The 72,089-nt window shown below is 33.6% G+C and overlaps 2 pseudogenes; one reads left to right on the forward strand and one right to left on the reverse strand.

Moving 5' to 3' along the window:
• Positions 1-11,865: 11,865 nt before the first annotated feature.
• Positions 11,866-11,984, reverse strand: LOC118606592 (annotated as a pseudogene).
• Positions 11,985-31,129: 19,145 nt separating this feature from the next.
• LOC118605303 lies at positions 31,130-31,248 on the forward strand (annotated as a pseudogene).
• The last annotated feature ends 40,841 nt before the right edge of the window (positions 31,249-72,089 follow it).

Here is a 72,089-nt window from a genome sequence, read left to right on the forward strand (position 1 = left end):
AATAAATATTTGAAGGGACTAATTCTGCTAGCATCTATCTTCCCAGTCTTACATAAGCTGAGTCACTTAGCTAATTTTTCTACAGGCTTAAATCCAACCAATTCTTGAATCAGTTTAGAGTATACACTGTTAATGTTTTTTACAACACTGATGAATCTGAAATTAGTCTTTCTTTCATAAGTCTATATCCAAGGAATGTGTGGTCAGTGAGTTTCCACAGATTCACAGTTCCTCCTCCCCCCCTCTTGTTTCTATTCCCAGCTGGTAGTCTTTATGCTCTCAGTCTCACAGCATCTCAATTCTCTGCCACAGTTCACTTTCTGGGGGCCTGACAATATGGCTGGCCTTTGGAAGCCCCTGTCTTTGGAGTCTAGTTCTCACCTTCATTCAGAAAGGGAATCGTGTAAATCAAATTACCCTGTCTTCCTGGAAAAATAAAGTTAGGAATTTTACAGTTTCATATAGGAAATACTTTCTAGACAGTAAGATGAATTAAATAGTGAAATAGATTATTATACAAAGAAAAGGAAACTATTTTTGATAATCATTAAGTATAAAATTTATATTTCATTTTGAACAATTTATCTTGTGAGAGATAAAACCAAGTCACTTTATTATTAGCCTTTTCATGGCTCTGTATATTGTGCCTCTAAGTTATTTAGACTTAGTACTTCCATAATAATGGTGAAAAATATTTATTCAGTTAACATTTGGACACTTATATACCAGGCTCACAAGAGATAATGTGTTTTTTCATTTAAAAAAAAATGAAAGTTTTTCTAATGTTGGTGAAAAGGCTTTTCCCCTCACTCACATTTCCCAATGAAAAGTCCTGTAAGATATTATTTTCTTTATAAGACATTTAGATGTCTCCATTACAGAAAACAGAAACCTTCTTTATCCATTATCCTTTTTCTTATATTCCAAGACTTATTACTTCTTACACTCAGATGCTCTGCTCCTAGCTATAAAACTACTAATCAAATGATTCTGAGCACTTATATCAACACTCTTAATTCATATCATTCCCATCTGCTTCTCCCTCTTGGATGGGTGGTAGGAGAAAATGTCCAGGAAAGGCAAAGAGACAGTTTACTTATACTCACTCTCTTCTTCCACAATAAGTCATCTTAATAATCATGGCCCTTTTCCCATTGAGACTCAGAAATTTCCTGAGTTTAGCTATATAGGTAGCTGTTCCCAATCAATCTGAACTCTAATATGTGAGGAAAACTACTAATTTATCAGTGAAATATTCTATATTGTGGTTCCCCCTGAACTTTTTGCCAGCTAGACCTTTTTACCTAGGAATGAAGCCAACAAGAAAGGCATCAGTTGATATATTTCTGTGCCTTATGATATCTATGTTATATTAAGGTAACAAACTAAACTTAAAAATATATATATATATATTGATTTATTTTAAGTTCTATGTACCATTTGACTACTCAACCTAATTGCTATATAAATCCTTCTCATGATGTTTTCATTATAACACAATGGTTAAAATCTGCAAAGTGTAGATCATACATCTTTTATTTTCCAGCAAGAATGGGCATAAATTCATTAAGGAGCTAAATGTGGCATTGAATCCATTGAAAGAAGGATTATTAAGATTATTAGGATTATTACACAAGGATTTTGAAATTGATTCTTTCGTGCAGATTAAAGTTCAGATGCAAGACTCAATCTACCAGATTTGAATGAACAAATAGCAAAATGATACCAGTGAACACCCATTAAGAAACAGAATCAAGCGATGTAAAATATATGTGACTGTTGTATTCACCTAATATACATTTACTAACCCACCATTATGTTGTAGAGATATCATGCTAGATACTAGCAGTGGTAATGTGATAAATGCATAATATACTGCATTAAAAATTAGATAAGACAATACAAATCTGAATTTATGTGCATATATACAGGCATGCACAGATACTGATAAAAAAAAAAAAAAAAACTAAACCAGACATGGAAGGTAATTACAGAGTTTTGTACTCCTTATGAAACTAAAGATCCTGGAATGATCTGGTATATGGTCACACATCTCACTTTGGCAGACAGGGCAATCTTCCATGCCGCCAGCTTTTTGTTTCTAAATTTCTGCATTGGAATTTCTCTAATTCAGCTTATTTCCAAAAACATTTTTGAAGATACGCTATTTGTTTGGCACTGCACTAATTGCTTTCAAATATTTATAACCTGGATATAAAAATAATAACATACATAAATTATTTCTAATTTATAGATGAATAAACATAACATTGTTTATTGAACTAAACTGAATAGTTCTCTGAATGCCTAAATATGTCAGATTCTGTGCTTGGAATCAGAGATACAAGAACCAGCAGAATCTCTTCCCTGCTAATAAAGAGCAAAGATTTCATAGGATAGATATATGAAAATAAAACAGCAATATGTGATATGGTCCATGGGCACCAACATAAGATATGAAGGCAGAAACTCAATTTAGCCTAGAGGGTCAGTGAAGTCTTCAGGAAAATAATAATTCCTGAGATCAGTCTTTAAAAATAATTTGAATTGAGAGTGGTTGAATTGGATACATATCTGGAATGACTCGAATGACTAGATGTTTGTACTATTAACTAGTACACAGGACACAGGAGGAGAAGAGGGTATTTAGTAGTGGTGAAGGGCTAGACAGATGATTTAAGGTAGTGATGGGTTAATACGTGGATTCATTGGATTTAAGGTGCTTATAAAACATGAACTGGATATATGTAAAAGATGGATAAATAAGACTTATTTTAAAGAATAAGTCTGAGTTGGAGATAGACTATGGAAAGGCAAATTAAGTGAAAGAATTTTTTCATAGCTATATATCTGAAAAGAGACAAAAGTAAATTTAAATCTAAAATATCTGGTTTGGAAGTTCAGGATCTTTCCAAAGAAGTTATATAATATTATCTTCTATTAATTACCTGCTAGCCCATTCTAAATAACAATTTGAAATAATCAAAAATCTTATTTTAAGTAGACAGGTATGACTGGATATGTGGGTTGTGAGAATGTGTAAATATATTTATTTCTGATTGTCTTCTTTCAAAGAGATTCCTTGCTCAATACTGTAAAAGATTATAATACATGAAGGCTTACCTGAGAATATTTAGACAGAAGTATTGTTCTATTTTAGATAGAAGAATGTATTGAGACGTAAAGAAGTCCATGTAAGAGAATTATTGAATTGCTAGGTTGAATCTGCAGATTCACTTAATACAAATTTCATTTGTCAAATTTTCTCCTTGAAAAAGTTTCAACAAGTTGTTCCTGAACACCTTCCAGTAATGGGGAAAACATTCTTTCCACTATGCCTTTGGGGAGTTCTTACTAATATATATTTGTTAACTTATTCATTTATTTTTTCATTTGTTTGACATACTTTTATAGAATACTATACATCAGGCTCTATGCTAGTTGTTAGGAATAAAGTAGTGGACAAGTCAGACATAGTTCCTGCCTTTATGAGTTTCAGCCTTTTGAAGGGCACATTAAATAGATAGATAGATAGATAGATAGATAGATAGATAGATAGATAGATAGATAGATAGATGATAGATGGATAGATATTTTTGTATTATTTATTGGTGTATAAATTATCCCCAAATCCAGTGATTTAAAACAATTTAAATATTTATTATTACATTTTCAGTTATGTATTAGTGTTATTTTTGTTGTGGAAAAATTAATTTTATGCAACTAAATATTTAAAATAAATACAATTAAGTTAAGGATAGCTTGACATGTTTATACTTGTTATAAATGGCTGTTAAAATAATTCTGTTTCCCAGAGAAAACAGAGCAGTACTTATAAGTGGAGGTTATACTTTATTAATGTATAGATTTGCTGTCAGAAAGTAAATAAATGGTTAGGAAAAATATCTACTGGAATAGAACACATTCTCAATGACACATAAGAGAATACTGATTTTGTAAAACAAAATCAGGCTAATGCAAAGAGAGAACAGGCTAAGACTAAGAAAGACTATAAAAATATATTGTTAATGGTCAACTTAAAAGTAAAAATATTTTTAATGATCAACTTAAAAGTAATGGCTATTTGATTCATTTGGGAATTTTTTTTATTGTGAGATGTATGATCTAAGGAGAAAATATAACTTGACTTTTGTGTTATACATGGAAATGCATTGCCTATACCCCAAGGAAGGATGTGTTACCCCAGCGACTAGGGCAGATGTTCTTCATCTGTCAACTTTTCAGAGTTTCCTCAGCTATAGAGTACTGCCCTGACCGAGGATACAGTCTATTTTCATTGGGGGAGGAGAATGAATTGTAGAGTGTTACATAGAGTCTAAACATTTTGGCCAACCATAAGCCACCTTTATCAGACCTTTATACAGTATGCTCCAAACCTTACCATGGGGTTGGCACAGGCTTTTTTGGGCTGACCAGGCAATTCAGTTTCCTACTTCCTCCGTATTTTTCCTCCACAGATGCTATTTTTTTTTCCCCACAGATACTATTATCTAGTAATTGTCCTGCACCAAAACTTCATCTCAGAATCTGCTTGCAGAGAACTATCCTATAATATTTGGTACCAGAAGTTCAATAAAAGAAAGCACGATGATATGGTTTTGGTGCTAAATCACTCACTACCTGTATGTCAATAAAGACACCATTACTAGTGGTGGGTAGAACACAGTGAGTTCTTGGCTCAGTGTGGTGGTCTAATTGATAAAACCCTCACTGATGGTAAATTGGGATGATATGCCAATGAAGAGAAATTCTCTAACTACCACAATATATGTTTAAAAAATATAGGAGATGGAAACACTATTACTAAGCATCACTGATACCTCCAAAAAAGATAGTGAAAAGTTATGGACAATCAATAATAGTTGGAAAACAAATATTGATAGCATTGGCCCTCTTTGGTAACTTACAATGAAGCTCTCATTTCCTGTAGCAGGAGGACAGAAACAATTGAGGACAAGGGCCAGGACTTAATTGAGTTAGATTAGCTCTGGAAAAAGATAAAGCCTAGTCAAGGCAATTTTCTTATACCAAAGTCTTGTCCCTGGATGAAAGTGGTTTGACACTTTGTATAGGTAGATCTGGGTATATGCCCCAAACAATTTGTCTGTTTAAAATCCTTTGAGTCCTCTCGGCCTGCAGAAGTTATCTACTCTTTGCTATTAAGAGTTAGCATCACCCCTTACTTAAAGAATTGCAGAGGCTTCTCTGCCACGGAATAGCATCACACACACCATCTTCCCTTCTGATCACGAAGTCTATAACATGACACAGCCAAGACATTCATTGACCAATAAGAGAGAAAAGGAACTTGACATTATAGGAGCAGGGAGACCTAGTCAACATGGGCAAGCAGGAACCAGAGGAGTAAGAGAGGAGTAGATTTTGTGAGTTCTTGATCAAAAGGTCTAATTCATAAAATGGAATAGATTTGTGTGAGCATGTACTAGGATACTCCAAAAATAAAAGATTTAACATCCTGGCAAAGACTCCAAGAAATGTTACTAATTGACTACTAGGATGTCTCCTATAAGCATGGAAAAAGCAATGAAATGGCTCATGCTTCAAAACTGAAATGCAAGAGTATCACAAACTCCACCAAAATGTAGCCTCTACTACAGCCTCTGTGCCAGATATGTTTTTTTAAAAGATTAATTAATATAGCTTCAGGTTCCTTGTATGCTATTGGCCTGTTGATTTGGTAAATGAACACTTTCATTCAGAAAGGACAATTAGATATATTTTCATTCACATAGAAGGGGCAATAATGTATATTTACAATTTTCTGCAAGAGCTAATTAATATTGCAGTTCTCTGTCATAACAAGTTAAAGATATCAGCTGTCTCTTTATAATTCCATATATATATGCGTATATATGTATATATGTGTATGTATGTATATATATGTGTGCGTGTATATACATATACATATATACACATATATATACATATATGCATATATATATCACATTGATTACATGCTCATTGAGCTGAGTGAACAAGAAACTGCTAGCATTTAGAGAGACAGATGTACTTCAGAGAATGGATATAAACCCTCTGAACATTCAGGGGCTTGTCATATACATAAAATTTTTAGGAATTCAGTGGTCGCGGTCCTAAAATGAAAAATGAATGATCAAATTTTCCACCTCCTACCATGATGGAGGAAACACAATATTAGTTAACCTGCCACCTTTGAGTCGATGAAAAGAAAGAATGGGCATCCCATCAAATTTATGTTTTAGGACTAACAGTGCTACCACATGGGCCATGTGATCCAGCAAAGCCCATGAAGTTAAGACCCAGAAGAACCTATGATATCAGTGATTGGAAAACTTTCAGAAAGAATTGCAATGCAGGTCCCTGGGATCCTGAAAAAATGTTTGTCATATGCACTGGTGATTAAGACATAATTTGAAAAATAGCATCTAATATACTTTTTTTGGCTCTGGTGGAAATGGAGCATATGACCATGGGACATCAATTGAACATTTATCTGAAATAGCTCATCTTGAGCTGAGTCTCTCAAACCTTCCAGGTCATAAAACTAGGCAGAGCAATTAAATAAAGTGATACACTCAGATCAAGCATTAACATGTGTTATGAATTGTGTTTTCCCAAAATTTATATATTAAAGTCATAAACCCTAGTTCCTCAAAATGTGAATATATATGGAAATAGGGTCTTTAAAGAGGTAATTAAGGTAAAATGAGGCTTTATATGTGGGTGCTAATCTAATATGACTGGTATACTTATAAGAAAAGGAGATTAGGACTCAGACACACACAGAGGGAAAACTATTTAAAAACATCCAGAAAAGGATGGCTATCTACAAAGCAAGCCAAATATAGAGGCCCTCAAAGGAAACCAACCCTGGTGGCATTCTTAATCTTGGACATCTAGCCTCTATAACTATGAAGAAATAAACTTTTATTGTTTAAGCTACTCAGTCTGGTATCTTGTTATGGCAGCCCTAGCAAACTCATACAACATAAAAAGAGGGCATAAGTAAGCTGCATGAGTAGGGTTTCCAGACTCACGTGTTGTCCACTACTGTTTGACAATGGCCCTTCTTTAACTCACACCCATGTCCATATGGAGGATCTTGTACAACATCTTATAGAGAAGGAAAAAAAGCTAGGGATTTTTTTTTTTTTTTTTAAGAAAGAAGACTTTCACCTCCCTCTTATTAGTTCATTGTCATTCATGTAATTTGTGTTTGGGGGAGTAGTCATGTAAAATGTCTGACTCATGTTTATCTACAGGGGAGCAACAGAATATGGATAAGAGTATGGTCTTTATAATCAGATGGACCCAAGACCAGGTTCATGTCTTGATCCTGTCACTTAACCAATCTGAGGCTCAATTTCTTCATTTGTAGATGTGAATCAATAAGAACAATTACATTCTCCAGAGGTTATAAGAATGAAATAAAATAGCATATATAAATAGCTCCCCACAGTACTTGACAGTTAATGATCATATTATCATTATATAGTACATATAAATAATCATATTTTACTATATATATAAATATCCACAAAGCCTAGTCAAGGCAGTTTTCTTATGCCAAAGTCTTGTCCCTGGATGAAAGTGGTTTGACACTTTGTATAGGTAGATCTGGGTATATGCCCCAAACAATATAAACATAGACACACACACACACACACACACACACACACACACACACACACACACACAAACATATCTCCCCATCATAAGTCCCAGAAAAGAACTTTACATTTTGTGACATAAATTTTATCTAGCAAAATGATGAAATTAGACCCAATGTTTCAATCTGTCAAGATCTTTGACTCTGCATTCTGTTATCTAACAAGCTCACAATTTCTCCTAACTTTATGTCAAAGCCATATTTGGTTAATGTTGTCAACTTGATCCTAAAGAGAATAAATCATTATTTTAGTAAGAAGATCTATGGTAATTTCTTTGTCATCTATTGCATTTTACAAATATAAATTGTTCAATTTTATTAGCAAAAAGTTACTCTTAATAGGAATCAGAGTTTTGATTCTATAAGTGCATTTTTAGATTTATGTTATTTTTTTTTTACTTTCTTCTCAAAATTTAGAGATCTCTCTATTCCTATAGATCAAGTTCCAATTTTAGATGGAAGAATGTTTCAGTGAACAGTGAACATTGTCTTTAGCCATGAGATAGACTATTGTTTGTTATTTTTCAATATAACTTTACCTTTTAGTCTACCTTTTAAATGCCAGGTAGCAAAAATATTCTGTGAAAAGACAGGGAAGTAAAATTAACATTTTCCCTTATGCTTAAACTACCCAGGGAAATTCCTAGTAGCACATAGTTCCATGACTAAATCATTATAGAAAAATAAATAGTGACATAGGTCAAAAGAATGTCAAACAGTTTGAAAGCTGCCTAAACAGCTCTTTACATCTCAAGGATTTCTGTGCACTTGGTCCCGGTCCTATCAATCTGTTGAGTTACTGAAGCTTCACTCTATGAGGCAAGAGTTATAATTTTCACAATTATGCCAAATAGTCCAGAAAAGCCTGTAGCATTTTACTACAGAACACTTTACAAAAGAACTGATGGTTCATATACAGATAAGAAGGAATAAATGGGACCTGCAATGATTAAATATTGAGATATTTTTGAACCTTGATCTATAACATAGAAAATTTTATTTGCAAGTCTGAAAGTTCCTAGAGGTTCAAGTAGATGGTCATATTAATAGTATCCGAAGTCTTAATGAACCTACATCTTACGTTGCTCTGCCTTTTATGAAATTTAAGTCAGTTATATTTGTTAGAAGCAGCAAAGGATTTTGCTAATTTTAGCACAGAAACCAAGGGGAGAATTTTCTGTTTCTGTGGGTTTTATAATACCATTATCAGGTTTTCCTCCAGAATTATGTAAGCTAAAAAGAGTTAAAATTTTGCTTTCTTTTATCAGGCCTTTAATCAAAATTGGGCCTACCATTAAAAAGTTGCACTAAAGATTTAAACAATTACTTATTAATCTGATTAAATACATTTTGCTTACATTCTGGTTTATCAGTTTACATATGTTACTTGATCTTTGCCTGTTTATTAATCATGATTTTCAGACATAAATTGGAGAAATTCGTATTATATCAGCTTAGGCAAAACAGAAATTTCTTGACTAGAAAATAGAATGATTGAGAGAATTCTGGGATAATATCAGTAACTAGCTGATGAGAAAGAACATCTGATTCTGACCAAAATGAAGTATCAGGAATTGGATTTAATTCCTTTCATGAAAGAAAAAAAAATCATGCTTGCTATTTATAGAGTATAACAGTTTTTGAGGCAAGGATATCACACAACGAAGGCCAACAATTTCTGAGAAATGGGAAATAAGTGAGGTAAGCCCTGTGGTTGCCCAAGAGAACTTCCTTGACAGGGTTTCTAGACTGCAGTACAGGCAACGGGAGCTGAGGCAGAGCCGGCAGACTCTCTACACTTAAGAGCTCAGAGTTCAGGAAGAATCAAGATACTGGGGTGTGTAGAACAGAGTACCAGAGAAGAGAAAGCTGCACAGAGAACTCTGGAGACCTGTGAAGCATCTCTCTTTCATATTTAGCAAAGTACTTATTGGTAGTACACTGGTGTAAGAAAATTATCCAAGGCTAGGAAATAATCCTCTGAGATGATTAGACTTAAACAGTGCCTGTCACTCACACAAGGCCAGAAATAGTGCCTATTCTCATCAGCTAAAGTGAAACCTCCTGAATCATGGGCAGAGTAGAGCATTGAGAGACTTGCCTCAGCAGTGAGGACTGTTTAGGCTTAGACTTAAGTGCTGCTCTAGTCCCACCAAAGGAATCTTAAAAGCAACACCCCAAAGGGTCAACCTGTTTCCAAGTAACTTAACAAACTCCCAAACCAAAGTTCGAGAATATATAAAAAGTTACAAAAATATCTATCCCCAGTTAGGCAGCAATTGCAATGTCTGGCATCTCATTGGAAATTTTTGGGGTTACAAAGAAGCAGGGAAATATGGCCCATTTTGAGGGCAAAAATTAATTAATCAATCTAAACTGAACTAGAACAGACACAGATATTAAAATTAGCTGACAAGACTATTAAAATATTCATTACAACTCGATTCCATTTGTTCAAAAGTTAAATCATTATATAAAAGATGCAACTCATTACAAGTCTGTGATAAAGTATACACTGGTTAAGATTGATGGAGGAGAAGAGATTAGTAAAATTAAAGACAGAGATATTAGTTATCCAAAATGAAATACAGAGAAAAAAAATTTAAAAAAATGAAAAGATTATCAGTGAGCTATAGGGCAATATCAGAAAATCAAACAAACATGTAAATGGATTCCTTGAAGGATGCAAAAGTCAAGAGAAAAAAAATCACTTTCAAAATTTTTAAATTTGATGAAAATTACAAATTCAGAAATACAAGATGTTCAACAAACAAACACTCATTGACATAGACAACAGTGATTACCAGAGGAAAAGAAGGGAGGGAGGAGGCAGAAAATGATAAAGGGAGTCAAAAAGAAACAAACTTGACTTTGGGTGGTGAATACAAAACACAATATATAGGTGCTGTATTACTGAATTGTGCACTTGAAACATATATAATTTTATTAACCCATCACCCCCAATAATTTTAAATAAATAAACAAACAGACAAATCCCATGTATGCACACAAAAATTAAAAAATAATTTTTATCTTTTGGCTATTGAGAACATTGCTGCTATAAAAATGCCTGTATGTGTACTTGTTTGTGTAACTATTTTCATGTATACACGTGTTCATAGCACCTCTGTTTTCAATTACCAAAAGGTGAAAATATCCCAAATGTCTGTCAATGGATAAATAGATAAACAAATGTGGTATGTAGGTGGGTGAATATTATTTAACCTTTAAAAAGAAGTAAAATATGTATGAACCTCTAAAATATTATGCTAAGTGGAAGAAGCAAGGCACAAGAGGACAAATATTATATGATTCCACTCATATAAAATATCTAAGATAGCCAAGTTTATAGAGACAGAAAGTAGAATAGAGATTGCCAGAGGCTAGGGAAAGTGGAGATTGTGGAGTTACTGCTGAATAAATAAGGGGTTTTACATTGGAGTAATAAGAAAGGTTTTGGAACTAGATAGAAATGAGGGTTGTACATTGTGAATGTACTAAACATCATTGACTTGTTCACTTTTAAATGACCAATTTCATATGAATTTCTCTTCAATACATTTTTTTAAATTAAGACAAAATTAACATTTAAAAATAAAGCAATATTAAAGCTGTAAGAATGTATTACTAAAAAATCTTTACTACAGAACATATTAAAGGAAATAATTTAAGCAGAAAAAAAAGTCACCTTTTGGAAATATGGATCTACAAGAAGGAATAAAAAGCACCAGATATGGTAAGTATCATATAAAATAATTTTCTTACTATAAATTATAGGAAGTACAGAAATACTGTTAGGTCTCAGGGACAACCTCGACCAGGCATTCAAGTGTTTCCTAATTTGAATGTTTTAACTCTGCTTTTTGCAGGTATGTTAATTTTACCTTTTATCACTAGGGTCATAATTTTCTTGAGCAAGAAAGCATCTATAGTATTCTATGTTATGAGAGACGCATAATAAAAATGAGCTAATAATATGTCATTCATTCAGTAGCATTAGAAAATTAGGTATTCTACAGAAGTGCATTTTCTAGATAACTGAAGCCTAAGCAGTCATCATTTTTAATTTTTAATTAATTAATTAATTTTTATTTTTTAGGTCAGTCAACTCTTGGTTGACCTCACAGATTGTAAGGACCTTGTCAGCTTACAATCCCTTATTTTTTTGTTTTTTATGCCTACAGCACCTGGTCTTCCTAGGTGGTCTCCCATCCAAGTACTAACCAGGCCCAACCCTACTTAGCTTCTGAGATCAGATGAGATTGGGCTTGTTCAGGGTAGCATGGTTGTAGACTCATTTTTAGTTTTTAATCATTACACATGGAAATCTGTAAGGAATTTGCTTTCACTTTTTTTCATATTAATTAAAGTTTCAATATCAAAATAATACATATAATAAAAGTAGCTCAGAATGACACACTGGTTAAAGAGCCAAAATATTATTAAATTTTAAAGAAATATTTGCCCTCATGCTAAGTGGTCTCATGCTGAGTTGTTTTAGGTTATTAGATCTATATTTATTGTATCGTTTGTTCTGATCTGTGATATAAGGCTCCCATGCAATAGAGACAAGAAAGGCCTCCCTTCATCATGTTCTTCTGGCTGATGGAAGCCATAGTCATGCCCACAGCTACACATCCTGAGTATACCAATCAACTGGTACCAAGTGCCTCCTTAGTAAAAAGCAGTTTATTCTTCTCATAAATAGTACACTTGTATGTTCCTGATTATGTTCTTACACTGCTTATGACAAAGGTAATGTGGTCGGGATCTACTTTTCAAAAGTGACCCATTGTAAACAATAATTAAAATACTTGAGGCATCTGCAGTTCAGGAGAGTAAACTATTTGGATAATAACAGAGGCAGGATCAGAAAAAAGAACTGAACAGGTGAGAATGATATTGATCGCTGATTCTGGTTCCTTATTGAGTTCACACATTAAATGAAATACTATGCAGGTGACAGGAAAAATTGGTATACTCATAACAGCGATTTTGGTGAGGGCAGACCTGAAATTCAGATATGCATTTTTAGACAATCCCTCTCTACCTCTATTTCCCTGTCTTCCAAAGAGTTCCTGTCTGTGCTCTGGGCTCTAAGTCTGTTTACCTGGAATTTTTAGATACCACATTCTTAATCTGCATGATGTCTAAGAGTTCCTTGGGAAAAAAATGATGTCAACCTATAGCATTTGTTATTGAGCCATGCCTGACACACTGGTTAGAGGAGAGTGGAAGAACTGGAGACTTAGAAGTCAAATATTAAGGAGCTACAAGATCCATCCTAAATGAGTATAGAGTGTTCTTGGCAATGGGCTGATGCAGTAAAAGTTCCTAAATGTCAGAGAAACAAACATTCCAGGTACACTGGAAAGTTATATCTGACAATCTCCTGATCTAACATCTTTTCTGAGACTCTACACATCCAAGAAAGGAGAGATCTGGGGAGAAAATGTCAAAATCTTTAAAACTACAGCTTAAACAATAGTGTTATAGAAAATCTTAGAAAAGATTTTGGCGAAGAAAAAGAAAGATTTTTTAGTACTACCCAGAAAGAGATAAGTAAGTGAGCAAGAAGACCCAAAGAATGGGAGACCACCTAGGAAGACCGGCTGGTGTAGGCATAAAAAATAAAAAATAATGGTTTGTAAGCTGACAAGGTCCTTACAATCTGTGAGGTCAACTAAGGGTTGCCTCACCTAAAAATAAGTAAATAAAAATAAAAAATAATAATATAATGATTAGACGTCCTTGACCTAAGGTCTCAGTAAAGACCAAGGCCTTCCCTAAAACATGATGGAGGACCAGCTCTTTTAATCCTGACTTGGGACCTCAATCTGAGGATATAGATACTGGCCCACTCATACAAATGAATTATAACTATCTCCAGATTGCTTTTAAGCAAAAGGCATCTACTAGCCCTATGTCACATGAACCCCTCAAGATACTTGTTCCAGAAACAAGAGTAACTCTGTGATAACAGTACTGAAGAGATGAGTGGTAAGGTAGAAGCAACTTTGGAAGCCGAATGGACACCAGAAAAGTAAAAGTATACAAACCATCATAAATATAGGTTGTTTATACTGTTTCTCATACTCTTGATTGATACTATTTGTGGAAATAAAGTTCCAAGCTCTAGAAAATTACCTGGTATTTCAACTAAAATACTCTATTTCCCTTGCCCTACAACTGCTTAGAATAGTGTAGAACTTTTAAAGAGATTATAAAGTTTTCATATAGGGTGAATAAAAAAAAGTATTGGCTGGGCTGTAGCTAAGACTTAGACATGCTGGCATATGGAGCCGGCAACACTTCCCACCCCCAGAGTCATGTGTATGTGTATATGTGTAAGTTCACACATAAATGAGCCATACACACTTAAATGTTATAGAAAGCTCATAGAGAAATTGAAACACTGAAAGACACTTAAATGTTACAGAAAGTTCAAAGAGCTCCTAAGTGCACAGAATGCTTGCATATATTATATAGGTGTCCAACCACATTCTCTGATTTACATTTAAGCCAACAAGTCCATGAAAAAATTTATTTCATTCATTCTTTCCATAATTCAATAAAGTTTCTGGTAAGGACTGAATCAACCTCCCTACTACCAAGTTCAGGTGTTGAAGTTCTAACTCCCAATATGACTATCATTGGAGATAGAGTGGTTAGGAGGCAATTAAAGTTAAATGAGGTCATAGGGTGGGGTCCTAATCTTATAGGACTGGTAGCCTAATAAGAAGAGAAAGAGAAAAATCTCTCTCATTCTCTCTCCCTTCGTTGATTTAATGTGCTTTCACTGAGGAAAGACCATGTGAGCACACAGAAAGAAGGAGTCTGTCTGAAAGCCAAAAAGAGAGCTCTCACCAAAACCTGAATATGCTGGCAATCTGACCTCAGTTTTTAGCCTCTAGAACTTTATAACAATAAAATTCTGTTGTTTAAGCCATCCAGGCTGTAGTATGTTGTTTGGCAGCCCCAGCATATTATAGTTAATGACACTATGTTGTATATTTGAAAGTTGCTAAGAGAGTAGATCTTAAAAGTTCTCATTACAATGAAAAAATTATAACTATGTAAAGTGATGGGGGTTGACTAAACTTATTTTGGTAATCATTTGGCAGTACATACATATATCAAATCACTATGTTATACACCTAAAACACATGCAATGCTGTACATCAATTATATCTCAATAAAACTGGAAAAATTTCAAACATTAGATTTTTCTTTGCTATTTGAGGTCCCAGCTTAAAGGCTTATTATTCTTGTATCTGAGTTTCCAAATGCTAGATCTGATAGTTTAAGAAAGGACTTTCTTACTAAGTTATTAAAATAAGGGAGGAAAATCATATCTGCTTTCATCGGCGCATTTGTAAATCTTTCTTCCTCTGCTACCATCCATAGAGCCTGTAATAAGAACATGAAAACAAGTCTGAATGCCCAAGTTAAATAAAGACATATACCTGCAAAGTTAAACATCAAACATGATTATCAAGTAAAACATGCAACTAAAATTCAACAGAACACATTTTAAAAAATTAAAAAGTTGCTTAAAAATGAACTTTTCAGCAAATTTATTTGCAAAGATTGATAGCTATAACTACTACAAAATGATTAAGTGACAATCCAATGCAAAATCATATGGGTCAAATCACATAAGATCAGAAGATCAGCAGAACCTGTGAGAAGGAAACTCCCAAAACAGGGATGTGTATTCTTAGCCACATTAGCTAATGGTTATCACCAGCTTCCCACTGAGGAACTGAGAGTTAGACCAGTGGTTAAGACAGGACCTGGCCACCACCACCACCACCACCGCCCTTCTCCATAGTGCTTAGGCTGCCTGAGTCATCCTTCTTTAGTAGAAGGTCCGGGCATTGGTCTGTTATACAGAGGCTGCACAATGTAGATACTGGCCTGATGACACCATTGCAATTCCTATTGAACATGAAAATGTCTTCACTTCCCTGAAGCTTATTGAGTGAACCAATCAATAGGAGTAGAGATTTCTCCTCAACACTTGCTTACTCTCTGTCAAGATACTATATTACATATAGTTTATAGACATGTGAAATAACTTAAAACTGTCAAGGAACCATTTCAAAACAACTTTCTCAAGCAGCTTAGCGCCTTAAGGAATCTTTACTCAAGCTCATATAAGCTCCCTCTGAACATAATTTTGTTATCTAAATTCACCATTATCTCTTTAACAATTACTATAATTCAATGGGTAATGCCAAGAATAATATGAAGCAATCAAATAGGTAATCATATAATAGTACTCATATCATAAATATGAGTTTGAAAACCAAAGAATCATCTCCAAATACTTGCAATTTGGGGCCTCTTGTAATAGTAATAATTACATTGTTAAGAATACAACAATCTACACACATCCTAATTTTTCTTCCTTTATATTTCCCTTCTTTCATATTTTAAGGATGTGCAAGACTTCAAAACTCATATAAAATCCATTAAATCTTTTAACATGGCCCCCAATGTGACCTCTAACACAATTAATAATATAGATCACATCACGAAGGCTGCCAGATTTAGGATTTACTTGATACTTCTTCCCCTTCTTATAGCTATTGTCCTATTAATTGAGGAATAACAAATTCACTTAGCTAGAAACTTATCTTTAAGTTCCCCTTGTGTTCTTTAGGTTCTGGAGAAAAGCACAAGTTAGTGCTAAGTTAAGATTAGTTTTCAGGGCCTGCCAGTAAGGACGAGGCATAATGTTAGTTTGTCACTAATGATATAAACCAAAAAACAGGTATAGAACGCATAGGTAAATACTTCTCTGCAGCCTGCAGGTATCAATAGCAGTTTAACATATATAAGAAGTTAGAGTGAGTCACAAGGAACATACTTACTCTAAACAGACCTGTCTTCTACTTCTTGTGGTGATTTCATGGTCAGTACGGTGCTGTGTGAACTCATGCTTCATAAACCTAACCCTGTTACACTGCTCAGAGAATGAGATGAAAATTACAAAAATTTACTATTCATCCTGGCCTGATTCAGCTCTTTCTACTAGTGCTTATCCCTCTGTCTGAAGGCCATTCATATAAAGAAGAGTGTCTGGGGCATGAGATAACAGGACCATGTGCCAAGCCAGAGTCAATCGAAGGTGTTTATTTTATATTTAACCCTTCTCTTCCTTTCTTTGTTCTTTTGTGTAAATCCCTTAGTCCTTTTACTTTTTTTCCACCACTAGGTCCCTCTTTCTCTTTTCCCTAAATTCTAATAAGAATCATCACTGATTGTCTGTCCATTAGTTATCTTGCAAAAATGGTCTCCTGATTCTCTAGATGGGCAAGAGGAGGATGAAAAGGAACTTTGTGATCAAATCTTAGTATGTAATATGAACAAAGCAATCAAAATGTTCTTATTGTAGAAAGCTATTCTCACTCCAGTCTTCTTCTACCTTCTTTTGAATGTTGAATACATTACAAAATGCCCTCTATTTGTGGTATGTTTCAGACACAAGAAGTGTAAAAGTGAAAAAAATCCAAATATCTTCAATACAATATTTCTGGTTCAAACTTCATAATTAATCATTATTTAAGTTCTTAATTGTATATATATTAACCAAATACCACTGTGGCTACTCAACCTTCTATCAATTATGTTAAATAATACTACTAATGTTCTATAAATCTATTTTAATACTTTATTGAAGTAGCTTACAAGACAGAAGCTCATTAGATATAGTCCTATATTTTTTTGAAATGCAAGTTATAATGATGGGTTTTATTACTTTCTATTAACTAATATTATTGCTAATTTTCCATTTTGATAAAAATGTTATGGGAAGGTAGTTTGGTTCTGCTGTTTTATACTTATTGGTATCTTGTCAGTTGTTTGATTGAACTGATAAATTATTGTGTTATCCTGTTTCTGAATGAATGAGCTATCAAATATTATTCTGATGATTCTAATGTGTTGTGTGAAGTCCAGGAAAGAATAAAAAGTACACCGGATAATTTCAAAATTCTCTCCAGAGACTAGTTATTAGGAATACACAGAAAAATAAGAAGGAATTAGCACTAAGTTGTAGATGTACATATATTTTCTATCATGCCCCGTGCATTTGTAAAGAAAAAAAAAATTATCTTATTCAATGAGGCAATGAATTCATTTTCAAGAAAGACCAGGAGGTGAAATAGAAAAAAAAGAGACTGAGGTAAGAAGATAAAAAATAAAGGTTAATGAGTAAAAGGAAGGAAGAGAAAAAATAGAGATAGAAGGAATGAAGAAAGATAGCAAGAGGCAAAGATGAAAAAACAGAAGGAGGGAAGAAACAAATGACAATGACAGGAAGAAGAGAAGAAGAGTGAGGGATTTTTTCTCTTAGGAAAAATTAAGTGGCTCTTCTTTGTCTAAAATAATGAACCAGTTTCCTCCATTGATGCAACGCTTGCCTGTCTCTCTTGCCTTTGCAAACCCCTCCTTTTTGTTTTTACTTTTTATTTTTCAATCAGAGTTGGCATTTGATACTATTCCAAACCAGCTTCAGGTGTACAGCATAATGGCCAGACATCTAAGCAAACCCCTTCTTGATCCTGAAACTCAAGCTAACTCCCATTGTCCATTGAATATGCTTGGCTCTCTCCTACTCAATACCTTTTCACATGTTGTTTTTTTGATTTGCTTTTCTCTCAATCATCAAGAATTGTCTCTGCCTATTTGTCCCAGGCATTAGCTCTAAGTTTCATTTTCATAGTTACAACAAATACATCTATTTTTTTTAAATAGATGTATTTATATGGAAGTAGCAGTACCTTCACACATCACCAAGGCCATGACCAAGAGTCTATCTTATTATTTATCTAAACTCAAAATAAAAAAGAAGGGAAAATACTGGGGGTTTTTTTAGAATAATAAAAGGTACATACACACATTAATTCAAAAAGTATAATTTTTATAATACTATATAAATGATATAGTTTACCTTTTATAATACTATGAAAACAATACAAAATAAACAGTATATAGCTTTGACTGTTCATCTTCCTAAAGGAAAAACAAAATATTAAAAACAAATTTACCATCAGTAATTCCTAAAGAGATAATAATCAACCCATGTGTTTTCCTTAGAAATAAAGATGAGAGGTTAATTCTTACTCAAGTATTAATGGAAAACTTTAAAGATACACAGCAGAAGAACACAACACGTGATGGAAGCTGTCCTTTAGTCTAAGTGGGCAGAAGAGGTAAATGCCCACAAGGCTTCAGGAATGTAAAGTGCAGGGGACTGACCTATTGGAGATGAGATGGGGTGGGAATCACTCTGAGGCAGTTACCCATATTCATTGTAGCTCTGATGCTTACAAACGCTTTTTGATCCAGGGTCACATTTTTTCAATTTTTATTCATAGGATTTTTGACAGAACAATTAGAAATTTAAGACAAATGATAACATTGAGAAAATGATGCATTGAGTTCTACTAACCTCATGTAATTTAATATTGTATTAAGCTAAAATTCTCTTTTAGCCTAATTCTATAGTCTACAAACTATCTTTTATGTGTGGTTGAGATTTCAGTGTAGGTCTAAGTACAGAAAGAAAATATGCTGGCCACCCCAGAGCAAGTATTCATACTTGCATTATGTGTATGTGCTGTTGATATTTTGAACATATGTCTCAACCAAATCATATTAATTATGAGAGACCTTACCTAAAATATATACCTACTATGCTGCAAAGTTGGCTTTGGACCGTGGCGATTGAAGTATCATAGAAGACAGCCAAGGGACTTCTTCTAGTGGCATCACTCTACTTAATATCTAATGGATACTTTTATTTTTTTTTTTAAATTTATGCCTACAGAAATTCACATGTACCTATTAGGACAGGTTACTCAACAGTTATGGGACTGTTGTACTATCAGCTAATTCAGAGAAGCCAAACACACTAATGTAATGAGATGTTGGGTTATATAAGAGATGAAGCGGAGAATGTCTAGGAGCCAGGATGTTCTAATAAAAGGCCAGAGAGACAAGGAGTATGTGTTTGGGGGTTGAGGTGAGGAGGAGCTTATTGTATCATGAAGAAATTGATTGTCTTGGATTAGAGGTACAAAATATGAAATATAGAAATGTAGAAGATGAAGTGGAGCAGTTTCAAACACAAGGTCAGCTTTTTCGAAATGATGCCAGGGATAACCCCATCCTAAGTAAAAAATGTAAGGGGTTACCCCCCCCCCACCCCATATTTTTTATTTTCACTTTTTCTTCTTTTATTTCCTCTGAACTTTACCACATGGTACCTTTCTAGAGGTCAATATCCTGTATTTTCCTTTGGATATGTTACTTTTTAAGGCACATTTGAGAGTTCCAGCACTGTATTACAAAGTAAAACCTCTACTGAATTTCCAGAAACATCTCATACTCAATCTGATGTCTAAAACAGAACACATTATCTTATGTGATCACCCACCTCTAACAATGAACTTTTAGCTTGTCCTTTATGACTTTTGTCAGTGGATTATTTTCTACATAGTAGTTCCAGGTTCATTCTTTTCTCTTTCCTTCCTTAAGCTGCCAGTTAATAGTTTCTAAAGATGTGTTGATGCTCCTTTTTAATTATTTCTTGCACATTCTTCTCTTATGCAGACCCATTGTTCCTACCTTGAGACAAGCTTTCATCATGCCTTGTCTCGAGTACTTAAATCAGAAGTCAATTGAGTCCATCAGCTCAAGGAGATTCATTTTAATGCAAGATGCAAAGAATACCCAAGATGGAAAGAATAAATGATATATAATTTATCTATGGCTTTATTTATGCATTCATTTTACAGCTGCATCTGAGTCCCCACTTTAAAGAGACATGGTGCTGGGCAATGGGGATTTATCAGTGACTAAAAAACAATTTCTCTGCTCACGGGGAGTTGAAATCCTACTTGAGAGAAATTGATAAACAAACAAATAAAATAATTACAGATTGTGATAAATCCAGTTCAGAAATAATCTGATGTGACAATCAAAAGTGAAGATAAAGAGAAAAGATATACAAGAGTAGTCTTCACAAGCAATTTTGGGAAGTAATTTGAATGAAGCACTTTCCTACTTTGCCTCTGATGTCTCTAGATGCCTCAGTAAATTCATGCTGTCTTCTGCATATCCCACCATACACCCTGGCATCAAAACAACACTGAAGTAAATACCCTTCCTCCAGAACAGTCTATTGACTGTGTGCTTTAGTTTTGGTCTGCTTTTGTTTAAAAATAAAACTAGATTAATTAGCACTTATGTAACTTTCATGCAAGCGTCCCAAAGAATCAAATTTAATTTCATTATTCTAAATTTTATTATCATAGGAGCTGACAGGTACATGTGAGAATAAAAAATTAATTGCTTCTAGGTACAGTGTTCATATCTATTCTTAAAAAATTATGTGTTGACCATCCTTTGATCTAGTATTACAGAATTGCATGTTTGTTCAGTAGCTTTTTGATTAATAAACAATATCTTAAATGCTAAAATCACAGGTTTAAAAGTTACATAAAAATGTATTGCTTTAAAAAAAGATATTTTAATCATTTTTGTCTACAGAGTGAGAAAAAAAGTAGTAAGTTAGCAACTAAAATTTTCAATATTCTATTTTAACTTTTAAACTGTTATCTAATGTTCAAGTTTAGTGTAGATTAAAGTGAAGGGTTTGGAGATTCAATCCTCTTAAAGATCAAAACATTTTTCCAAATATAACATACAGAAGGTTAAAAAAAAATAAGTACTTTCACTGTAACTTCTCCTTAATGTTAAAGGAAAAGGCAATATTTGACCAACGAAGTTCAAGGGGCAAACTCATGTTAGAATGACTGGCTGATAGAAGTTAACATCACTCCCTTTTATGTTTAAGTGGCTCTTTAACGCTCAGAGATTTAAGTGCTGGATTTAGAAAAAGAAAGAAAATAACTTTAAAGGTGTTAACTTCATCTTGCGCCATAAAAGAGATATTTAATTAAGCCACTGGTAGTTCTTGGGTGGTTTTCAGTTTAGTTTTATACTTTTGAGATGAAAAGGTACGTTCAAAATTATGTACAAAGTACCTTTTAGAAACTTTGGAAAGGTCAAGGAGAAAACAGCTGGATTTCAAAAGCTGAACTTTTCAAGGTTTTTCTCTGATTTTTCTAAAACAAGATAGCCTCCTCCTCCTCTTAATAGTTCTTCAAGGCCTTTTTGGTAGCCAAAATCTTTGTTCTTTTTTTTAAGCAGCTTTGTAACACAAGAACTAAAAATTAATTATGGCTATGGAACTTTCACACAGAAGAGTTTAAAAAGCACAGACGTAAAGAAGGGAAAAAGATGAGGGCCCATTTATCTTATATTGACAGGACTAGCTTCAAACGATGACCTTGAATCATAATCATCCTAATGAGCTCAAAATATTTCACTTTAACAAGTGAAACTATAATCAAATCAGTTTCTGAAAGCTCTACTAATGAGCATTTCCTTTGATGAAAACATGGTTAACTGTCTTAGTCTGCAGGAGGTGCACTACAGTAAGAGGCCAGCTCCTGACAACTCATTAGCTGACCTGGGGAGAGAGTAATTTGAATGCTTTTGATAAAAATTTCAAGGCTTTTTTTAACTTAAATTACAATTTATGCACTTTTATAAATAGTATAATTTTTCTAAGTTGGGGGAAACTAGCAAGAAGACTTCAAAGCTATGGAACAAAGTTTGTTTATCACATTTGGTCTGTTGTATCCCCAGAACCAGGAATGAGAAATATGTTTAATTAGTGACTGCTAACTTGAAGCCAATCCCTATATTGCATTTTTACAGGCTGTGTTTTTACAGGTTGGTATGATGTTCAATGAATTTTAATCCTAAATCCTAAGATTTAGAATTGAAAAGTAGAAGTCACTATAATTTACTATGAGTCTTAAGAATGTCTTCTGAAACTACTTTCTCCATCAAAAGAAATTACTCAATTTATCCAAAGCAGTAAGATAAACTGAAATAAAAACTGAATGCAGAAATTTGGCTTACTTTTATTTTCATTGTTCATCAAGAACCCCCACATTAGAATCAGTCAATTCTGTCTCTCTCTCTCTCTCTCTCTCTCTCTGTCTCTCTCTCTCTAAATCTCTAAATCTCTAAATCTCTAAATCTCTCTCTCTCCCCCATCTCTTTCTCTCTCTCTCTCTTCCTCTCTACCCTCTTCTCACCCTCCAGACCAAATTTCTCAGAACAAATTGTCAAAGAAGAATATGAAACAGAAGAATAGTTTTAAATATCACTGGAAGATATCTTAATTGCTTCAGAAGCCAATTCATTTGTCTCCTCCCTCCTCCAAAGCTTCCCTTTGCTGTTGAGCTGTTCTACTTTCTATTTGTCACATTTCTAACTGTGTTCTGCAAGGCAATCCACAGAGATGGTTTATGTCATAGGGACATGAGACACTGGCTGAGGACTTATACATCAAAGGTGGAGGTTGAGAAACTTAATAAGGTATCAAAGGTGATCAGATCTCAGGGTAGAGGAATTTTTTCCTAAACTGACTAAGATTCTTTGCTAAGGCTAGACTGGGCAAACCAAAGATAGGACAAGGGCCAAATTTGAGGCCTAGTCAAAAAGAGGTCTCTGAGGACATTGGTTTGTCAAAGAGACTTTTAATCAGCCAACAGCACCATAATTTATGCCTGAATAAAGCTTATCTAGCACACGTATTTTCTCAGTAAGGCACATCACAACCTTCTTGCACTTAGAAACATTAAAGTATTAGATTAGGGTGCTGCTTAAAGAGCAAAATCGCCAATAAAAAGCACAAAAATGTGAACAGTGTGCCACTAATAGACCTAGAAAACGACCTTTGTTTACAATATGAGAGCTGCAACAAGGAAGCAGAGCATCGCCCTGTTCTGTCACGGGGATGGGCGCAGTGCCCAGATACACCATCCCCTAACTCAGACAGGGCAGGAAGTTCAGCTCTGTGGATGTGGAGCGAGAGAGGCTCAAGGTGATGGCCACACATTCTCCTCTGTGCTCTGTGTGATCTGTGAAGCCCTGAAAAAATCTTTGATTTGATGATTGTCAGCTGCAGTACCTGTTTGGGAATAAATGGTGATTCTGCTAGTACTTTGTGGAAATTTAACAGAAAGAGCTTGTACTTACTTTAGGTGTTTTAAATAATTTTTTCTCATCTCTTTTTTAAAATTTATAACACAAAATCTCCTTATTGTTAATATAATGATTTTAAAGTAGTATTTTAATAAATATATGATATACTTACTAATCTTATTATCAATAAATATGCCTTCCTCTACATGATAAAAAGTTCATGTGTCATGAGTAGATATTTAAATGGTTACACTAAATTAAGCTGTATAAGTATTTTAAATTTTATAATGAAAGTCACTATGTAGAAAAAATAATAGATTTTAGAAAAATTCACTTTTATGGAAAGTTTTCTAGGAGTTGCTTATTAAAACATTTTTATATTTAGATATTTTTCAGCACAAATTATTCATTTATCTCCATTCATTTATCTTTCAGGTCTGTATTTTAAAGTCTTCTATAATTACAATGGCATCATAGAGGTTTCTTCTGCTCATTATTGTGTTTATAAGTTTGCTTGAGTTACTTATCAGTCTTCAAATTTATCTAAGGAATTTTTTGGTTCTATAAATTATGGGACAACATATAGAGACTTTACTTATATCACATTCTCTACTAAGTGGCATATTCTTTTTATTTCAAGTAGCAGCAGTCTAAGAATCTCACATATTAACTGTAAGTCAATTTTACAAAATAATATTAATGAACTGGGTGCCAAGCTTCCAGATTTTTAGTTTGATGAGACTCAATTTTTATATAGAAAAATCTCTTAAATTTTTAATTTATGATTTTCTACATTAATTTTGAATTTTTATTTTTAAATTAAATAATTTCTGTATCAGTGTTTGTTTTTAATTTTAAATGGAGTATCATAATGATTCTGGATTAAGTTACATATACTTCTATAATAAAATTTTCAGATGAAACAGAAACTATAAAGAAGAAACTGAAAACCACCCATAAAATGGTCACTGTTATTAACAGTCTAGTAACCATTATTTGTGATTACTAAACACTGTTACTAGCAATGTTGCAATCAATATTCTCATAGGGTAAAAGGGGTTAAAAAAAAAGAGGAAATATTTTCACACATCTTCACACCACTATATAAGTATTTCTGTGAAAAATATTACTATTATTATTATTGCTGACCCAAGAATATGCATATTTTAAATTTTGATAATTTTTCCAGATGTCCTTCCAAAGCAGTTGTATCGATTTACAGTTCTACTAAAATTGTACAAGACTATAGTTTTTCTATACTTTTGTTAGCTTTGGATGTCATCGGTTATTTTGATAATCCCCAAACTAATAACTAAAGAATGTTATTTTCTTGCTCTTTTAATTTTCATTTAATTTTTTTAAGTGAAAGTAGAAAATTTCTCATTGTCTGAAGGTTAGGCAAGATGACTTTGAGACTAAACTCATAATGGATGCTCACTACAAGTTTTTGAGAAAATGAGTGGTTGTGTCCAAACTCTGGCTTTCATATAAACGTTTGAAGAGAAAAGAATGCTTAATTTTATTTTTCGTATGTCTCCATGGAAAGAGAGTCAATATCCTCTATTCAAACTCCCAATCCCAAATCCAGGATCCAGTTTCAGTGTTTGTCAGCTTTGTCTATGTAGTATTTAAACTCTGATAACTTCACAGGCATTTCCTTTTCCTTTTGTTCTAAACTCATATGAAGAGAAATTAAATTATTGCTGCCCTCCATGTTTGTATATTCTATGTACTTTTTAATGATAGCTATATTATTTTCATACTAATAATTCAATTACTAAAACATGAACTGGCAGTGAGATAGCCAAATAATGAAAACTTAGCTTCAGTGAAATATTGCTTATAAAAAAAGTCACAAAGAAACAATATTCATAGAGATGTTTGCTTTTTTTCTTTATCAGAGCATTAGTATGAAAAACAGAGAACATAGTGTTCCCATTGTCATTGTCCTATTCTTTAGCAGTTTAATGAAATTCACTTAGTATGCACACTTTTTCTGGATACAATCCACCAGAAACTTCAGGTACATAAATTAGCCAACACACTTAAATTAGGCAACATACAAAAACTGACATTTTTTATTGTGCCTTGATCTAACATCCAGGAGTCCATGGATGATAAGACAGTCGAAATCAATACAAATTCATATGCTTGAACCAAAACACACCCATACATATCTGCACATACACACTCATGTACACACATCATTAAGGTAGTATTACTGGAATAAATTTTAAACTAAAAAAATCAAAAATATTTTTTTGTTGATATGGTTAAAGCTAAGATTTTGAAATAAATCTCAAGTTGACTTTTAGTAAGAGATTAGAATTGTTTTTAATTTTAGAAAACAACTTACAGAATTTCTTTTTCTAAGTGCCTTCCCTAACATCTAGAACACTATTCAAGGAATTTTATTGAATTTCTTTTTGTTAAATGCATTTAAAAATTGGAATCATTATTTTTTATAGGAAGCTATATTTCGTTATCTTTATATATTTTGATACCCAGGAAAGGGTAGATATTATTGAGAAATCAAGAACAATGGCTCCTTAATCAGTTGGCTTCTTTAATGCAATATATATTTTTGCTTTTCTTAATTTTTTGCTGATAATTAAAACCAGCAAATAATAAAGAGTAGAGGCCACCAATATGACAAGTATACATAAATTTAAAGTCAAATATTATGGGTCTTTTTTACTTTTGTGGTCCTTTTGTGTGGCTTTTTTGTGGCCTTTTGTTTTGGTGGTTGTGGTTACAGCGGTATGTTATAGCTCTTCACTGGGACCATGTGCATTCTATGTCTTTCTAAATATACTTTTAATAAATCTTTTCTAAATCTCAAAAAAATTAAAAATCAAATGTTAGAAGAGGAAAGCTATTTGTATCATTTACAAAAAGGTATTTGAATTCTTAATATTTAAAGAAATTCTAGTGAATGTTTTGAAAATAGAAAAATCATAAGAAAAATAGGCAAAGAATATGAACAGAAATTCACACACACACACACACACACACAAACAAACACAAAAGAATAATGAACACACTAAATGAGGCTTAACTTCACTATCAATAGAAATTAAAATGCCCTATTTCATCAATCAGATTAGAATAAAAATAATAATAAAACTGTTGGTTAGGCAGAGATCTATGGAATTATTTACATACTGTTGATAGAAGTCTAATTTTCTATCTTTGTTGAGATTAATTTCACAAAATACTTCAAAAGTTTTAAAATATTCATATTTAGCAGTTCTAGCAACTAAGACTAAAGAAATTTGTACAAGATAGGTTATTATAGTCAAGCTTATAAACACTGTGATACAAAATAAAAACACCTAAATGTTTATTAATATGAGTCTGGGTAATGAGGAAATCTTAAGCAATTTTAAACAATAAGATAAGTCTCATTTCACTGATATGAAAAGACAAATTCAAAATATAAGCTCCAGAACACCATGTATAGTATGATTGTTTTAATGTTAAAAAATACTTGCATATATATACATGTATATTCTTTTTGTCTGCATATTTATGATCTTTTATATGCATGAACATTTTCTATGAAAAAGTACAAGAAGGTGTTAACAGTGATTATGTCAGCCATGTGTCAGTTAATGTGACAAGGATTCTGAGAGGGAAAACATCTTAAATTTTTATTTAACATCCTCCAAATTTTATGAGTTTCGAGCCGAGTACGATTGCCTTTGAAATAAAATCTCTTATTTAAAAAAAATAATTTTTATTATAATAAAAAAGATAAATAATCACTTGCTCTACTCCACCTTCATTATTGTCAAGGTGTCTTATTCCATCTTTACTAGGCCATAACTATAAGAATATACCTAATCCTTTAACTTATAACATATTGGATCTCCTTCTTGGTAGAATTATATCAAATTATGATCATCTCTCTTCAAAAAAAAGACAGTATTTTAAAATGTGGGCTTTCATAAGTCCTGATCATTTTCTTCTCTAGGTTAGATGAGCCCAATTTCTTAAACACTTCGAGTTTCAACATTCTAGCCACCCTCTAGGTATAATCCACCTTTTCAGCAACTCTTAAATGCAGCCTACAGAACTGAATGCAATATTTAAGACATGATCTGAGTAGTGCAGATTATAGTGAAACTATTACCACCCTTGAACTTGACTCTCTACCTCTATTAATGCAGTTTAAGAATGCGTTAACTTTTTAAAGCATCCATTAACACCATATTCATTCATATTGAGCAGGTAGTCAAATAAAACCACAGGAATTTTGCCATAAATTTCCCTATGCTGTAATTGTGCAATAAATAAGAGTTTACAACAACCTAGTAAAATTTTATTTTATTTGTTTTAGCCCATAGTTCCTACCTGAAAAGACTTTTTTTTTCAGGCATGTGCCTGTCATCTAAACCAGTAGCTTTGCATTACTTGCAAAAGTGTTAAGTATTTCTTTTTTCAGCTCAAACTGCTGAAGAAAAGAGAGCAAAGGAGGATCTCAGTTTCAGAGATCTCCAGAGTTTGCCATCAGTCCATTACACTACTCTTGGGATAGTCGTTCCATCAGTTTTGAATTAGTAGATTGCTCATGTTTTCTTGTCCTTAAGCATATTAAGAGAATGAATCATCATGACATGTGTTGTGCAAATATAGATAAGCATTTCTGTGTCCTTTCTCAGCAATCATTTTACAATTTGTATACATAAAATACTATATTATATATATATGTATATATATAATATCTACAGAGGAGTAGAACAGGCTGTCTTTTAGAAATATAAAACATTGAGTTGGTGGACCTGAACTTCTCAACTCCTATTGTTTACATCATTACAATGACATATGTATTATCTTCTCAATTGTATCTAGATGAATCAATTTTAATTGTATATCTCTCATATTTAAAGTTTATGAGAAACAATCATTTATGCGATGCATAGTTGCATGTAGTAGTTTAAAGCACAGACCCTGGGACCAAAGTTGCTTCGGTTTAAAAATCAGTTTCACCACTTAATGGTATGTACTCTTTGAGTGAATTACTCAAACATGCTGTGCCTTTATAGTACAGTTAACTCTTGAGATGAGAAGCACCAATCCCCACACAGTTGGAAAATTCACTTATAACTTTTGACTCCCCAAACAAATCTCTCAATAGCCATGGGAGATTAATTTGGGGACCCCCATGGATATTAAAATACTTGAATGCTCAAGTCCCTTATATAAAATGGCATAGAACAATGCATATAGTCAGCCTTCCACATCTGCAGATTCTCAACTATGGATAGAAATACTGGTTTTGATGTGCAGTTCATTGAATCCGTGGTTACAAAACCAAAGGATACAGAGGGCTGATGTATATATGTTGAAAAAAAATCCACATTGAAGTGGATCTGTGCAGTTTGAAACCATGTTGTTCAAAGGTTAACTGTATCTTTCTCTCAAAGGGATTGAGTTAATGTCTGTAAAGCTCTAGGTAAGTATAACCACTGATATTGTTATGACATTTTCAAAGGAAAAATATTGTAGAATTAGATGAACTTTAAAGCAACAATTCTGAAATATGGCTATTTTCCTTGAATTACCTTGTTCTTTGTCTTATGAAAGATGCATGTATTACTGTCTCCTAAGACTTACATAACATAGTTCTATGGTTCACTACTACTTCACCGAAGTAGTATATAAATGTTTGTCATTATCAAATTACTTACTATTACTATAAGGCTGAAACGATTGCTGGCCTACTCTTGTAAGCTCTCATAAGAAATTATAAGTCTATTGTCTGGGACGCTGAACCTTCAGGGGTCAGGTGGAGACTTATTCCCCCTCCTACATACTTTCTAAAGCTTCTACCGTGCTACTTCATATCACTGATAACAGTACAACTCAGGACTAGAAAATAAGGCAAGTGTCAGATCCCTCCAGTGTAGTTGATAGCCTCCCCATAGTACTGTTTCCTCAGCAGACTATCTCTGGACACTATTCTCTAACACACCTTCTTACCTGACCCACGTTTCATTGCCTCTGGTCTTCGCTTTTGGCCACCCCACTCCAGATACTTGGCATTCTAAGAGTTCTTTTATTTCCAAGATTATCTTACCTGAGACACAGACTTTCTGTGTTCTTTTGTCTCTTTCTCAAAATCCTGAAAATCCCTTTATTTCACATCAAAACTAAGACCAGCTAGCTCATATTTGAATATATCATTCCTTAGGAAGGCTAGCTGAATTTAGACCAGAGTGGAAACAGTGTATCAGGAAAAGGCTTTTCTGACCCTTAGGGAATAGACAAAAAGATGAAAAATGTAAGAATAGATGTTACTCTGACAATCATAACCATTACTACACTTATTCATCAAATAATTACTAAGCAATAAACACCAGAATAGATGGTAGAAACACACAGCTAAATATAATTTAGTGTTAATTCTCAAGGAAATTAAATACAGAGAAGGAGATGCTACAATTAATGATAAAATTACAGTGTGATAAATACCATAAAAGCAAAGATGATAAATTCATAATCGCAAAAAATTATGTGCGTAGTTTCTGTCAAAATTATCTTTATTTACAGAATCAAATGTCTTGATTCTGGGGTAGACAGACTAATCAATTCAGAAAAACCAGACCTATCCTCTAGTCTAAAGCCCTGCTCCTCAGAGTATTATCTCTCCAGGCCAAGAGCATCTGAATCATCTGGGATTATATCAGAAATGCAAAGTCTCAGGCCTCACCCCAGACCTAATGAATCAAAATCAGATTGTTACTTATAATCCTCAGTGATTCACGAATACATTAAAATTGAGAAGCACTGTTCTAAACATACTAGAAGAAAGTCAGTTAGTAACTCTTTGGGGGTAGGGAAGATGATCATCTAATGCATAGCATATAACAGGTATTCAATATATGTGTTTGTTGAATGAGATGTGAATAACTAAAGGGATAAATAAAACATTAATGAGCGCTATATTAATTTTTTTGAGCTTGTAAGAGGAGAGAGTGAAATGACAAAAGAAACGTAACCTAGCATGTTAAATTAGTCATTTTAAATAATACTTTGAGTATTGTCAATTAAATTAAGGGAAAATAAACATAAAGCAGAAGGCACTCCAGTGCTGTCAATTTGAATTTGAATTTCACTTAGTTCTAGTTTTTAGTGCTAGAAAACTAATAATGTTAGTAACATTTTCAGGGTTTTCAGGTTTTATTACCTGAAAATGTTTATATTTAAATATTTTTTTTAAAATATGTTTATGTTTGAATAAGAGTTGGTTATTGCTAATTTCCTAGTCATATAACTCAGCAGTATGGAATTTAAGGTGTCAGAATAATAACAAACACTCTATTTGTTCTAACATTATGTATCACAAGTACACATGCAGTCTATGGCCATGCTACCCTGAACAAGCTCAATCCCACCTGATCTCAAAAGCTAAGCAGGGTCAGGCCTGGTTAGTACTTGGATGAGAGACCACCTAGGAAGATCAGGTTCTGTAGGTGTAAAAAAATTTTTTAAAAAGTAAACTGACAAGGTCCTTGTAATCTGTGAGGTCAACCAAAGTTTGTCCCACCTAAAAAATAAATTAAAAAAAAAAAACTTTACAAGTACACACACATTAGAAAGCCATAAAATCCCAAAGAGCCACATTGACTTGATAAATGTGAAAAAGAGGGGCAATTAATTCCAGGATGAAGCAAAGCTTAAGTTTTTATTATTTCATATGCTAAAAAATAGAATGATAAAAATATAAATCTTTTGCTAAAAAAGAAAAATGCTTCCAGAAAACTTCAGGGAAACTTTTAGAATTGCTTGATTCTAATTAAATGAATATAACCTACAGTGGCTATTGAAACTCTAATTTTATTTGCTTGTTAATATGAACATAGCAACTAAATCTCTAGACAAAGATTATTCCACATCCTCAAAATACAAAATATTTTAAATTTTCTTGAATATAAACGTTTACCTATACCACAAACCAGTTAAATCATGTCTCGTGTTTTATAGCAGCATGAAAAATGGCCAGAACACTTGATATTATCATCCTCATAAACATCTCAGAGTAAGAATATTACATAACTTATATATTAATAGCAGATATAAATGTATTTCTAGTTTGTTAGCAGCCTAATATATTACAAATAATCCTCAGTGGCACCTGTACCCTTAAAGGTGCAAGATACAGATGTACAAAATTGGTTCTATGTATCTTTGAAGCAAGATACAAAGGGACTAGATTGGTTCTATGTATCTTTAGCCAACAGGCAATGCACAAAAATTGCAAAAAAAAAAAAAAAAACAGTTTAGCTCACCATAAAAAGAACTTTATAACATTTAAAGCCATCTGAGAGTAAAAGATTGTGAAATTTGGTTAGATTTACCTACAGAAAAAAGATTTTACCCAGAAATCATGTGACATTCTTGAGGACATTTTGACTTTGGACAAAATAAATGCTGAGTTTTTTCCTATTTTTGAATTATCATAACATATGGAACATGAACTTGAACATTTTGTATACCTATCCTCGACTGAAAAAATCATAGTTCATCCCCACTTCCTGTGTCATATAAAAGCACTGTTCTTATTTATTAAAAAATGCATTGTTTCTCCATCTTCCATCTCCATAATATCTTTTGATTACAGGGCTTGATAGCATGATAAATAATGCGCCACTACCCTTCATTTTGCTTTCCTTCTCATCCCATGTTCCAATTGTGAATTAAGGCCAGTACCTCTCAATAAGTGCAAATAGATCACATCATATCTAGGAGATGATTTATAAAGCTCATGAAAGACATGTTCATTTTTGTGGGGTGGTTGGGGGTAGGAGTGGATTCTAAAATAGTCTCAGAAGAAGAAGAAGAAGAGAGTAAAAAAACCCTTTTAGTCACGAGACTTAAAGAATAAAGAACTTCTACAACAAAGACTTTCAAAATGATTTATTTCTAGTCTTATGCGATTCCTAGATGAGTTGTGTACCTATATGTTATAGAGACTAAAAAAGTTCTTCTATTCCTCCTCCTCCTCTTCCTCCTACTCTTTTACCTTCTCTTACTTTCTTCCTTCCTTTTGCAATGTAATCACTGAAAAATAAAAAGGAAGAAGAGGGAAAACAAAGTCTCTCTCTCTCTTTTCCTTCCCTCCCTTCCCTCCCTTCCTCCTTCTCTCTGACTTAAAAAAAAAAAAAATCTATTTCCAGATAATAAATGTTACTGTTCATCATGAAGTTAATAGTTAATTAGGCAATAAAAGAGAGAGATTTTTAATTAGGTAGAGCTTAATCTGGCCTTTAAGAGTCTCAGTTCTCACATGAAACTCATATTGAGGTGTCAATAAATCTGTCTGCTAATAATGCATTTAGCATTTAAATAGTTTTTGACAGTAAACTCTTCCAACATTACCATAATTATGAATACTAAAAATTTGGTAGCTACTTATATACCATAGTTACATTTGCTTTTGTGTAAAACATAGTCCTTTTACAATCTAATGATAAATGTTCAAATTCTGAATCACAGGAAACAATTATCCAGCTGCCCTTTCAACAAGAGAAATCAGTGAAACATTCTCACTTGGAAACGTTTGATGATGCTTCATCTGACTGTTCAGAAGCACATGTAGGTTAGAAACAGATTATCTAAGGTATTTTTGTGAGGGTGACAACAAACTCAAGCTGGAATCCGAGGAATCCTTTTGTAACTATAGTTGATTTTCTATGTCAGTGAGGAAAAAAAAAAAGCATTTTTGAAAAAGTTTTATTCAATTGTAGTATGTTTTGGGGACTAAGACAATGTACTGCTAGATTTGCAAAACTTTTGACTTTTATAGACATAAGTACACAGGCTAAATTTTAGAACATATAGATGGCATCTATTTTAATGGATCCTAAAGGAATCCAACTCTAAATTTTAATTTGCCAGAGAGATAGGAATCTACAGGCAAAATTAACTCCTTAATGAGGGCATTTTTTTTTTTAACCCACAACCCTTCTTCTTAGCATTAAATAACACCATATTTCTAACTTTTTAGTGTCCTATAGAGGTCGTTAACGAACTCAAAAAATAGCTATATAAGAGAGAGAAAGTGGGAAAAATAATTAGTGAATATTAACACAAATGCATCCAAATCAAGGTATTCAAATGATAAAGACACTAAATTCCAAGACAAATGAAGAAAATGAATACAATGAGAAGCTGTCCAGAAGAGAAAGTATTCACAGTGCTCTGATAAAGCAAATTATCTTGCACACATATAAAATATATGAGTTTGTATTTTCTTCACACTGAAGTTTGAGAAACACATATATCTTTATAAATTTTGCTATGGCTTATTATAATAGAAAAACCATGAACATTATTCCTGTGACTGGACCAGATAAATTCTGGCTATTCACTGTATTGCCTTGAGAAAATTATTTAGCTTTTCTGAGCTTCACTTTATTCATTGACAAAATGAACTAGTGAAAGTTAACATATAATTCAGCTGGAAATTAATAATGTAGTATACATAAATTTTCTAACACAGTGTTGTCACATTGTAGATGCTTGAAAAATATCAGTAGACTTTTATTCCATCTACTTCTATTTATTTTAACTCTTTATTGTCTACTAAAATTTTTGAGACTATGGAAAGAAATTCTCTTTGTCAGCATTAGGCTTTTGGTCTGGCAGAACTAAGGATTCCTCACTGTGGTATTATCCATTTTCTCAAGGAGATTCTGAGAATATAAAGAAACTATTTATGTTTTGCATGGGCCAAGTTGTCATTAGGGGAGGAGTGATTCAGAAGAAAAAATTAATTATGAATATCCTTCCTTAGGGAGGCAAAAATTCACCTTCTGGTCTTTGTAATTTGTCATGTTTAATAGCCAGAGTTGATCTTTATTTAACCTAATTGATAGAGGTAATCAATCTACATAACTATTAGAAAATATCCTATTCTAGAATTTTCCTGCTCTCAGCAACTACTATGTTTACGTGAGAACAAAATTTATTTAAGTATTTATCACTGCTCTCTGTTTCTCTCATTGATGGTTGAACAGTTTAAAAGGGAGAGAAGTTTGATTCAAATAATTTGTTCTAATTAAAACAATTTTTTTTAACCCATCAACAATTGCCATAGCTTAACTAACATCAGTCACTAGTTGACAAGCCTCTTAATGTTGTTGGTGGTTGATTTTCAGTCCAATGATTTCACCACCAGAGTTCTTTGTTCATTCAGAGACACGTGCGTGGTCCACAGACACTTATTCAGAGTGTATAGGTTCCCAGAAATCACTCATGAACTGAAGAAAAAAAAAGTAGGTATTTTAATATAACATAAAGTAACTTATCTCGCTAAGTAAAGCCAAAAGAATATGCTTCATATTAAATTTTTTTGTTTTTGCCAAATTTAGGATTGTGCATTTATTAACTAATATATGTAGATTGTGTATGAGATAATGCAAGTTCAGCTTTTCCAAAACCTAGGATAAAGAAATTAAGAGTTTTACTATCTCTCCAATAGGCTTTTTGAGAAAATAGATGACATATAATTTTTTCCCCAGTAAAATTGAACAAAAATCATTCTTGAAAAATGCCCAAGTTTTTGAGGGGTATACTCTAATTTTTGTAAGGACACTTAGCTTGTTCATAACAAGCTTAATGTGACATGATCAATAGGTTCTCCTAGAAAATGTTCAAATGTCTAGAATTCAGGCAGCTTTCTATCAAGCTTCTGTGCTATAGAGATATAGCATCTATAACCCAATTTACTAATTGAGGAAGCCAGAATAAAATTTTAATTGGATATTTGATGCTACCTCATCAACTATAATTAGAAATAAAACTAACATCTTTGATGTAAGATCTTCGTTTGCAACTAAATAAGGCACTGAGCTTTAACAAACACAGTACCTTCACTATATTTTTAAAAATTAGGGTCTGTGATTAGGTCCCCTCCTATTAAAAAGTGTTACATTTGCAAATTGCAGTGTATTACTGAGAAAATGGCACAACTTAATAAAAAGAGATAGAGGAGATAGGCTAGCTCTCTATTTTCATCATATTTGATTTTCTATAATATTTTGTGCAATCATTAAAAGCAAAGTAACAGTAATATTTTAGCCATTTCAATACCTAGATTTCTATTACTTTGGTTAGGAATGTTTTCCTTGGATGATTGGTTGACAATATCCAAAGGATAATTTTAGGTCCTGAAGAATTAAACACAGGTCTATTTTTATGAGGTGGGACAGATTGGAAACCGTTCTTTCTGCTTGTTCCAAGGAAATTGGAAATGAAAAGAATGTGTGTCATATGAGGGACAAGTGACATGAAGCCCATCTGAATTATATTTCATGTCCCTCTTTATAGCCTAATGTTCAACTATATCCATTTCCCTGGCAGTACTGCACCCATCAAAAACAAGTTATTGACACTTATATCACACATATAAATCAAATCAGGCAGATAAAGCGAACAATAGGGTTTCAGAGAGATTGGATGATGAAGTCAAATAATGTATTTGTTTTTCACCTCTAGGATATCACTTTAATACTATCTTAAAACAATGGCGCAAAATCATTCCAATTAAAAGATCTTAAAATAAGATATAAAACAAATTCAGGTGATCTCATTCTGTCTGGTGTGTCAAAAGTTGACAGCACAAAATTGAGCAGAAATAGTTTAAATTTAGCAGTCTTCACATATGTGTACAAAGACTGAGAGCAGAAATTGGATTTGCTTCAGTGAAGTCAATTAAGAAAAGCTCAACAAGGAAGGGTTGAAGTACATCGACAGGGCACTGCAAATTCTAAGAACATTGGCACTGGCTTGGGTACAAATTAAGCAAGACATTCTGTTCTGACATAATTTCCTTGACCTGAGAAATTATATTGATGATTATAAATAGTAATAATAATAATAATAATAATAATAATAATAATAACAACAACAAAAGACAAATGTAATGAAGAGACACATTCAGCAGCGATCAACTACCAAAGGGCCATGTCACTTTCACTCTTGTTTTTAAGGTCTCTGGTCATGTAGTTTATTCCACACAATTCTTTTGCTTGGGCTTCAGTCATCACACCTCATTCCATTTCATGGTGTTCTTTACACAATATCTGCTCTGCTTTAAAGAAATAAGAGGCAGCAGAGAATAGAGAATTTTTTCCCTCTGTCATATCTATGCAAATTATTTAGCCTACTCTGGCTTACTCAACATGTCATTCACTTCTCTTTTCTTGCCTCTCAGCTCTATTTCAAATACTAGACAGGACTCCTTTGGGTCATTAGCAAATATTTACCATGAATTGAGAAGCAGTAAAAAGTTGTAATGGGAGGACACATTAATCAAAACAAATTAACACCTAAACCTGCTCTTTGATGCTTATTTAATTAAAAACTGCTAGATTAAAGAAAAAAGTCCTCCAAAATAAATGTACAATAAATTTGCATTTAAAGGAATTATGGGAATTTAGAATTTTTCCAAATCTGCAGTCTTTAGGCAGAAGCAAATAAAGTGAAGCAACTTTTATATTCTCTCCCTGCTCCCTATTTTTCTTGCTTCCCCCCATAAAAAAAAAACGCATTTAAAATAAACATTATTAAGAATCTTGACATACATTATTTCAGAAAAATATTCAATCCAAAAATATGAATAAGCTTTGCTTGTAGTAATTGGTAGCTGGATAGCATAAAATTTTCCAGATTTGGGCTTTTTTTTTTTTTTTACACTGTTGAAATTCATTCCATAACCTTATTTTAAAAAAAAGATGAATATTTCTTCCATTCATTTAGCAAGAAAAAAGATTAAAAGTACAAGTTGATGAAAAAGGAACAGGAAGCTACATAGCCTTGGAACTAGCTGGACAAAATGTAATTAAGAATCTATTAAATACTTTAAAGTATTGTTTAATAAGCAGTCTAGAAATTTTCCAGTACCTAGAAAAAAAAATCCTTATTTATCACTGAAAGAATTTTTAAAATGTTTCATTTTTAGGTTTTTGTTTATTCAATTCAGAAAATAATGATTCTGCAGTCATGACTTTGTCCTAAATTTGCACTATTTAAACCCCATGCTTAACTCCAATAATTAGAAAACTATCCTGTAAACAATGCTGAGTCCATTATGGTTCTGAAACCTTATGCTTTTCATTGGATTACTCAAGGGTCTGATTTTGTATCTGGATAAATTGGGACTGGGAACTAGAAACCCCAAAAGAAAGGGATTTTTCCTCCATCTCCGGAGAACTTCATGGACTCTAGTCCATATTCCTCTCTGCAAATTTCAACATTTCCTCATTCTGCTTCCTAACATCAGAAAGAACAATAGCTGCTCTAGTTGTAAAATTTAAATAGCCAATTCAAATGACAAGAGCAGGGGTGGCAGTCTCAAATGGCTCCAGGTATCAAGCAGGTGACAAAATACACAGAACAAAGGGAGAGAATATAGCTTCAAATCAGCCCCAGCTGCTTTTCACCTACGATGTGAGATTGTTGCCAGAACTTCAATTATTCAAGAGAAGCCAGAATTGTAATTTTTCGTGACAAATCACCCAATTTTAAAGTGTTGGCATTTTTCCCAGTTTTATTGAGATATAATTGACATACATAACTGTATAAGTTTTAGGTGTGCAGCATCATGGTTTGACTTACATATATCATGAAATGAATACTGTAATAAATTTAATTAGCACTCATCCTCCCATAGAGATACGATAAAAATAAAAAGCAAAAAATAAAAATTTTATTCTTTGTCATTAAAAGTTATTTTATTAAAAGAAAGTTATTCTTTCAATAACTTTCCTACATACCACACAGTAGTGTTCACTATAGTTATCATGATGTACACTGTATCTCTAGTACATATTTCTTATAACTGGAAGTTTGTATCTTTTGATCACCTTCACCCATTTCTTCCATACCCCCTCTCAGACTTTGCCTTTTGACCACCTTCCTCCAATTCTCTTTCTCACTACAAATCTGATCTTTTTCTATAACTTTTTTTATGATTCCACATGTGAGATCATATAGTATTTGTCTTTCTCCATCCAATTTATTTTATTTAACATAACGCCTTCAAAATCCATCCACGTTGTTGCAAATGGCAGGATTTTCTCATTTTTTATGGCCAAATAATAGTCTATTGTGTATATATATGCCACAATTTCTTTATCCATTCATCCATCCTCGGACACTTAGGTGTTTCCAGGTTTTAGCTGTTATACATAATGCCGCTATGAACATGTGGGTAAAAATACTTTTTTAAGCTAATGTTTTTATTTCCTTTGAATATATTCCCAGAAGTGGAGTTGCAGTGTCATATGGTAGTTCTATTTTTCAACTTATTAAGCATCCTATATACTATTTTCCATAGTGGTTGTACAAGTTTACAATTTCACCAATGGAGCACAAAGGTTCCCTTATCTCCATATCTTCAATATTTGTTATTTCTCTTCATTTTGATTACGACTATTCTAGTAAACATGAGATGATATTTCATTGGATTTTTGATTTGCATTTCCCTAATATCGAATAATATTAAGCATCTTTTCATGTACTTGTTGGTCATTCATCGATCTACTTTGGAAAAAAATGTTTATTCGGTCTTTTGTCTATTTTTAATTGGATTATATGTTGTTTTTTATGTTTTATGAGTTTTAATATTTTTGGCTATTAACCCCTAATAGGTTTTGCAAATATATATATATTTTTTCATTCTGTAGGTTGCCTTTTCACTTTGTTGATGTTTCACACTTTTGCTGTGCAGAAGTTTTTTAGTTCGATATAGTTCTACTTGCTTATTTTTTGTTCTGTTGTTTGTGATTTAGGTGTCACATCTAAAAAATCATTGCCGAGACCCACGTCAAGGAGCTTTTCTCGTTTTTTTTTCTAAGAGTTTCGTGGATTAAAGTCTTAGATTTAAGTCTTTAATTCATTTTGAATTAATGTTCATGAGTGGTACAAGATAGGGATTGAGTTTCATTCTTTTACATGTGACTATCCAATTTTCCCAGCATGAAATAACACAGTTCAGACTAAACTACACAAGCCCTTGAGACATCCACTGAGAACTGGAACTGTGGAGGAGAAAACCACTAGGCAAAAGCAACCGTCATGGAAGAATACAGCTACGCCCAGAGAAAAAGCAGCAAAGCAGGGATGTGTGAATAAGAAATACCCAGGACTCCCTCTCCACTGTCATCTCATCTTCTGCTAGAACTATTAATTAGCTAAATCTAAGAAGACTCTTCAGCAAGGGAAGCTAGGTAATAGAAACTGCATGTTTTGACCTCCTATGGAACAAAGTAGAGAAGAGAAAGATAAGCAATGGATCAGAAAGAGCAAACAGAGAATAACCAGCACATTTTAGGAGATGGTATGCCATTATTTCCAGGGCAGAGCGTCTTTTATGGATAGATGGGAGGATAGATGGAATAATAGTGGCATGAACTGATCAAGAATTTGGGTATTACATGCAGTCTTTCCAAATTTACATTGTAGCTACCCCACTTTATAATGCATTTTGGAACAGTTCCTCAATCTGTAAAAAGAGTATACTGAGAACATCTATATTATAGGACCATTTTAAAGATTAACTTATATGTTTATATGAAGTTCTTGGACTAATGCTTGACGGATTATAAGTATCTGTTAATTATTAGTTATTATAATTACTTGATCGGTTTCACTTTGCCAAATGCTTCTGATGGGCTGGCCTAAGCCCAGCACAGAGCCAGATTTAAAACAGAATTATAGGTACTGACCAGGTGAGCCTGCTAGGTGTGCATCCCAGAAAGAGTAGATATAAGAGATACTTCTATTATGATACTCACCTTCACTGTTGCCAGCAAAGTTGTATCACATTAGGGAGGTACTATATCTGGTCACCTCATAATTCAAGCTCTAAATTGTAAGACACTTAAGAATAATTAGGTAGCCTGCTATCTATTATAGTTAACTAAATTCAAATATACTTGAATATAACTGAAAAAGTTTTCTACATATGAATGGCAGCATTTGATTACCAAGCTTTGCATATTTTATTTTTGTCTCACCATTATGAAAGAAGATAGAATTTTAAAAATAAAGTCTAGAAAAATATTAAGAAACAAAAAAGAGTTAGTTATTCCTCAAAGTGCATCTAACCATGTACCAATAAATCACTTCTTCCTCCTCAAGCTTATGTTCTCAAGATATCCTCCTCGTGCATGCAGACTGAAGATGAGAAGAATTATTAAAATGTTTGCTAAGGCTAGACTAGTTACTGAAGGTATCACTTGAACCAAGAAGGTCAGTGGGGCCAGAAACAAGATATTGCCATTAAGATCAAGATTCTTGTGTCTACAAATGACTAAGATAAAATAAGTTATTGGGAGTTGTGAGATCTGTCTTTATGGATACTGGAGGCTAAACAGGAAGTGCAGGAATGATGCTCAGGTTAGCATAGCATCTCGAACTGAACCCTCTGCAGATTAGCATTGTGTAATTAGGACAAGGTACAAAAGAAGTAAGAGATTCTCACTCAATAGTGTTATCCAAAACAAGAATGTGGAAATATAAGGACACAAAAATAAATTGAAAACAAAAGAATAGCAACAGCAGAACTAACAGAAGTAAGGGTAAGAATCCAACAATTGTATTTCCACTTTTTAAAAACTTAATACATGATTCATTCATAGTGTTGATTTTGGCCCTTTCAATTCAATTGTGTATGAAATCTGGAATCATATACCTTGAGTCTGAAAAGGAATTTTTTATAAACAGCTATTGATAGATAGCTATTTTATTTCTAATCTAGCATCTAATTTAGTGTTTCTCAGTGCTGACTGGACATTCGAATTGCCTGGAGAGCAAAAAAAGAAAACACACACACACACACACAAAAAAAAAACACAAAGTAATGATGTCAGAATTTCACTCCAGATCAATTAAATTAAAATTTCTGGTGGTAGAATTCAGGAGTCGGTATTTTTTAAAATATCCTTAGATGATTACAATGGCTAGCCCAGTGAATATGCTTTTAGATCTCTGAGTCAAACTCAGTTCTTCGAAGCATCTCATTTTTGCCCCATGATGTATTTAAGACACAATATAAGAAAGCGGTCTTCAGTGTACCTTTGCTTCTAGGTATAAAATGGAAAGAAGATCATTTTTACAGGGGTTAATAGAGCAAATTTTAATGCAAGGCAAGTATTTTAGAAATGAGAGCTCTCTGTTAGATATGAATTGCTTCTTTGAACCATAAAAGTTAAGAGCTAGAAGAAATAAAAGAGTATCTAGTTAGAAATAACAGAGCAAGCATCATGGATAGAAGCTATTTTAAAGCTCCATGGTTCACTACACTCCTACTTACCACTACCTATTATAAAAATGAGAAAAAATAAGGCTCAGTGATGGAAAGTAAGGAGACCAAATTTATGAATTTAGTTAAGAAAGAGATAAGATTACAGTCCAATTCTCTTAAAACTAAAGCCAGTATTCTTACTATTTACATTTTAAATCGCAAATTTCAGTATAAACATAATGATTTCATATTTCGTTGAGTAGGTTGGTGATATTGGATTGTTCTTTTGTCATTCTGGTTACACTGAGAACCACATTTCCCAGAATCGCTTTCTTTATGTGGATCTGGATTAAAGTTGGCCCAAAGGGAAATTTTATAAAGCTAGTAGGCTAGAGTGAAGCGGCTGACATTACTGGAGGATTTTGGCATCAGATGCAGTGACAAACAGATGCATAAATACTGTGATATTCTACTTTATTCTCCATCTCCTTATTCCATAACCAGCTTTTTTCCTAACTCTGGCCTTGTTGATTAACAGCAACCATAGCTCCATTTCCAGACTAGCTGTGAACTCACAGAATCATCAGCCTTCTGTGAGGTTTCCCTTGGGTTCCCCCTAGTGGTCTTTCTCCGGCTGCAAGCTGTAACTTGTCGATGTATACCAGTGCTCCAGGAGTGCTAAGTAGAGACATTTTTTAGACCTTTCAGCTTTTATTTGTGGAACCGTGAATCTCTTATGCTTTCCACAAAAGAGTGACATTCTGTACTAAACATCTTTTTTATTCTGCTTTTATAAGTAAACCCTGACTGATATGAGGGGAAATGGGTAATAAAGACTTTTGACTTCTATGGTACAGTTATAAAACCAAGGTAATGGTGATAAAATTCAAAATGCTTAAAATTTATGAAGTGACTTTTATAGTTTCTAACTAATTCCTATTTTATAAGAAAAAAGGTCACGCTCAATCCAGAAATAAAGCAGCCTCAATTCAGAGAAATGAAGGCAACTCTACCAAGTTATCGCTGCCTAAGGCTCCCACCCTGGGCTCCTCTGACTCCCCTGCAGACAGTCCTCAGATGAAAACTGACACTGTTGTGAAATTTTGCTAATTATACAAGTCAGTTTTGAAATATTCATTTGGATTACTTTACAGAGATGGATATTAATGGCTTGCTAGCTTTGAAAAAAAGATTTTCTTTGATCTTAGAGAATTGGATTCTATGCTTTGGTAAAGAAAATTGAACTGGAGAGAGAGAAGTCTGAGCATTTTCTCTTCATCCAAGTAATTATGGGAAAGTAAGTTTTTTGTTGTTGTTGTTGTTGTTGTTGTTGTTGTTGTTGTTGTTTTAATTTTGGTGGTTAGATTTAAAGATACAGAGCCAGTGGTTAAAATCCTCTTTTTCAGGAGTTATTCTAAAAAACACATTAAGCTAAAATGTCTAAATCTGACCAATACAATAAATCTGACAGTGTAATATAGTTTCATTCACAAAAGTTAGACTGAGAGATGCAGAACCACTGTAACAAATAACATTTAAGTAATCCTTAGGCACCGTAATAGAAAGCATTGAATAAAAACTTTAACTATTGACATATTAAAGGATCAGGGTTATTTAGTAATAAGTTAGTAAAGAATGGCAGTCTTCGGTTATTTAGAGCTTAAAAACACTAACAAGAGAATTGTTTTTCATTGTTTTTTAATTCCAATGTACAACAGTATCATCACCTTGCAAAGCCTTCTAACAGTGAAGTTTCCTAGGCCCTACTATCTGGATAGTCTGATTGAATAAATAAATGAGTGGATTAATAAATTAATAGTCTGATTCAGTAGATGCATGATGGAACTTGTATTAGTTATCTATTGCTACATAACAAACTACCTTCAAACAGCAGTATAAAACAAAACAAAACAAAACAAAGACAGCATTTATTATCTCACACAGTTTCTGAGATCAGGTATCTAGAAGTAACTTGGCGGGATGGTTCTGGCCTAGGGTCTCTCATGAGATTCCAGTGAAACTATCCACTGGGGCTTTGTCACAGAAGAATCAAGTGGAGTTGGTGGAGCCGTTTCCAAGATATCATAGACATATAGCCATTGGCAGGTGGCCTCAGCTCTCATTCGTTGTTTCTAGAAAGACTTGGGTTTTGCCACATGGACTTTTCCATAGGCTTAACTACATGGCAGCTGGCTTTGCCAAAGTGAGTAATCTGAGAGAAAGAAGCTAAGTGACCAAGATAAGAGCCACGTGTCTTTTATATCCTATTCTCAAAAGTGACTAATCATCTTCTGCTATGTACTATTGGTCACGGAAAATAATACTAACAGAATGTGGGAGGGAACTACACAAGAGTATAAATACCAGGAGGCAGGAACAACTGGGGACTAACTTTGAGGCTGCATGGCATAGGACTCTATAGTATACTTTAGTACACACCTGTGAAAACACATTTGCATATGGTCTATAGATCATAATTTGAGAAAAACAAATCTATAGAGCATGCTAGCTTTTAAAAAGTGCATAATTTATTAATCCACTCATTTATTTATTCGATCAGCAAATACAAATCCTTTTTTGAGATTAATCATAGGAAATGTTGTTTATCATTAGAATAAGAAATCTCTGAAATTTGGCTGAATACACAGCCAAGATTCTTTCAAAAGCATTACTAGAATTTGGGAAAGACTTAAACTGGTATAAAGTCATACTTGGTAACTTTGAAGCATCCTTATCAAGGTAAATAATGATTTGGTAACTGCCTGAAATATTGAGGACTTCCAAACAAATATTTTTGACTATGGCAGATGATAGGGCTGTTGGTCATCAGAAAGTACAGTCATTGATACAGTAGGCATTATAGAAAAATAATGGGAAAAGGAGACTAAAGAGCTTTGCTAAAGTTAGGACTGTCAGAGAAGGCACAGCTTGCCAACCTCTTCCAATTAATGAAACTCATATCGGTGAGAAGAATGAAGAAGCTTTCAAAGTTTGCAAGAAAGAGACACCCACAGAAATTGGTAAAACACTCATTAGGACTTTGAAAATGGGTACAGATGGGAAATCAATCCATCTGTCAAATAAAAGCTATCTTGTCAGATAAAGAAGGCTGGTAACCTCCTATAAGGCTTTAAAGAGTGAAATTTAAGTTCAAGATTTTGGTATTTCGGAGAAGCCCAATAACTAACATTATAAAGAAGAAGCCACACTGAGACTGATAAGAGGGGCAGAGATATGAAACGGGCTGGTTTCACACTCACGTGTGGCAGTTGAGAACTGGGAAGAAAACTTAGCTGCCAAAATCTTCCCTGATAAGTGAAGGATTCCAATCTGACATCAGGCTCTCAGTATTGGAAAGAGGAGACCCCACAACATCTGGTTGTGAAAATCAGTGGAGTTTTATCCATCTGGGTGATGCAGAAGGCATTATCTTAAAGGGCCCATGCATAGACTCACTCACTTGCAGGCACTCAAATTATATTACAAGTCTATAGTAATCAAAACATCATGGTACTGGCATAAAAAGAGAAACATAGATCAATGAAAGAGAATACAGAACCTAGAAATAAATCCATGCTTATATGGTCAATTAATCTATGACAAAGAAAGTGAAAATATACAATGGGGTAAAGACAGCCTATTTAATTATGGTGCTGGGAAAACTGGAAAGACATATGCAAAAAAAAAAAAAAAAAAAAACGAAACTACACCACCTTCTTACAACATATATGTGAATAAATTCAAGATGATTTAAAGACTTAAATGTAAGACCTGAAACCATAAAACTCCTAGAAGGAAATGCAAGCAGTAAACTCTCTTACGTTGCTCTTAGTATGTTTTTTCTAATATGTCTCCTCAGGCAAGAAAAACAAAAGAAAAAAAATACAAATGGGAGAACATCAAACTAAAAAGTTTTCGCAAACAAAAAAAAAAAAAAAAAAAAAAAAAACACCAATAAAACAAAAAGACAACCTACTGAATGGGAGACGATATTCACTAATAATACATCTGATACATCTGATAAGGGGTTAATATCCAAAATTTATTTTAAAAAAAACAACAACAACAACTCATACAACTTAACACCAAAAAAATCTGATTAAAAAAAATGGGCAGAGGACCTGAACAGACATTTTTCCAAAAGATGCTTAATGTCACTAATTATCGAAGCAATGCAAATTAAAACCAGAATGAGACATCACCTCACTCCTGTCAGATGGCTATCATCAATAAATCAATGAAAAACAAGTATTGAAGAGGATGTGGAGAAAAGGGAACCCTCATACACTGTTGGTAGGAATGCAAATTGGTGCAGTTACTATAGAAAACAGTATGGAGTATCCTCGAAAACTAAAAATAGGACTACTGTATGACCCAGCAATCCTACTTCTTGGTATTTATTTGAAGAAGTCCAAAATACTAATTTTAAAAGATATATGCACCCATGTGTTCATTGTAGTATTATTCACAATAGCCAATATATGAAAACCAAGTGCCCATCAATAGATGATTGGTATATCTATATCTATATCTATAGCTATATCTATATCTATATCTACATCTATCTATATATATATATATATATATATATATATATATATATAGAGAGAGAGAGAGAGAGAGAGAGAGAGAATATTCTCAGCTTTAAAAAAAGATTGAAGTCTTAACATTTACAACAACATGGATGGACCTAGAAAGTATAATGTTAAGTGAAATAAGTCAGGCAGAGAAAGACATATACCATAAGGTTTCACTCACTTATATGTGGAGTCTAAAAAACAAAATAAACAAATAAGTTAGAAAATGGCTCATAAATACAGAGAAGAAACTGATGTTTGCCAGAAAGCAGGGAGTTGGGGAGGGGGGCTTGTGAAAAAGGTGACGGGATTAAGACGCACAAATTGATAGTTACAAAATAGTCTCAGGGATGTAAAGTACAGCACAGTAAGAACTATGTACAATGCCAGGTGGGTACTAAATTTTTGGAGGGCGGGGGGAGAATCACTTCATAAATTATATAAATGTCTAAACACGAAGCTCTACACCTTAAACTAATATAAAATAATTATATTGAATGCCAACTGTAATTTAAAAATAATACATTTTTAAAAGATTTTGGTATTTCACTTGGCTCATGTCTATGGGCTCATATTTGGTGATCCCTCAAATCTTCGCATTAAACATTGATAACAAGGATTAGAAGCTCTAGTCTAACAAAAAGATCAGGGAGGAAGTCTTTAGCTTTTGCCTAAAGTTTTCTGCTCTGAAGTTTACTGCTTTTTAATGTAACTAGGTCAATCAGAGAGACATTCCAGTAGTATACATTTGAACCGATAAAAAAAAGCCCCTCAACTACATGCTCATTAGTACCAAAGTAGGGGCAACAAGCAATCAATGGTTAACAGTTGTATTTTTATTGTAGTTTTCAGGCTTACCACACATCCAGGAGAAGCAAGCAACAAGGCTGCTGATAATCTTATCCAACACCCTGAAACACAGCGCCTGAAGAGGTTCTGATTAAGCATTCAGAGACTTTTAGGACTTCATAAGACGAACTTTCACATATTTAATGTTAGCAGCCACATTTTCATTGCATCTTCATTTATGCGATCAAGACATTTGTAATTCCTTCAAATAGCGTATATTTTAAGTCTTGCCTGAATCTGGTCAATCTACTCCTCATTTGTGGCATGTTTCTGCTTCGTGCTCAATGGTTAGCACTAAAACAGAGCAGGATTTTTAGGTGTGGGCTGGCCACCATTAATCAGTGAGAAAGGCTTGCTTCCTTAATTGAAAAAACCTGCCTCTCAATTTAGCATGAGTTTGTAAGCCTTGCTGATACTCCATCATTTGCATACACAACGATAATTGTTTTACCAAAGACCAAGCCTGACTTTTACACGGGCTCTTCCTCACCTGCTTAATTCCTACGTGTTTTATTTTTTAGCTGCATGTGTATATGCATGTGTTACCACAAAATTTTCTATTGTTATATAGCCATTACTCAAACCTTTCAAAATATTTTTTATACACAATCTGTCTTCCATTCTGTCAACTATTCTTCCTACTTTTTTGTACTCATAAACAGATATAATTTTTTCTATCTGGGCATTACGAAAATGTTGACTAGGATTTCAAATGGGCTTTCTGAATTAATCTTTAATTTCTCTGATGATCTAAAGGTACTAATATTTTGTTCATTTAATCTTCTTAATTATCTATGAGACACACATTATTATTTCAATTTTACAGAAAAAAAAGAGAAAGTTAGAAAACTGATAGATTATCTGTCCAAGGCTGTAACGTGATGAAGCCAGCTTCCATGGCACCATGAATGCCATTTATCCACATTTCTTCTCAGCTCTACATTTAGCGACATCATGTTGCTAGCTAGAAATTGGCCACAGCAAGATTATATACAGCAAGATTATATACATCATACAGTTCAAACTTTTCTGTTTCTAAATATTTAATGGCACACCACTGGTCCAGGGACACACAATTAGTAAGTAGAACCATGTCTTGAGCTAATGTCTCACTGCGTATCCCAGTTTCCAGAGTCTTTCTAATATACCATATTTCTGAAAGCAGATTTTAATAGTGAGCAAAGGACAGAAACAATACATTTTGGGAAGCCTGGTATACTGAGGTACTACTAAAAGGAAAAAACTTTGAAGAACAGAGATTCTGAGAGTCACTGGGTAAAAACCTTACCTATTTTATATGTTGCTCTTTTTTTCTATTAAACCAGTATCACGTCAATAATAATTTTTACTCATTATCAATTATTAATCTTGAACTTTCTTTATATTTCTTTGTAGCCATGCCTTTTATAAACTGTATTTTATTAGCATGCCCTTAAACATATTACCAGGTACTTGTGCCCATTGAATTTGAATTTCAATTCATTTTGTGGAACCAACCACAAATCCATATAGTTCTCTGTTTCCATTCAGTAATTTTAGAATTAAATTACATTTGTTATACTCCAAAAAGTAGCATAGATTTTCTCAGTGGAAAATAAAGTAGAAAGTTCTTAGAATCAATTGTCATGGTATGAAAAGCATTGATGCTGACTCTTTTGGACAAGTTGTTCTCTATGGTATGTCTTATAGAATAAAAATGTGGCATGAAGCACTAAAAGGGGGTGTTTTACATGCTGGGAAGAAATTCTGACAAGTAAAACTTTTTTAAGGTAATCACAGCTCTAATTTTCCAACCTGACAACAGAGCGGCTATGTTTTGTAAAGCCTGGGGAGAGAGGGACTGAAAAATAAAATACTTTCTTCTTGTTGCCTTAAAAAAAAATACCAACCAGGGGAAAAAAGTAGTTCTCACCTTTGAATGCCTATTTTCTCGTCCTCCTCCCTCTCCTCTCTCCTGTGCTTCAGAGCTATTCTCTATTTGACAGATATCAGCCATATAAAAATACTGTTTTTCACAGCAATGTGCAATCTTTATTTCCAATGGAGAGGCCCAGTAGGCACAATTTTGGATTTGCTATTAAAGGCAAACTAATGTCCCCCAAGGATTTTTCAAAACACTTCACACCAGAGTGTGGTATTTTAAAGCATTTCCATTTTCCATAATTGAATTCATGTGACATAGCAAAAGAAAGTTCATTTCAGCAAATATAATGAATATAATTAATTCTCAAAATTTTTATAGTATATGTATGGATTTAATGCATAATTTTGTAAAAGATAAGACTGTGCAAACTATTCAGAACTCAGCTTAAAAACTACTGAACCAAGAAGAAGAATAAAATAGGAAAGATATTCAAAAGGAACAAAGCATCCTATTAATATTCATCTTGTATTTAAATTTAGTAAGTTTTCATCATTGGGAATATGTGCCCTATTGTTATAGTTTCTTGGGATACTCCATCAAGTCATTAGTAATACTCTGTCAAATTTCTGCATAAAATAGAAATAATCCTCTCTTGAAAATAAGTTCTCAAATGCCAAATGCACATTGCAAATATACTATCAATATGGCATGAGATCTTCAAGTGATGATGATTATCTCATAAAAAATATCAGAAGGGGGGAACTCTATTATATTATGTTAATCATAAAGAAAGCCATACGCTCATTTAAGTTTGGATTTATCACACAGCAACATTTTAAAGTTAAGTTTTAAAATCTGAAGACAGTAATCATCCAATCTTAACATCATAACATTAACATACAGATTCACAGGACTCATGAGTTTAAAACAGGACTTATATTTAGAAGGAGCTTTAATTATAATGGTCTTTTTTCATCAACCTCCTAAATCAAAACTACTAGATTCTGCTCATGTGTCCTCAAATGTTGACATCGGTTCTAGTCTTTATTGAAATGTTTTGTGTTAATATATGTTCAGATGCCAGCCACATGCCACAAAACTAGGAATAAAGAAAATACTCATAGCATTCTAAAACTGACAAAAAATTGGTAGGCTATTATACCATTTACAGCAAAATGATATTTCATATGCTTTTTATCTCATTTCATCTTTTCACGTGAACCTGCAACCTACTATGGTTATGAGAACTGTTTTAGGATTAAGGCTAGTGGGGCTATAAATCAAATTTTCTAACTTAGAACTCTGTTAAAAAACGAATAATATAAACCATTTGTTTCTGGAAGTAGAGGAATGAGTTGAGAAGTAGGTAGATTCTGTTCCTTACAATTTCCTTTCTCAAGTGGTAATAATAATATCCATGTCCATAAAGTTATTTTCGTGATGAAATGAGATAATTTATATAAATTCTATTTTTTTCCTGGATGATTTGGGTTTTAATTTTGTTTTACTGTGCCTGACAAAATACAGTTATCCGATGGTTCCTCAATTATGTTATTTTTAATCAAATAAATTAAATGTAGGCTTAATGACTGTTTCTTCCTTTTAGAGTAGTATCGATCTTACAACTTGAATCTTCCATTTGTTCATCTCTTCTGGAGCAGGACTCAACAAGCAGGAAATGGGCCCAGAGCCTCCAATGGGAGCGAATTTAATTCAGTCTTTCCCTATGCTCGTCACCTTTCACTAAAAAGCTAACTATAAAAATTATGCTGAAAGCACTCTAAATGCAGGTAAAAATAGACCTCTTCTACCCATGTTTAATACATTTTACAAAATATTTGGTATCTATAGCTGTTTATAAAAATAGGTAATTCAGGCTTAGAGTGAGTTTGTTCTTATTCACAAGATTATGTTTCTTCAATTAAAATCACAATCGATGACTCATGTTCACTTGTCTTCAGGATCAGTACTGGGTCAGAACTAGAAACTTTTCATATAAATTCTTAATGAGAAGTTCTGACACATAATAAGTGCCCGATAAGTGTGATAGCCGGGCAAATGTACCACCCACATTTTCTCCTGCAGGATGTGTTAATTGACTGACATCTCCGGCTCCTACCTTCAGGATCCACTGAGTTTGCCCCAACGTGAGGTTTTCAGACAGCTGCTCAACGAATGAACACAGCAATGATACCAGTGATAGCTATTTCTATAGACCATGGGACTCCTTTAATGGATGAATTAGGCCTGAGCACTCTACAAAACTCTAGCTGAAAATTTCCTGGAATTGTACTGCAGTTTGAGACTTTTCCTATCTAACCCTTCTTCCTGCCTGTCTCCTTCACAGGTCTGATTTGTGTTATGATCTGAAGTCCCTGCTTTCCTTTCTCTACTCCCTCTTCTTTACCTTTCACAGGCATTTCACCCAGTAAATATCTTGTACATTTCATCCGATCTTGACAGCTGCTTCTCCCAGAATACAACCTAGCATAATTAGCTATTGTATTACTATTTATTTTTATCACGTTTTGATTTGATGTTGTTTCATTTAAGAAAAGGTGCCATCATCTCTAAACCAAAAAGTTCAACTTTTTTCTTTTTTCTCTCTTATACAAAGAACATCTCCCTTATACAAAAGAAATCTTGATTCCAGTGTCAGTTTTTTCATTAACTCGTTTGACCTTGAGAGATGCACTTATTGGTGATAGGCTTCAGTTTTAGCCACTAAAACAAAAAACAAAAAAAAAAAGAAAGAAAAATCATAAGGTTTATGAAATCATCATAGTTCTAAAATTTAGGTTTTCTATGATCTGTTAGGTACTAGTTGCCAAGACTGTAGGAAAGAGTCAGGTACTGTTTCTAGGTCACAGACGACAACCATCCACCAAAGTAGATGTGTCATATACACATAAGTAAGTGGACTGTTTAGTTTTCTTTCATTTTATTTAATGTTTAAATAAGAGTCACCCAGAGATGTAGCTGGCTCTGTTTATTTTGTTGCTTATTTTTTTACTCTATTTGGAAGCACTGGGTAGGTTTGTGGAAAATGACAAACGTACTACTACCCTAAGGAATGAATATGTAAACATTTGCTGTCACTATGCTTTTTCATTGGTTTTTGGTTGGAAAACGATGGAGAGGGTTGTTAGGGAGTGGATAAGAAATAAGAGGCAAGCTCCTTGCAACATTTTGGAGAAAAGAACACAGTAACATGAATAACTCTGAATGTCCGGTCATTTTCCTAAGGGATGTACTCTGCTAGGTTAATGACTCTCAGCTCCTTCCTGGATTAAACATAAGCATAACAGGAAGAATTATCTCATGAGCAATACTATAAACATTTCCTTCTTTCGATTTAAACTTTTTCATTTTTAAGTCAGTATTTTACTTCTATTTTTAAATAGCATCATTATTATAAAAGTAAAATAAGTTAGGAAGACATTTGAAAAACAAACATATAATGAGGAAAATAGAGATCACCATATCTCACTATTTGGTAACTGCTCAACAGTTTAGTGTATTTTGTTTTCGCATTTCTATTCTATGCGCTTACTTTTCTTTTTTTTTGAAATTTACAGTACTTGGTATATATAGTTTTGGATGTTTTTTCACTTTAAATTTTACTATACACATTTTTCTTAATCACAATGTCATCAAAACATGTAATAGTTGCATTTTGTAATTTATGTGCATAGTATAATATATGTGCAAATTCCCCTATTTTTGTATAACCTTTTTCCCATTGGTCTTTTACCAATGGCCCTGTGTTTTGGGTAGGGATATTTTCCTCAAAGTACCAGGCACACTCACAACCTACTCAATAGAAACCAAACCATGTGGCCCTCTCTGGAATTGAGACCTATTGGGAGCAGTATTGTGTACCAGACAAAAGAGCAACAAACATATGGACTAGACAATAGTCAATAAGGTTTCTGGCAGAAGCTTTTTTTTTAGGTGTGCAAAAGGCATTCAAAGAGGTCAGATTCTACTTGCGAAGGTAGAAACCAAACTTTAAAGAGAAAGCGATAAGCCAAATCTAGGAGCAGCAGTCATGAGGTAATGTGAAAATAAAAATTCAGGCAAGAGTCAGAAGACAGAAGTGGTAGCCTATGAGAGGAAAGAGCAATGAGAGGAAAGAGCAATGGGCACATGTTCCTAAGGGTGGAACGAGGGTGGAAGAACTTCAACATATTCTGAGTAACCCCCTACCCCAACGTTTGATTCTAAATTGCATGCCATTCTCACTGAGTCCTGGCTGGGCAAGTCTTTATCTTTGTCACTTTACAACATACCTCTGACACCTGAGGGTAACTTTGCATCAATTCCTCATAAAGTAAAGAGCCTAAATTATACACACCACCAAAATAAAACTTCAGATGTTTCTGGAAATTGAATATATTGGTAAAAGTACAAGAATACACTCAAAGCTCTCACATAATGCCAAATTGCTCCCTAAAAGTAATGTACTAGTGTGTACTGCCACCAACAGTGTATAAAGAGATGATTTTAGCCTCCTCCTATCATCATTGTATATAATATTTTTTAAAACATTTGTTCATTTAAATGTCTAAAATAGTGTCTCATAATATTACTATAAATTCCTTTGATCATCAGAGAAGCTAAACCTTTTTAATGTTTATTGGCTATTTGCATTTCTTTTGCTGTGAAATATTATTCACTATGGGTCCAGACTCAATTATTACTTATTCTTAACTAACGATAAGATTCTTTTCCTGTGACAGAATCAACCAGATCATATTTGAAACTTAAAGTGTTTGTTCTTGAGGATTGTCATATATATGATAGATTTATTTCCCCCTTTGCTTTTATCTGAATAGTTTGGGGGATAGAGAAAAGCATGAATAAGTCTGTTATCATGGATTTGATCCCCAAGTGAACTAATTAGTGCCTTTATGTTCTATGACCACTTAACACACTTATTTTCAGGTCAGTTCATTATAACAGTACCAGGGGAAGGAGTGAGGATGGTTAATGCAAATCTTCCTTCACAGATAAAAGAAGAAGCAGAGCATTCCTCATTGGTGTAAAGGTGAGAGTCCTATAGCTCTGCTTGGTCTCCCCTGCTCTTCCTTCCATATTTACCTCTATGGTACCTCTGTAAAAATCCTATTTTCATAGAGCACAATATTAAAACCAATATAGAGTTATAATATTTATGAAAGATATAGTCATTTTATATTTAGGGATATTTGAGGCCCAGAAATATAAATTAAAGTAGTAATAACTGCTTGATTCTCTCCATGTTGTTGCTATTTCAATCAGATAGAATAATACATAAGAAAGTTTTTTGTAGGCTGAAAGGGAGAACCACATAAAACAAGAATATTTAGATCAGAAAAAGTAAAAGTAATATTCATAATAATCCCCTCATTCTGGTGCAGTCTAGATAAGAAGGAAAAAAGGCAATGATAATCACCAGCTATTACCTAAAAAGCCTGACATAAAATATGAAATATGGCTACATTCAGATTTGACTATATTCATTCATTCTGTGCTCTTTGATAGCATAGGGGAAAAGGTCAAGCATTCTCAAAAGAATACCATTTTTCTGACAGTAAAATGCAACTTTATTTACTAAGCAATCTATTCAGACTGATTGTATAGCTATATTTACCTGTACCCAATAAGCAAAATGATTTCCAACCTTAAGAGATTATGGAATTTGAATGAGCTGTGAAAACAACTCTTTTTTAGTTAATGGTTCATCCCAAGCAAAGTGATAAAGTGTTGTCTATTCAACAATTTCCTGTGCTTTTTTGTTTTATTTCTCCTCTGTTCGAGACCCTCCCTATTTACATCCTCTTGAGTTCTTGAGCCCCTACTAAGGTATATAGATAGTTTCATCCTTAAGGGGAAAGGCCTCAGAATATAGATTTTTCCTAATTTTCTACCCAAACATAATTTTTTTTTTCACTGACTTCTCTTGGGAATATAGAAAATAGTAGTTAGCTAGCTAAACTAAAAACTGAATCCATTTTCTCTAATAATGTCCTTCATAAAATTATCATCTCATTGAGATATTATTCTTTTATTCATTCATTTAATATACATCTATCGATGACTTTCATGTTCTAGATGTTATTAATGTGATGATGACAAGACCATGGTCTCTATCCTCTATTGTATAGGCAGAGGACACAGACAACAGATGGTTTTAATATGAAATGACAAATTTAATTCTGAGAAATTAGATTTGGGTGTTGTGGAAATTTATTTAAAAAACAAAATAACAGAATTTTGGAATTAACAAAATTATGCGGAATAACTGATATCTAAGTGAGAAGGTACAGAATAATGGTTTGGAGTTCAAAGGCTGAAACCAGACCACTTGAGTTCAAATCCAAGCCTGCAATCTATTAGCCATAGACTCCAAAAAGTGAGTTATTGTCTTTGGGACTTATTACTTCTTTGTAAAATAAAGATAATAATAGCAGCTCAAAATTAATAGGATTGTTGTAAAGATTTCTTATAAACACAACTCCTTAGAAGAGTATATAGCATTAGAGTAGTGCTCAATGAATGTTAGCTATTACTACTAAATTAAAATGAATAGCAGGTAGGTGAGCCAAGGAAAACGAGGTGAGAGAGTTGGACAAAGAGAACAATGTGTCTTGGCCTTAGAAATAGGGAACAGGACTTACAAATTAGAGTAGGTCATGGTGATAGCTTTTGCTTCTAGCCATGATATAGTAATGAAAACTTACCTTCCCACCTTAAACAATTAAATATTTAAAAATATATATGAAACTACATTTTTTTAGTCATTAGACTAAAATTAGGCAGCACTAGACAGTGACCCTAAGAGAAGGGAAACAAACAAAATGAGATTGGCCCTACAAATGACCCAACTCACTGCCTACAAAGACTCTACAGGGTACGGTATCTTGTGAGGCAAGCCAAACTGATCATGGCCGTCTCCATGAGTTGAGGAGGCAAAATATGGGGTTCTGGGCCGTCCAGGTAGCTAGAATTTACATAGCAGAGTACTGTAGAGCAAAAAGCTGCATGGACAAACAGTACCCCAGAGACTTTTACTGAGTCCCTTGAGTACTTAACTTTATGTATGTAGGAGGACACCGAGATTGGATAAAGAATCACAAAACAGAAGCAAGTAAAACAGTCAGTGGAGTTCATACTTAGGAGGGAGAAGTTTGTGTATCTGTCAGACAGAGTGGGGAGACCTCCTCACACGCAGGGCATCATGTACTGTCCTCAGAAGGGTATTGCCCCAGTAGTGGGGCTATAGAAGCTCTAAACTACAGGCTGTCCTGTCCTTCTGAGCTAAGCTTAAAAATAAGCCTCAAACAGACAAACATAGCTGCATCTCAGAATACAGTCTTAAATATTAAATATATTAAAAGAAAAATCCAGGACCTACAAACGTAAAACTTCTAATGCCTGGAAACCAATCAGAAATTAATAAGCTTGCAAAGAATAGAAAAACATGATCCGTAAACAGGAAACAACTAGTTAATAGAAACACACAAGAAATAACACGTCATAAAACTGAACAAAAACGTTAAAAGAGCTATGTAAGTCTACATCATATGTTCTAGAAGGTAAAGGACAATATAAATATGATGAGGTGAGAAATTAAAAGCTTTTTTTAAATGAACTCTTAAAGATAAAAAATACAATACTTAAATTTAAAAATGCAATAAATGAGAATAACAGCAGATTAGACAGTATAGATAAAAGAAAATGGAGAACTTAAAGACCTAACAATAGAAACTATCAAAAATGAAACACACAGGGAAAAAAGACAAAAGTAGCTCAGTGTGGCTAGCAGAAGCAGCAAAGGAGTTAGCCACAGAGGAGAGCTGAAGACAGAATAGAAGCAGCTCATAAGGAACAACAAGCCCATAAATGAGCTTACAGTTGATGTGTTTAGCTAAAGAAAATATTTCAATAAAAAATTTCAATCAGTATAGAGGATTATGAGGAAAAGTATGTTTGGACAGTAGCATTCCTTTGTAGCCCCTCAAAAGTCACCACTTCAAAATTCCTAAACGCCCATTAAGGGTTGAAAGAATAAGTAAATTGTCGCATATCCGTGTATTGGAATAAGGCACTAAAAAAATCTCTAACTACATGCAGTAAAATAGGCAAACATACCAACACAGTGTTCAGCAAAAAGAAGCCAGGTACAAAAGAGCACAAACTGCATACTTTCATATTGAACAAAAACAGGTAGAGTTAATTCACAGAGTTAAAATTGAGGATGGGGTACCCTGGGTAATAGGAACATGAAGGGGATGAAGGAGACTTCTAGCATCCTGATAATGTTGTATTGCATAATTAGAATTATGGTTACATGGTAGGAGTTCAGTTTATGAAAATTCATTGACCTACACTTTTATTATATGTGACTCTTCTGTGTGTTTATTACTTTGCCATAACTTGTTTTTGAAGCAGGTCTCTAAGACTCTTGACTGAGTTGGGCTTAATTAGGAGCAGCCAGAGGCACAAATGGATAATTCAAAGACCAGAAAGTATTTAGATTTATACTGTAGTACTGATGGTGGTAGTGGTGGTAGTGGCGTTGTTTTGGTTTTTTTTGTTTGTTTGTTTTTTGTTTTCCCAATCAGAATATGTAAATTCCAAAAAAATGAGCTGTAGAATTTGCACTAGGGCCACCACAATCAGTCCCTAAGGCCACAGATTAAGCAGTTCCCTGAGGCACCTTCTTCAGGGCTCTGGTGGGCTCTGTTTTCACTTATTCTGTTGATACAATTCTCAGAGCCAGAGGACACAAAGAAGTTTCAAGTGAATGATAAGTTCAGTAAATGCTTCATCTCTTATTCCTTTTCTCATTTTGCTTACAGTCAGGCATATCCTAAAGGTATATGAACTTTCTTTTACAGAGCATTTACTGTGTGTCATAGAGCACAGTCCCTTGATATGAGAAAAGAATAACTAACTTATTTATTAGCATTTGAAGGAAACTTTTGACAGTTATTTGAAACTTGATTGTAAATGCGATGAAAAAATATGACTATTTTTCCTTCTCTTTCTAGCAGTAAGCTTCATCCTACCAATATATTTTTTAGTTAAATAGTAACACGTAGCAATTAAAATGTCTTCTCCAATAGAAAGAAACACACTTTTTTTTCTTTACATTCTGTTGCCTCAGCATACTATCCTCCTAAAATGCACTGATAATTTTTATAATGATCCAATATGAAGAATAACCAGATGTATAAACATGTATATAAATATTAGACATGGATAAGAAGATAATGGTTAGGTAGTTAGTAGGTGACACAGATATACAGAGGATGATAGAAATAGATGATGATGATGATAGATTAGATGATGATAGATTAGATGATGATGATAGATGATAGCTAGGTATGTAGAAGATAGACAGATAGATGATAGATGATAGATAAATAAATAGATGATGATAGATAGATAGATAGATAGATAGATAGATGATAGATAGATAGATAGATAGATGATAGATAGATAGATAGATAGATAGATACCCTCTATTTACCAAATAAATGGGCATAGGCGACAACTCTTTGAATATGACCCATCAAACAATGGGAGACAAAATATGGTGATGAAAGGAGATTTGACTTTGGATGGCGAACACACAATGTAATACACAGATGATATATTATAGAATTGTACACTTAAATCTATATAGTTTTATCAACCAATGTCAGCCCAATAAAATTTTTAAAAATTATTAATTTATTTTTCTTTAGAGAAAATATTTCCAAAGTGTTTTTTAAATCAGTCTTGCCTTTAAAATGTTTAGGCTTTATCCAGACTCATATAAACATTTCCAAATAAAAGCCTGACTCTGCTCACACATGCTGATGCCAAACTCCACAAACAAAACAAATTTGTCAGAACTCCATCAATGGCTATATTCTTATATAGTTTGGAGGTTAAAACATTCAAATAACTTGTCAATTTTGCATATGTCTTTGGGGATATGCCCTTTAAAGATAATAGTAAAGGACACAGTGCCATTCTGCTTTGAATTTGACTCGCAAAGGACATGGACTTAAGTGTCACACAAAACCAGATCTCTCCCCAAGTTGCACAGGCTATGTGACCCATCAAAGTTTTGTTAAAAAGCTATGCTCTAGTTTTCTTTAGGAGGCTTATTTTCTAGATTGTGCATAGTAAGTAGCTTCTAGATTTACAGCCTCACCTTCTTTTATTACATATTACACCCGTTATTCAAGGCCCAGCTTCAGTTTCTCTTTTCCTCTTGCTCTAAGAAGCATTTCTTAGCTGACAAATCTAAGCCCACAAATATTGCTCATCCCTCTGAATCCATGTCTCCTTCAAATTTTAGAGCTTGGAAAACCCAAGATGATTAGAACCTAACAAAATGCCTGCCATAAAGTAGGTACTCAATAAATGATTGTTAAATGACAATTAAGTAAAATATCTCATCCAATCTCCTCATTTGACAATTGAGGACCAGGTAGGTTAATTGACTTACTGAAGCTCAGTTAGACAAAGATGGATCTTGAAAAATCAGATCTCTTAATTCTTAAACTGTGGTTGTTTCACACTGGTCATGAGTCATTTCTACCTTTATATAGGTTTTGCCCTCCCCATTACTTTGGTCACTTATCATAAGTCTTAAACAAAATTCGTCAGATTTTATAATCCCATTTACTACTCCTAATAGTCTATAATCTTCCAAAGGGTGAAACCATATCTCTATATCTGTGTTACAATTGGAACATTCATGGTTGTTTGTGGTGAGTGTAAGCATGTGTGTTTGTGTGTGTGTGTGTGCACACATGAATATTCACCAAGGGCAAAATTGAATTTGTATAAGGAACATCCAAACCTCTCTCCCAAAGAGACAACTTCACTTAATAGAAACCTAGAAAAATCTTCTTCAACAGCCAGGAAGTTTAAGGATTTTTACTCTTTCTCAAAAGAACTAGCAAGAGACAGAAAATTATCAAAGGTGATATACAATATAAAAATGGAAAACATGTATTTACCAAGTTTGCATAATCCAAAATGGCAAAGTTACCTCATGTGAACAAGGTTTTACAGTTAGTAAAATGTGAGAGGCTACATTTAACTTGGCCACAAAAATATATAAAGTTTTACAGTTTGTTCATGCTACTTCAATATTAGGCTTGGTAATACCTAATTGGACATCTAGGCCCCCAACTCATTGTTCCCTATACTTTATCACATAAATGCCCTCTTTTTAACAGCAGTAGTACTCTGATAAGCTTTTCAACCACAACTAAATATTTATATTGTTGGCCCAAAAACTATACTGCAAAGAAAGATAGCAAGTAGCTCCAGATCAGTTTTCTGGAAAACAGATTACCATTTGCATAAGAAAAGAGAATGACAAGAATACTAAGAAGCGTAATCAACTCACTTGCAAGTTTAGACTTTCTAGATTGGGTTAATGGGACAGAGTAAAATAATGTGCAATGGCACACGATTCATCTCTTCTTTGTCAGAAATCAAAACAATAGCAAGTCGAAAGTTTATTTTGAAAAAGCCAAATTATCTAAGAGAGTATGAGGTTAAAAAGAGCATTTTGTTTCTTTGCCCTCAGGCAAGTGGAATGCATTCCTGCAGGCACAGGGCTACCTTCAAGACTTTCTCCCTGGGAACATTTGACAATCTGAGCACAATTACAGGCCAAGGATCCATTCTTGTCCCCAGGAATTGGGATATTAAGCTTCCAGCTATATTTTTGGGAACTGCACAGGTCTGAGTGACAAAATTACAAGGGCCTTAATCATCAAGTCTGTCTATCCAATAAGACATCTGCCAAAGTGTAAAGCTGTGCATGATATGATAAAAAAATAAAAAAATAAATAAACCTAAAATAAAAGTTTCTTAAAAGCAAGGGAAAATCCCCAGAAGGTCTCTGTGGAGAGCCCTTAATAATTATACCCTAGGAATCTGAATGAACAAGTGGCTAAACCTTACCAAGCAACAACTGGGCCAGTCCATAGTTGGATAAAGATGATTAGAATGAGAATTCTCACAGCCTAGCAAAGAAAATGAAAAATCCTCTCTGATAGAAGATAACATTATATGGTACTTTTAAATATAACGCCTAGGTTCAATAAAACCTCTAGGCATACTGAAAAACAGGACTATGTGGCAGATAGCCAAGATAATAATAAAAAAATAAGAATAATAAGCAAATTATAGTCATTGGAATTAACAGACAAGTAATTTGAACAAATGACAAATTTTTTCATGAAAATAGAGAAAATTATGGCAAAATAGATAAAATTTCTATTAAAATTGTAACATATAGAAAATCAAATGGGCAAGCTAGTATTTGTTAAAAATGTATCTGCTCTGAAATAAACATGTATAACAGCAGATTGGATATAATAGAATTAGCAAATTGAAAAATTGCTTAGTAGAAAACATATAAACTAAAACACAACAGAAAAAAGAACAGAATGTAATAGACATATAGGACACACACAAACAGTATAATATATGTTTAATGTGTCTACAAGAAGAGAAAGAAAATAAATAAGGAATGGCCAAGTATTTTAAAATATTGATTTAAAAAATCAATTTCAAGATTCAGGAAGCTCCACAAACTCCAAAAAGAATTAACTCAAAGAAAAGCAAACCTAAACACATCACAATTAAATTGTGGAAAACTAAGTAAAATTTTAAAAGCAGCCGGAGTAAAGGTACATCACCTTTAAAGGAGCAACGAGACTGACAGCTGACTTCTCAATTGCAATAAGGAAATCTGGAAGACAACTAAATAGTGTTTTTAAAATGTTGAAAGAAAATGGTATGATGGTGCTTTATTTGGAGGGGGAGAGTTATTAAGAATGTGTTTTACTTATAAATAGTATTCTAAAATGAGTTATACCCCAAATATTTCAGAACATACTTAAAATATCCATTAGTTGGATACTTGACTCCTAGCAGAATATCTGGAATATCCGTGGGCATAATAAATACTTCTCTAAATGTAGATTCTAAAACTCTATGAAACCTAGAGGGCAAAAATTAGAAAACCTAAAAAGAGATAAAGGAAGAGATGCCAAACTCACCTTAGCACTAAAGAACAAACTATGAGCATAGTTGTTTCTTTTCTAAGATGCAACTAAGTCGATCTGTCTGTAAGTGAATCAGTTATGAATGGTTCAGCTCTCTGACTTGTGTGTCAGTGAAAGTGAGCCTCTGCATGGCATAAATATACATATTATTTTTTTATTCTTCAACTCTAAACCTTCCTTTCTATACTATATTGCATGGTGCTAAGGCTGGGATTCTATAAACTACATTTTAGTTTTGCCAGCTGCTTTTCTAGTTTTCTGTTAAAGTGTTCCAATAAAGGATAATAAATGGAGATTGAGACACTAGAAGAAGAGTATTCTTTTTTGGCTGCTTTTACTGCTTACATTGCCCTCGCAATGGGTCTCCATTCTAGAAATTGCAGCTCCTTCCAGCTTCAAACTTCTTCCATCTCTCACAGGATAAAACTTACTGTGCTCCTCAACAAGGGGTGGGGAGTAGCACACACTCCTTAGAGGTCTGAGAGTCAACTCTGCAGAGTCACTCCTTCAAGATCCTAGGTTTCAAGAAGTCCAACCTCTTCACATGCGCACGCCACACATATACAGATAAAGACATGAAATTACCCTTACTTTACTCATAAAATTTTTTTTGTCTGTGACAAAGTGCCTATTTGGTCACAGTAGGGCAGTTTAATAGTTTGGTTACAATTTCGATAATTTTCATGTGTTTTTAAAATGAACAAAAAAGATCTATTTACACATTTTTAAATGTGTAGTCATGAGTAAAAATGCTTCTAATAAAAAAATAAATGCAAAAATATTTGTTTAGGAAAAAAATGCATAACACAAGTTTTAATAGTTGGTCATTATCATTGGAAGATAGTACTGTAGATAACATATTTTATGTATTCTTTAATGCTACAATCATGGAAACAATTAAATTATTTAATTATATTGATAATGTGATATCAATTAATATTTAAATGGCCTTAAAATCTAATGGATTCTTTAACTCAATATGCTATTTTCATTTCCTTTATCCTAATTTTTTTTCTAGGAAACAAATATAATTCGAGTTGTCAGACAAAAGCTTTATAGAAAAAGCTGCATTCGCTACTGCATACCTATATGCCCATACTGGGGTTTACAGCCTAGGTCTATGTGATTGATTTAATTTTTTTAACGACCTAATGTTAGGCTTTCCTAGTAAAATATACCTTTATCAATTGTGATTATAAATTATTATTAATAGTAGCTATCATAATTTTTATCATCTTACTAACATAGCATTAAGTATAATATAAACTGGGAGCAGGGACAGAATGTCTCCAAAAAGGAGAGAACAGAAAGTGTTGACTGCTTTGGTCAGTGGCCTTTTATTCTTTCTTCTATACCACTTTTACCCACCTACTCTATTAAATTTGATCTTAGAGAGAGATCAGATAGAATCACATACATTAAGATATACATTGTTATGACCTGTCATTATTTTTCTTAAATGAGTTTACAGATTTCCCCAAAATACAAAATAGATTTACCAGAAACTTTGTAATCTGTTTGCATAGTGCTTCTGTTGACCTTTAATCATCTTATTTTTCAAAAGTCTGAAGCAATAATTTATAATTATTAAATAATTTATGATTAAATAATAGTTAAAAGTAGTTTAGGCATCATTCAGACTATTGAGATTTTTTTCAGCTGCAATGTCTTATTTCCACCATGTTTTCTCTGATTCCTCTCCTTGATGAGGTCTGTGTATAAGGAAAAGGAGATAACATGACCTCATGGCATTGGGTGAAAGGAGGCAGTTATCCCATGAGCACGAGCTGGTGAGCTTCACGGGATAATTGGTCCCATTTCTGGGCATATTCCAGTGTGGGCTGCCACCGTTTGCAGACAATAGCATTTATAGTCTGTTCTCTCTCTGGTCTTTGCCATTTATTTGCCAGTGCTAAAGATTTCAGTCTTCTATTCCAACTTGTCTTCTGCCCTAAAATAGCCTACCCCAGTTTTTCTGATGACTAGATAGTATAACTAGAGGAAGTTCCTATTTGAATGGCATTATCTCACCTTCACCACAGCTTTCCCCATAACTTGTTACCACCACAAGAATTAGCAGAGAGCTTGGAACTTTAACCTCGAAGTCTCTACTATTGGCAATTCAACTCCATGTTCTTAACCAAGTTAGAATGCTTACTGTCAGTGCTGGAATACTCTGCACAGTTATCTTCTTCAGAGTCGGAAAATGGTAGAAGGCTAGAGCCTTTCATGTCTATGTTTCATAATACATCTTCTCATTCCAGATGGAGTCAGCCACACGTTTGACCATCTAATGTCTGCTTCTGCTCCTTCTCTTTATCTTTCAATGTGCAAGGGTTGAACTTCTTTCAATTAATTTCTCTTTGTATTTTTTTTTAATTTTGCTTCATATACCACAAGAGAAAATCTATTGTCTAGAATCCAAGCTGCCTCCTAATGTGCTAAAGGAGAATTTATATCAAATCCTACACTGTGTTGGAAAATGAAGACTAAATCTTTATCCTTTCATTTCTGCTATAACATTCTGAATCTTACTCCTGAGACAGATGACTATCTTGAACTAACTACAAATGTGCTGTATGAAAAAAATGCAAAAGAGAAAAATATATTAATATTTTGTCAAAATATTATATATACACCTCAACACATATCTGTTTTTCTGATGACTAGATAGTATAACTAGAGGAAGTTCCTATTTGAATGGGAAGGTGAGAACCATTTCTCATATCTCCAAAGTCATCTTCCTAAAATAAACAGCATTTTTAAGCTTTAGAAAAATGACAGTCATATTATGTTAAGTAATCTTAAATCATGTTCCAGCTTCTATATTGTTTAATGGCCTCTTATAAGAATTAAAATAGGCTTAGATTCAGAATAAGTGTTTTCCTCCTCTTAGTTTTCTATTGGTAGAAAACCCCTAAGTGGACATTTCCTGAAACTTTTCAACAAATCAAAGTTAAATAAATTTTAAAAAGAGATAATTTTTTTTTGTAATATCTATTGCCTAGTCCTAGAGGGTAAGGATAAGAATTATGCTATTTACTAATTAGTAAATAAATAATCAAAAAGCTTATTTGGTTCTTTGGTGAAAATATTAATATAAATATATGTTTATAATGAGGAGACAGGTTAGTGGAGCCAGTTTTTGTTTTTTGTTTTTTTTTTTTTTGCAGTTTTAAACTTCCACTCCTGTGGCTTCTCTTTCCTTATTCTAGCTGGTTCTTCTAGTCTTTGTTCCCACACTAAATATCTTTCACATTCTTTCTCCTGGGAATTTTTCTCTCAGCTTTATAGATGCCCAATAAACTTGTGAAAATAAGAGAAAACCGAAACAAGCTTTAGCAATGCTAAAGAATTATACTGAGTAGTTCCAGCAAAGACCTCTAAAATCATCTAATATGACACTATGTATAATGAAGTCCCAAAAGCAAATAGAATGGTTATATAGAAATATAGCCATAACCTCTTCTCTTACATGTAAATTACATTTGTGGTATTGAAGAAGTCTGGGGTGAACTGAATGTGAACACAGGAGGTTAGCCTTGAAGACATTAATAAATTCTCTAGTGGAACAGAACACCTTCAGCTTGTGTGCACTGAACTTCAGGGCAGAGATGATAGCATTTGTCCATCAATGGTTTTCTAAGGTGGCCCCTCAAAGTGCTACTGAGGTATCCACTGTCCCTGAGCCTTCAAGGCAGATAACTGACAGTTTCTGGAAGTCCCAGTCCTAACAAGCTCTGGGAAGTTACTTTAAACAAAATTCATACCAAAAAAAAAAAAAAAAAAAAGAAAGAAAGATAATCTTAGAAGTGATTTCTGAATGTTTTCTTGAGAAAACACATGGGGTATTGGTAGGGTTGAAATTGATGGATGTACAGTTTGTACTATGACTCATTTTTATAGTACATAAGTCTGTATTTCAGTACTGTTCTATATTACACAGTCAATTCAATCAAAACCTGATATTGAATTGGTAGCAAGTATATAAGTTCTGCCTCTTTCCTATCAGTCATGTCCTCCACATGTGTGTTTAAAAAACAATGTGTTAAAATTCATAGCATACATCATTAATGATCTAACAAGGAAAGGATCAAAAATCTCATCAGTTTAGCCTTTCAAACAGTCCCTTCTCCTGTCCCCAGTTTAGTGATATGCTCCAACAAACTGCTGAAGTAGATAGCAATAGATCAGGCAGAACTGAGTTTACATCCCTCTTCAGCAGTTTATTAGATGAGGACCTCCAGCTTCGCCTTTCTCGTCTTGAAAATAAGGAATACATTATCTACTTTAAAACGTCATCATGAGTACAAAAGCCTAGACCATCATTAGCCCTCAGTAAGAGATGTTATCATTTTTTCCTCATGTATAATTAAAAAAATAAAGCCACTAAATTTATTCTGCAGACAAAAATAATTAATTAACACTATTTCACTCTTGATCTTGTGGGCACTCAACATAAAAACAAAAATATATTGTCCAAAATGTATAAAATAAATTAACAGAATACAATTAATCTTATTGCATGTAAGACCAATTTCTGTTCCACATTTCAAGAGACCCCCAAAATTCTAATCAAAATTAGGGTCAGATCTATTTAGTGATGATCTGTAGATATTTAGACTACACGGTTTTGCAGCCAAAGGGCTTTTGAAATGAATTCCCAGACATATTCTGTACAGTAAATCCCAGTGGAAAATGCAACTGTGAACTTTGCCCAGCTCAATTTAGAGTTAAAATGAGATCTGTGTGGGAGGCAGTGCAGCTTGCAACATTCACATACAATACGGGATGCATCGTTAATGCAAGGAAAGGGCTCATTGGGAGCATAAGGCATGAAAGCTTGAAATACCAGAACTGATGTTGGGAGCAAAGCTTCCCAGTGAAAGTAGAGCTGATTTACTTTTGCAGAAAGATACCAAGGGAAGAGTACATCCCAATTTGCCCTTGAATTGGAAAACATGTTGATTGCTTGTACACCACTGCTAGCTCTTAAATTCATTACCAGTTAGATTTTTGAATTACCTTAGGAAGACTCTCTGACAGATTGTAACAAGTAGATCAATCATTGTTTCATTAAACTAATATTAATTAAACGTTTTCACCTTTTTGTGGGACTTGTTAGATCCTGATTAACCATGACAGATCATTATTTTCAGCAGAACATGGTCAAGATCCAGCAATGAGCACTGAGCTCTAATCAGGCACCAATGTATGCTGGAATTAATAATTATATTAAATTGGCTGTAATGAATAATTTATGATGTAAATTCTTATGAAATTTGCTATGGTAACACACAAGAAGATATCTGCTGTATTTTAACAAAGCACAAGTTTCCAAGAGTAAAATCGTAGATAAAATAATAGCAAACCCATTTCAGGAGGAAAAGGCTTAAAGATAGGTAAAGCGCAATAAGGTAAAAACATGAAATGCTATTGTCATTGTCATAATTAATTAACATTCATCATTCATCCAGAGGTGCAAAAGCCTCAAATCAAGTACTTACAGGTGACAGAGAATTAACTCCTTGCCCTTCAAATTTTAACAGAGACAAAAAGGGCAAGCAAGGCTGTTTCTTACTGCAGAGTACTGCAGAGTATGTCTGCTTTGGTCTGTTGCTTGTTTTCTGGGCAGGTGAAAACACACTTGAACTTTTATTTACTCTATCTTAAGATAAAAGATAAAATTAAAAATGTGCTGTAAAGAAAGGGTTGCTAAGCAGATTGTTGCCAAGTAGGGATACTTTGAAGGAACCGCACATTGCACATCCAAGTGCTCAGTTATCCACCAGGTATAATTTCCCTGTATCTAGCACATTATGGATATGTTCTTTTTAATTCCAAAATCAATCATATGAAAGCGATAGATGAGGAAACTTGGGCTCTAAGCAGTCAGGCACGTTCATGCAGCTAAAAAAAAAAATTAGTAAAACCTTGATTCTTGAGCACTGTAAAGTCTAGAGTTTGCAGAATGTTCTATCTCCTCAGCATTTTATAAAGATATGTTGAGTTTAATTAAAACTGCTATTCCTCATACATTACTAAATGGTATATAGTTCTGGGTTTTAAAAATCAGATTATTAAAATCGAACAATTTAATTTTTTGGTATTTTTTAAAATTTTGACCTAACAAGGTTTGATGTGATATGCTATTTAAAAAAAAAAAAATCAAATAATTGCATATTTTGTGATGATAGCTATTTTCAGTGCACATCCAATTAGCTTTTTTTGTAGATGATCTCTCATATTAAGTTCTGTATACATTTATTTTTAATGCTTTTTTTGTGTTCATTGTCCAATATTTAAGACTAAACCATAAAAAAAATAGATATTTCATTTTAGTAAGAAGAACTCAAACAAATCAATGGAGCCTGAAAATTCACGTAGTAAAATCACTAACATTACTATCTTTACATATAGACATGCTATCATCTATCTAATATATAAATAACAAGTGCTAGCTGTGTGTCAGGAATTGTGGTGAGCATTTCATATGTGTTATGTTATCCCAACTGCACTACAGCCCTCAGAATGTGTAAACTATTTTTATATCTATTTTAATGGAATCTGGCTCTTAGAAAGATTGAGAAATTTACCCAATGTTAGCACATTAAGTAAGTAATGAGGCTGAATTTAAATTCAGGTCAATCTGCCTTCAGAATTCACAATGTTAATAATTATAGTACCCTTTTCGAAATAGAGTCAGAAGACCCGTCTTATCTCTGCTGACTTTATTCATATAAACCAAACCTTTTCCCACCGGATGACTAATGTCCTTAATTTAGAACTGTATTTATTTGACAGACAGATTATACCTAATTAAGAGCAATTCCCTCTGCAAGTTGCTATCATTCAGTTTTACCTTAGTTTGAATGGGGAGGTGAAGGCAACATTTGGTACAGTGAAGAGTGAAACACAAAGAAAAAGAAAGAAATAATTGGGGGGAGAAAGAGGGTGTCCTAGAATGAAGGATATGGTGTATGCTTCAAATGAAAGTAGATTCCTGCTTGCCTTTACCCATGTCCCAATCTTAATTCAGGATCAATCTGGATGACCGTTGTGACTGTTGAGTGTCTAAACCCTAGGTATCCTTTGCCCAATAGCTGCCTGGAAGACTCTTACCTTCCTCCCAGCTGACCATTACAATGCATTATCTGAGTTTCTATGCAATAGTCCAGCCACCTGGTTATTGTCCAATCACTGCTTAGCTCTTCTAGTTTTACTAATACTCCGTGGAAAGACAGAAAATGAAGATGGAAAGAGTGTAGGAACTCTCTTCCTAGAATTTCTCTCTTTAAAGGAAATAGTCAATTTATGTTTACATTTAGGGTTTCTGTTTACAAATTTCCTTCTTTTGTTTTTAAATGCTCTGCACATAATGACGACTCAGTAAGGTTTACTGATGATGATGATGACAGCAATGATGGTGATGATTCAATCTCCTAGAACATCATCATTCTAAAAAGGTGAAAGTAATGGGGCAGATCTCACATGACTAATAGAATCCTAAAGAAGATGCTGCTCCTTATTTCTTACTCAATTACATAAGTATGTACCCTCTTTGAAAATAAAATGTTTTCTCCAGCAGTCACAGGAAATTCCATGGAAACAAGAGAAAATGAAGCTGTTTTTCCCCTCTTCAAACATGTTTGACTTAGAATCACTATGACTTTCAAAGAAGATTAGTATTACCAATAAATCACTGTATTCACAGATGCAGAGCAAGACAGAACACAAGGCTGCCAAGGCATATATTATGACAATAGATGCCTTAGCAACAGTTTTAACTGTTCTGCAACAGATTGTGCCCTAAAGCAGTAAATACCCTGCATGCAAGAAAGTTCTTTAGCATTTGCTCCTTCTAAGTAAATAAGAAGGTAGACAGACAGACAGATAGATAAATACACAGAGCTTCATTATCATCATCTTATATTGCTTTTAGGTTTATGAGAAATAGTGTTTGAAAAGATTAGGTAACAGGAAGCTTAGAAAATTGATACAAATCCAATAATTGTCATGTTTCATATACCTTTAAGAGAATATACTGAACAAAAGGCATTCTTACCAAAGCTTACAGTGGGACTGGGAGCACTAATATCAACACTCGTTTAGTCTACAGAGACCTGAGAACTAGGATGTGTTTCTTTTTTCTTATCTTGAATCTAATCTTCCATCTGTCTTATGTTCTGACATAAGATGAATTTTATCCACCAGACATGTTTCTAGCATTTCTACCCAGAAATTAAGAGAAAAGTAAGTGAATTGAAACACTACACAGCCCCAGGTGGAGCCATTTCACACTGAAATAAAAAAGCCAAAGAAATCATCAAGTTGCTTTAGTCAGTGGGGGAAATCACTCACTTATAACATCCTAAGAATATGTTTTTATTAGATGATTTTTGCTACATCCCTGAATGCAGAGGGCGAGAAGCCCATTCTGCCTCTCCCTTCCTAGTTCTCCAGTTGCAACCTGTCTACACTAGGGAACTCCTCTGAAAACTTGTTCTTCATACCCTAACAATACCCCTATACTTCTCATGATAACCCAAAGATGGCATGAATATTATATTTCCACTAAACCAACTTAAAATAAGCTTGTGAGTTTCAGAAGTTTGACTTTGGTAGTGCTCCTGTCTCCTTAACTACCAACTTAAGGAGACAATTATCCCCCAATGTAAGAAAAATTAATGTCTCTCTCTCTCTCGTTCTCTCTCTCTCTCTCTCCTTCCCTGAGAAAAGATAGAGTATTGTTTCTTCTGAAATCCTTCAGAAACCTTAACAAGTGACATATGCTCAGTCCAGGAAAATCCCATGCTCAGGTGATCTTGCATCCTAGCTATTGATCTAGATGTCACTCTTTTCCATCTTTAACATCTGTCATTACTCTGGCAAGCTAAAGATATATGCTGGGGTACTGGGTGTGGGGTAGCGCATCAGTTCATAAAGTTACACATGAAAAATAAAGGCTCTGTGGTTGAATGAACTTGTGAAAGGGCCTCAGTTTTCAGAGTTCAGACCCATGGTAACAACAGGAATAGAATTCATTGAAAAGGGCAGACAGGCTTGAGTGGCTGAGTAGGCTCTTGGAGACAATGTTAACCTGTGTTTGACTCTAGGAAAGAGGGCATATCTGTCTCAAATAAATATAGAATAACAGCCTATGGCATTATTAGGAACAAGAAATAACAAGAATGTGAAAATTAAAAAAAGGAATGCAGTTGAGGATAGATGAAAAGGAGGTAGAAACTATATTACAAATTAGAAAATTCCAGAAGAATTCAGAGACAGGATCATCTGCTCTGGGATACTCAAAGGATGTTGGGGTATTTGGGACACTCTAGGAACAACTATCATTTTAGTTCAACCTTAATTAAACTCAAGTGGCCCAAGGAGTCCTTAGTCTTCCCTCAGAGGGTCAGAGACCCTGATGGTACTCCTTGAATCCCAGAACTTGTTGTTTCTAATTCATTTTGACACAAATAAGCATATTCCAGCTTAGAGGTTATTTGCTATTAACATTGGGAATCAAGACATTTCAAGAATAAGAAAAACTAAAATCCAGCTCTCCAATTGCTGGATACTATCCCAAGTTTAGTTTATTAAAACTGGAAAATCAACAAGCTTGAAAAAGAACTTGCAAAATGTTCACAGTAAAAATCATTGCTTTCAGTTGCAGTGAATTTTAATAATTGAGACTGACATT

This window comes from Rousettus aegyptiacus, unplaced genomic scaffold, assembly GCF_014176215.1.
Source record: "Rousettus aegyptiacus isolate mRouAeg1 unplaced genomic scaffold, mRouAeg1.p scaffold_m13_p_1, whole genome shotgun sequence".
Lineage (NCBI taxonomy): Eukaryota > Metazoa > Chordata > Mammalia > Chiroptera > Pteropodidae > Rousettus > Rousettus aegyptiacus.